The 72,089-nt window shown below is 45.2% G+C and overlaps 1 protein-coding gene across 1 annotated transcript; it reads left to right on the top strand.

The window, feature by feature from the left end:
- The first annotated feature begins 30,115 nt into the window (after positions 1–30,115).
- LOC144141429 (A disintegrin and metalloproteinase with thrombospondin motifs like) lies at positions 30,116–71,859 on the top strand. The gene is made up of 11 exons (XM_077672991.1): positions 30,116–30,311; positions 33,695–33,787; positions 38,370–38,524; positions 46,125–46,196; positions 46,262–46,389; positions 46,464–46,516; positions 54,162–54,270; positions 62,627–62,794; positions 64,521–64,656; positions 67,058–67,204; positions 71,601–71,859. Exons 3-11 carry the CDS (start codon positions 38,507–38,509, stop codon positions 71,838–71,840), a joined length of 1,071 nt encoding a protein of 356 aa, XP_077529117.1. The 5' UTR covers positions 30,116–30,311; positions 33,695–33,787; positions 38,370–38,506; the 3' UTR covers positions 71,841–71,859.
- The last annotated feature ends 230 nt before the right edge of the window (positions 71,860–72,089 follow it).

Raw genomic sequence — 72,089 nt, 5'->3', positions numbered from 1 at the left:
TCTATTTACCATCAAAGTCCTCGCCTAATATATTGCGCTGTCCAAATTTCGGTGTCTATCCACCGATTTGCGCAACATGGCACAATATTGAACTCAAACTCACTTTCAAGCCTTGGAAACGTTCACTAGACGGCGATGAGAGACGTTTTAGTAGTACCTGGTCATTTTGTTGATGCGGTTGCAAATAGGCAGTGGGAAAGCTTCAAATATTCACTGGCTCTGCACATTTATTACGAATCTTCAGTGACAGAATCAACGTTTTATCCGCAAATACACACCTTCTGTATGCACTCCTACCGGGTAATCATAACGACATGGGCGGGATATCTTTGTTACACATGTCTCATAAAAGCTGCAATGTAATTTTTACTAGTGTTTTGTAGTTCTGGCTTCATCAAGAACATTAATCCCAGGATGCGTTTTTCCGTGTTGCGACACATTACGACCCTTTTTTAGGGTTTTTAGCATATGTGCGTGTCCTTAATACAAGTTACACTCACTTTTTTACGCATTCTTGTGAAAATGTTTAATCTTACAAGTAACATTTCCACATTTGTTATATACCAAGTTTAAAATTTTCCCTAAATTATTAGTCCTCAAACCAAATGTAGCTCGCAGTAAGCCAGGAACGGCCTGAGGACCGAGGGTAATGACGCTCATCTTGCTAGTAACGCCGCATGAGGTCCTCATCTTCATAGAGACTTCCGGGGTGAGTATGCCGTCCGCAACAACACATGCCCAAACTGTTTTCTGAAGTTTGGTGTATCAAGTCATTACTACGACAAAAGTTGTTTTGGTCCTCTTTAACTTTAGATTTCTTTCAGACGGCACGTAAGGTAGGCAAACCACAAAGCATTTTCCATACGTATTGGAGCTTTAAAGAAGCAATATTGAAGGTATGTGTTACTTTCTATTGTTTATTTATTATGTACTTGACAGAAGGGAAATGATCGGCCACTTTGGGGCACTGCTTGTAAAACGACGCGTACACATCCCTGAAAAGATTAAGAAGACGGAAAAGACGAAACAAGGGATAACTTTAAAACACTGTTTCATACAGCTTCCATAGGACGTCCCCACAGCCCTTGCTGAATCGCGGCTCTCAGCGTTCTCACCAGTTCTCTTAGTAAACAGCTGCAAATAAGTCCATAGCTTCTCAAAGTACAAGCAGTGCTTCAACGTGGCAGCGACAGTGACGCTAGTACGATATATTTACTTCAGAGGTTTCACATATGCACTCTAATATTACGGCAAGGGAAAGGAAGAAAAGAGTAGACAAATACAGGACAAACCAATAATCATGACAAACGAAACTTCTCAAAGGCCACCTTCCCCAAAGAAATTGAGGTGTAGCTGAATTGCGCAATGGAAGGCATTGTAACGCACTTGCCTCTTGCACAGCCTATTTCCGCTGCTTCCAGAATTTCCCTAGTTAGCCAGGAAGGGTGGTACTACAGAGTAATTGTCTGGTCAAACATCAGGTGACACAGATTTAGGTAAGCACGTTGTTTGCAATGGGGAGCTAGCTGGCCGTTGGTTGCAATATTTTTTACTTTATTGTTGTGCTCTTTCAGACAAACATTAAAATACCTCCGCGTTTGCTGTATATACTACCTTCCAAAATTAAGTCTAACCGTGCACTAAACGTCTGCAGTCAGATTACGAAGTTATCCTTGGTCTTATTTGTGCAGAGAGGTACCCGCGATCGCGTAGGGCAGCACTTTTTTCCGCAAGCTCGAAAGCTTTTTCTTGGGCGTGTAAGTGACTTTGACTACAGAAGGTCGTCCTACTTTCGTAAGGTATTGCGAAATTCTGTGTACATAGGGAGTCACAGTTCCTGTCTTATTGCTTCTTGTTGCTTTATTTGCACGTGTTTACCGCTTTCTGCTTGTCCCTTAACCGCGACTGTACTTTTCCTTTGCGATGCGGGACTATACGCAACAGAAAGAGGAGGTGTGGGCGAGATGAATCACAGAAATACCTTCCGACCCAGCCTGCTTGTAACAGTATACAGTATTCAACCTTGTTATGCAAGATACCATACCGACTAAACAGGGAGATCTTTCCACGTCTGTCTAAAAGCACCCTACAAAAAACTAAGCCACATTACAACGGACGGACAGCTGGCAGCTTACTGCAAACATTGTCTTTCTAGGGAAATGTTCCGCCCGTTGTTTGAGCAGACAATTATTCATTAGCATCACCGCTAAACCGCGGAAACGGCGGAAATATCCCCGGCATGACCTGAATGCGTTAGCGGTTGGTCGTCACCATGGGACATCTCCATCTCGATTTCTGAGCGTAGGCGGAATTTGGCAAGTTTCGTTTATCTTCATTCGTTTGGTCTTTTTTTTTCTAATCTCATTTGCTTCACGTATCGATTGTGTATAAATTCGAGCAGCTGAGAAATATATTTTGGGGCACCGGAGCTGCTTAAGCTTTTATTTAAGCCATGGAGCTCTACCAGGAAGCTATCATAATCGGTGAAGAGAGGATGGTGAAAATGCGAGGCCCTAGCTTTCTATTGTAGCCGTTTTGCTGCGCTCAGGTGAATGTCAAACTTTTCTTCATAGAAAGTTTTGTCATGTTATACACAGAAGCGTCAACGGCTCCGTGCTTCCAGGGATTTGCACACTGTATGAGCTACAAGAACACAGGTTCCCTGTTTCGTGAGAGCTCCGGCAGGTTGAGTCGGATGTCTCAGACAGGAGCAAGGGTGATCTCGGAGAGCGAAGTCTCTTCCTACAGTAAAGTCTGAACACGCTCCCGCTTGACGTAGCTTTTCTGTGGAGGGCGGGATTTCCTGCAGCACACAAAGCTTCCCCGCCCTACACCAAACTTGTAGTACGCACGCACAGAACAGCGGCACGCTGAATCGCAACAGTACGTAATAAACTAGTGTGGCAGTACAAAAAGGCGGCTCGGGCATAAAAAAGGGGCTGCAGTCTATGCGTGCGTAGAACAGAATGAAGGTGCAGATGGTCCCCAGTGGTGAAGACAATAGCATCCGCAGTTTGAGACACCGGTCGGGGCAGTGAAGTCGCAGCTATTGGACTGGTGCGCGGTGGTAGCATAACGAGAGAGCTAAAATTTTCAGTGCTGCAGTGTCACCTTGAAGGAACTTTTGCGGACATGTCGAAGGGGGGTTTACTATGAACATTTCTTTCAGCCACAGGTACCTAGAAATAGCTATGGTGGGCAGCCGGCCTTTTAACAAGGTCACGCAAAAACATTCAATTTTGAAGCCTGTGATGGCCGAGAAATGTTTATTTGTTCTGGTCTTGGCTATCACGCAGTTTCTTAGGCTGTAGGGCACGCAGTTCACACAGTTGAGGTGTACTACAGCGGAACACTTCTCCCAAGAAAAGAACCCTGCGTCAACAAGAGTGCTCTGATGGAAGCGACGAGATACCTGCATCTATTTAGCTTCGGCTCAACAGATTCACTCACTAAACATGGGGTCGCGACAAAATATATTTTGTCCTTGTTATTTCCTACGTACTTTTATTGTGGTATAGAACGCGGAGATAAGTTTCGCTACAGTAGAACACGTTTATCCCGAAAAAAATTATCCTGGGTGAATTTTTCATTTGCTACAGTATGCCCTTTGGCATAAGGTCCTATAGGTACAGGTTTGCACCCCTTTCCCGGAAGAAGTTCAGGAAACAGCGGTGGTGGGGACCCCACAGCCATTGCTGAAGATCGGGGGGTCTCCCCGGATGCAGACCTGTGCCGCGAAGGTGTCGGGATCTCGCTGCACTCAGGGAAAGGCACGTCCATAGCAGGTGGTTGGTGTCGGCGTCTCCGGCAGTAGCCGTAGAGAAGGGGCAGGTCGTGGAAAACGGGGCATGGTATCGCGGTGGCCGCGGCCGGGTTACCGCAGGAGAGAGGGCCACCCCAACTCGTAGTCTACGCTGCAGGACCTCCTCCCAGAGAGCGAGCCCACTGGGAAGGTCTGTTCCACATGGTGGTTTGAGAGCACGTGTGGCTCGACGCAGATCTTCCTTTAGTTGGACAAATTCGTCATGTGGGTCAGTTGTCAGCAAGGCCAGGGGCCGTGGAACCGACGTAACGTGACAGAAACTATCCGCCGCAATATGAGCGGTGATAGTATCACGACGTATCCACCAAAGTCGGATAGGGCAGGGGCACGTATCCAGCAGGTCATGAATATCTCTTGAGACAGATGAGTTGGAGGCTACACGTCGCAAATACCGTAAGGCCACCGTTGAGTCAGTGTAAATTCCACGAGCTTCAAGAAGTGCCGGTAGTAGAGCTTGCAGTCCGTCCCGGATGGCTGTAAGCTCCGCCGGCATAGAACGCCAGGTGCGGAGTGTTTCATAAGCACAGCTTTGGTTTGCTTCTGCATGAGAGGGGCATACGATCGCTGTTGTTCAAACGCCGTCTTGGGCCCCAGCGTCCACAACTGCCTCTACAACCTGGGGCAGGTTCGCAGTCGCTAGTAATGGCACGCCCGCGGATTGCGCGTCTGCGTTTCCCATCGACCGACTGTGGAGTCGAATAAGAGGCTGGTTGTCGGTCACTTGATGGTACAGCCAGGGCGGCTTAGCTACAGGGTGGGCTGGTAAGACGGGCAGAGAACGGCTCATGTAGATCGCCAACGCTCCTACCTCCGGAACAAAAGTAGGTTTGTTCTGGAGTGGCGTTTATGTACAAGCTCATCCAGGGTGTTAAGTTGAGCTTCGGCCAGAAGAGTTGGTATAGGGGCTATTTGAGGGAGGAAGGTGATCGTCCGCATTGCAGCTCTATTATTTACTTCAAGTCGGTTCTCCTCCACTGGGGTCATATGCTGGAATATAGCCTGATATACAAGTCGAGGCTCTAGTATTTACCGCACCAAAAGTCGGGACATTTTGAAGCAGGAGCCTCTAGATTTTGTGAAATGCTTCAGATAAGGTGTAGCATTTGACCTGCTTGTTAGCGGGTAGATCGAAGCCACAAGGCAGCTGACCCTGATGATGAAATCTCTAATCCCAGCACGCGAAGAGAGGTGGCAGTGCGCACAGATAGGCCGGAGAGTTGTAGTGAGATCGGTGAAATCTCCAGTCTACGACGGCCGCAAGCATTGGCACGGACAGAATGGCTGTCTTTTCGACTGAAAGGAAAGACCGGCGTGTTCACACCATTTCTGTGTGTCCGTTAAAGCTTGTTGCAGGCTGTCGGGTCGCCGAGACAGGTCTGGGGGGACAGTCCATACTCTAATGTCGTCCGCGTACACCAGAAGGTGTAGGTCTGATATGGAGCCAAGATGCCAGGCAAGCGGCAGCTAACTACAATAAAGAAGAAGGGTGAAATCACCGACCCCTCAGGTACTTTACGGACGGCCGTTAAATGGCCATAACTAGTTCCATCAATGCGTACGGAAAATGATCTTTAAGTCAAGAAGGTCCGGATGAAAGAGCGGACCGTTTCCGGGACAAGTAGGCTTTCGAAACTTCAAAGATAGCGCTGTGCCTGACGTTGTCATATTTCTTGTGAATGTGCATGGCAATCAACGTCCGCACTTTGTGAGATCGGCCGCCAAGTAGCACCACTGATGATAAGTGCTCAAATCCATCCTCTGTCCCCAGACGAGGTCTGAACCCAATCTGTGCCGAGTGGTACCACTGGTAAGTGTCCATTCACCACTGAAGTCACGTAGCAAGCATTCGCTTCAACAGTTTCCACAAGATGCACATTAATGCGATTGGGCGCAAATTGGGAAGATGCTGGGGTGGTTTGCCTGGCTTCGGTATAGGGACGTTATCTGCCTGGAGCCATGACTCTGGTATTCGGCCCGGGAGCCACACCTTATTGTTGGAGTCGAGGAGACGGCTCAGGGCCGGATCGTCGAGGTTTTTATAAACCTCGTACGCAACGCCATCTGGGCCGGGAGATAACCAAAGTTTCGCCTGGTCTATCGCAGCCAGGAACTCTGCCATGGTGAAAGCTGATTGTATTCCACGGACTGCATCATCAGACGGAGAGGCACCGACGTGGCGCGGTAGAAGAGACTGGCACGGGTTCCTAGCCGGGAGAATGTCAAATGCAAGGTATAAGGCGCGAACCACATAGAATGCAAATTGGTCCGGGTTCTTGCCTGATGCCAGGCACGCACTGGCTGCTGCATCCGGAGTGCGGCTGCCTGATTCCATTGCTAGAAAAGTGCGCCAAATATACGATGTGGTGGACGAAGGGCCGAGTGAATCGGACCAGCTAAGCCATCGTTGCTGTGAAAGATGCTTCTCATGTCGTCTGGCCGCAGCGGTCAAGTGTTGCAAACACCTTCGAACCGGCGCACACGAGGGATCTCGCGAGGCAGCCACTTCAGCCTGTTTGCGCTGGGCCCACATCTGCAAAAGTCGGAGGTCAGGATTTGGCCTGGACTCCTCTACCCACGTCCTCCGACTGGCACTGCTCAGAGCTTCTTTATTCACAGTGGTGGGGTCTGTGCTGGGGGCCATCATGGTTGCATTGGTATTGCACCGGAACTCATCCCAGTTTACTAGAGTGTAGTTTCGCCGCAGCCGACGCGTCGAGTTCGGGGCAATGCCAAGCAAGATAGGGTGATGATCACTACCCCAGCAGTCAGCCTCTCGCTGCCAAAATACCACTGCACTCCCAAGCCACCAGGTTAAGTCGGGTGAGTAGGGCGGCATCCGGGGATGAGCGCATCGACATAGTGGTGTGGGCGGAATGGAGTTCTATACTAGCTCAGAGATTTTTCCTGCAAGTTATTCACATTTATCGCCAGAAATCGCGCCCTGGACGCAAATTGTCTTCAACATAAAGTTGTTTTTAATATGTGCCAATGTACAAAAAATTAGTGAAATACGTGAGAGAACGCTTAAGGCCCAAAAACGTTTACCGCGGAGTGCGCGATAATTTGCAGAGACATTGCGTGGTTGCCTAACCGGTTCTTGACACACCGTGCTCTAGAGATCGCAAACAGAGTCTGCTGTAGCCTGGCGTCGGAACGAGATACGCCGCTAGTGGCGCCATTTCCGTGGCAAGAAGCGCAGTGACCTTACTTCTTGAGTGCACAGTCGTCTGCTGCCTCTCGGGGAGAGAGGGTGACTGTGCAATCGGAGCCTAGAACTGGGTTATGTATTTTATGGCTCGTGGTGCTGGAAAAAGCAGCTAATATTGTAAACTTTTCGTGAACTGTTCCGCAGAGCACTCATACGTCATAAAAGACTTGGATAAGACCTAAGGGGGAAAATGTAATGCAAAATTTTTTCCCTTTTGATCTGCTGACAGAGGTACTGAATGCGGCTTTTTGGCGTTTCAAACCACATATTCTTGCTTTACCGAAATTTAGTCACTGTTTGATACTCCCTTTCTGCACTGTTGCATTTTCGGTGTATTTTGGTTACCTAGTCTAATTAAAACATGCCATATACCAGTCATTCTAGTTGTGCTTCTCACCCTAGAAATGATGTCCTCAAGGTGGCGAGTAGGGCTAGTTGGTGCAATTGCATCTTGGGGAACAGTGCCAAATAACACAGACACTAAGAAAGAAGTGATCGGGACAAGTCTTGACTTTCAACTTGTTTTAATGAAAATAAGTCCTAACTATATGTACATACACAGACTCTCCCTCCCCCACATCCCATTCACTTCTTTCTGTGTGTCCCTGTGATTTCGCAGTGTTCCCGAAGATGAAATGGCCCTCATCTGTTAGGAACAATACACCACTTACCCGCATTTATGCCGACGTAGTCCTTTAGGTAGACGTCTTCTAATACGTCCTCCATGGAGTGATGACGCAATTTTGTGGGGAAAGTGGCTTGTTTTTTTTAAAGTTGGCTCCCTTTTTTCCGTTCCGGAGGCGATGCGGCTTCGCGTGCAGGCAGCCGGCTCTTTTTCCTGGCCATGTAAGAAGCACCACATGCCGACGCCATTGCGCGGGGTGCGAGCTACTGATGGGACAAGCGACTCTCGTTCAAATTAACTCGTTTTTAAAGCACGTATTCGTATAAATCATGGGCGGACGAAATAGTACTGTACAACCTACATGTAAATTCATATGACTGAAGTTTAAAACAACCAGCTTTCACTATACTGGTGCCGTAATTTTATGATAGTTAACGTAAGTGGCCGTGTTGATTGCTTTTGTGCCCTGCAATGTGAAAAGCTTAAAGGGGTTTGAGAGCGTGTGTTTTAGTGTTATACTATACCTAAAATTATTACTAGTATGACCAGTAGTACTACTTCAACTGCTACCATAAGTAGAACTACCACTTGTACCAGTACCAGTGCTATTACCATAAATATTACTGATTTGCATAGAGATTATTTTTGTACTACTCGTCCTACCAAAATATTATAGGTATTTCAATAATACTGTTTATTGTTCATTATATAAACCCACCACTCACCACCCACCGTGTTTGCAGCGCGCATGACACTAAATGCAGTAAGGTGGTGCTTCCCTTTGTAATTGCAATTGATGAAGTTTCAACTATGAGAACATGTCAAGAGACAGCAAGTTGTTAGGTGCCTCCTTGTGTTCTAACGAACCACTGTCAGACAAAGTTGGAGAAGCCAAATTATTGCATGCAGATTGAGGAGGCACTTTATCTGTACTGCGAATTGTTACATTATCAGCACTACAGCTACTAATGCTATTTGGCGCAGCAGTATTCCATTTTCCCAGACAATATGCGCGCGATAGGTTTGGACACTAGAAAGTGCATCAGTGTTACCTGTGTACAACGTTGTCCTGTATCCGAGCCCAGGCATGTTTGTACAGGCTGTACGACGATGCTACTGTACCACCGCCGTAAGGGTTGTGTGCTCATTAGAATTCTTACGGTCTGCATGTATGGCGCCAATACTCCTGAGCAATAACTATTTCGGACCAAGTGACTTCTAATCACAGCATAATACTTGCATGTATTCGTAATGTTGGCATCTCGGCATTTAAACATATAGAAGCAAGGTTGACTGCCTTCAAATATAACTGTCATTGTTTTCGAGTGACGAAATTTATTATTATTACTTTAAACAGTGATTGAGGAGCACTCGAACAGAACTGCTTGATGTTTAAGCTTTAGTTTGTTTGCATTTCGAAACAGTATATTACGGTTGGTTCCTCCTCTCTCCAGTCCGCCTCTGAATATAAAATCTGGAAAACCATCTTAACCTTCTGACTAGCAATTATGGCAAAAAATGAACTGTTGTTCGCTGAACAGCGCAAAAAGAGCATGCGTCTGGAACCTAACCCGCAAATATGTGTCTAAGTGTCTAAGCAGTGCACGACAAATTACCCACATGGCTTCGTGTCGTAAAATTTCGCGTCGTATACGAAAACCCCGGCTGCACCCAGCAATGCTTGCCTAAGACGCCGAGCGCACTGGTCACGCTAATTAGGCATACAGCATAGATCTCACCATTTGTTAAAAAAACCGGTAAACAAGTATTGAAACCGCATTATAGATGCTAAGGAGCCTGTGAACAATACGAATTCCGCCGCACCAAGTGGTCACGGTAAAAATCACGTTTGCAGATTATGTTTGAGGTCTAGGCAGGACTAGAGTCCCTAAAAAGAGCGGTTCTGGCCGAGAACGCCGTGCGCATGCCTCAGGCTAGTGAGGACCCGGAATTTGCCGCCACAAAAGCCGGCCGCAAGCGACAAGCCCGCCGAGAGGGCGAGAAAAATTACATACTCTACCCCATCAGCATTTTTAATGGTTTACATAAGCTTCGCTCTCCGTCGACATTCTGAGCGACGAAATAACGAGCTAATTTTTGCTGCCTCATGCGGTGAATACAAATGACTAGAGTGTTGGCTTGTTTATATTAGAAGACATTCCCTATTGCTTCAGGGAGGGAAAACTTGCAGTAAAGCCTTAACACCTGACTGATAGAAACATAAAGTTGGACGATGAACATGGCTTTTTACAACACAGAAGAATTTGTTTTAAAGCAGGAGGTCAAACACTAAAATTCAGAATGGAGACATATCCAAACAGGAAAACCAACCGGGAAGTGTTAACTACACAGAGAGCTAGTTGAGTTGTAGTCATTAGGCTAAGGTATATTCGCATACGGACATGAAGAAACATTTGCGATCACAATTAGAAACGCAACTCCAAGAAACGTATGAAGATCACGCAATGTCGGGGTAAAGCAAAAAATTGTGCATAAAATTGTCAGCGATTCACTAAAAACGCGAGTGAACAGCACAGCATGTGGAGTTACCAAGCTTAGCGAATAACTGTTTACTAGTTTTGGCGCGGATTTTTTTAAATTAGTAACTTCTGTGGAGATAAACTTTTGAGGCACATTTAAAAGAACTGCCCGACGAAGCCTTTCCCAAGAAAGCAATATAATCGGTAGTGCGGTCGGTGCACTAGGTTTAAAACTCTTCAGTGGGCTCACATCAGTTTCAGTGAGAAAGATGCTTCGCATATATTATCGGCATCACAACAGGTTCCTTGCAAAAGAAAGCGCTCAACAGAAACTTATGTGTCCAATTACTGTCGTTCACGCTCTGATTTGGTCGTCTAGACCTGTAAAACACAGTGCATGCAAGGAAACTGGTTCTAGTCACCGAAGAGCTGAGCTCCAGCAACATTTTGCAGGCAGCCTGTATCGCTATTTTTGGCCCATTGCTTTAATTAACTATAGTGTGCAATGCAGCGTCTTCATTCACCAACTGCAACACAGACCCGCGTAATTACAGAAAAGTCCATAAAACACATCTTTTGGGCAAGCCGGTGCATTATGATTGAAACATAGAGCGCGACTTGGCCAACGAAACGAAGACGAGTGGGTCGTTCTTCTTACGGTCTTTGTCTGGGAGCCAGATTTATCCGAACGCTCAAACGCGAATGTCGAGAGCATAGGCGAGGCAAACCCGGATGCCGGATTTAGGTACAATGTTCCGGCCGCGGGCGCTGCGGATTACTCCGCACCTCTTATTTCACTGGTTAGATAATCTAGTTCACCAAGCGCAATCAGTAGCAGGCAGTAAAGTTGTTTTCTGAAAGGTTTTCAAAACCTGTGGTGACTGACGAATGTTAAGAGTATCCCAAATACCTTAAGCGACAATTTCTCCCATGGGTTGCCTTGTGAAGTTAATTTATCGTATATCTGATTTTAATCTGTCTTTGGACGGTGCTATCAAGGGTACTGTGCCGGTCACTGGGGACCGTGTTTATTTTTCTTCATTTCCGCCCATTTGCACAAGCTCTATGCACTTGCGACCCTGGATAAGGGAAACAAGGAATTACAGACAAGATACAAACATGTTGCGGTCTCACAAAGTGGATGAAAGTTTGAAACATGATTAGGGCTCACTGAATACAAGCCACAAACTTCCGACACCTCTGCAAACATCCCGATCGTAACTCTAGTTGGTTTACGGTGTTTTACAACTCGCGTGTTTTATGATGACCCCTATAAATATGATGACCGCTATAATGCGAATTACGAGACAATGGGACCAAGGGCTCTTCCTGTTTGTATTTGTGTCAGCGTCTGATTTTTTTGCATCTTAGAACTGTTACATTATTCGTGGCGTGGAAGTAGAGGTAACTGTGGTAAGAAATTGGTCACTCGCCTGAATCCCAACCTTGTTGTTCTAGCCGGCACCAAATGTGAGTATCCGCCGCCGGCAGTATTTCTGGCAAATTTGAGGTTAGGCTGCATTTTACTAGCGAAAAATAGGCGCGGACCAAGAAGAAGTACACAGGACACTCGCTAGACTACAACTGAAATTTTACTTAGCGTCCGTGAAACAAAAAAAGATAACATATCACCACATGTGATAAACTGAAATCTAACGCGGCGGCATTTCACGATGCATATTCTCGAAGGCAGCATACATTTTGGCAGAATACCTTTACATACATAGGCATGACTTATTGCAGAGAAAGAAGGACGAACTTGAGTACATAAAAGCTACCGTATATGGTCCCTCAACCATTGAATGCACATCCAGCCATTACCACCATAGTCCAAGAAAGCAACTCAGTAATTTTGGTTAAAAAAACTACACACATAACTACTAATGCCCAAAAGTAATTCCTTCCTTTCTTTCTTTTGTTAATTTTATTTTAAGTAGAATCAATCAAGTTTTCTTAACAATTGATGTGTATAGATGTCTGTCACTTTTAGCAAGTATTGAAATCAGATAATTGATATTTTTGTATCAGTAGAAATGGCATTATCTGCTATTGAATGGGTCTGGGTATTTCCACATATTCCTTGCTTTGTGTCATTGAAAAAAGAACTTTAAAATACGCTATTGTTATAAACTGAGTCTGGCATACAGGTCTTGAAGTATGAATGTTCTTCAGAAGGGTTTTTAAAACTGTTAAAACAAATGTGAAACTGTGGTTGATTTTACGTGTGAAAGATGTTTCTTGTTTGCTTTATTGACTGGGACAGGTTATGACACTTCGTCAGGCATTAAATTGCCTTTTTGCCAACGTTGCCCCTTACATATGTGACAAATGCGCAGTTCACTGTACTCTGTAACTGTTTGATTGAATAAACTGAACTGGACAAACTTGGCTCGTTCATTGTAGTTTGAAATAAGCAGAATGTCGAGTTTTACAAATGCCGCGGTGTCTCAGTGGCTAAGGCGTTGCGCTGCTGAGCACAAGGTCGCGGGGTCTCTTCCCAGCCGCGGCGGCCGCTTTTCTGATGGAGGCGAATAGCAAAAACGCGCGTGCGTACGAGATTTCGGTGCACGTTAAAGACCTCCAGGTGGTAAAAATAAATCCGGAGCCCTCCACTACGGAGCGCCTCATCGCCTGCGTTGCGTCGGCGCGTTAAACCCTACAATTAAAGTGCTTTACAGATCAAGGCAGACTAGCCTCCCATGACAGGTAGCCAAAGAACACGTCATTTGGAGACCTTTGAATTTGATTGTAGTTTAAAAATATCTAGTAACAATTCTTTTATTTTTGTTATTGCGTACTTCACAAATGGTGCAAGCTTGGACACGTAAACATGGGCTTACCACAGCTCTTGCCGCACGAATAATGGGTAGATAACAGTTAGAGGGCGCGAAGGCTATCAGCAACATACACCTAAAATATAGTCCCGTAAAGAGCCGGAGGCGGCAGAAGGTAGCGTTAAGCTTTTGTCTCCGTTTCAATTCTGACAACAGGTAACGCCCATTCAGTCTGTATGGTGCGTGTGAGGTGGCGCATAAACGAGAAATTTGTTGCTTTTGCTACTTTTACTGCATTTATCGTGTGTCTCGCAAGCGCGGAGTGTATTGTAGATTTAAGGAAGTACAATAAGCTATCCCCACGCCCTACGCGTTGTGATTTTGTTGTTGGAGTTGTTGGCCATTTAATTCTGTATTATCAGTAAATCGAAAGGTGAGCCAACATTCTTAAGAATTTCGGGAAATGCTTGGTTCAAGACACCAATGAGAACTATATTAAAACAATCGTGTGTGCAATCCCACTGGCTCTTTTAAAACAATCGATTATTTTTGCTAGACTTGGTTTATTATACTGGGCACCCAATCACTCCAACGAAATTTTTCAGATAGGTACAGGAAGCCTGTACCCAATGTACCCAATTGTACCACTGTACCCATTGTACCCAATGAAGAGTTTGAAGAATCGAGATATCACATCAAGCTCACCTTCACCACACAGCTTGTTAGGCTGTTACTCTTCAGTTCAGCCAAAAAACAGCAGGATGACCAATATGCCGTACAAAGCCGTATCTATGTTTTTTGAATTGGTAGCATGTGCAACGAGCGCTGCTTCTGCCTAACCTTATCTTGAATCATCCCGCTCACAATGAAGGTGAAAAATATAAAATGTTACTTTGTACTCAAAGCTCTTTACCGTAAATTGCAGAGTTGATATATTTGTGTGTCATTCAGTCCACCGCTTGAGTGTTTTCACAGTTTAAAATCCCCGGAAGAGCTGTTAAGTTCGGATGAGTTTCTCTCGTTTACAACTGGTGAAAAAATTTAGATGGTTCGTATGTTGTTTTGTAGGGAAATTCAGCTCTACAGCACAGATTTTGAAGGTGGTGTGCCCTCAGGAACCAAGATTTTAGGTTCACAAATGATATTTCGGGCCGCTCGGTGAAAATATTAGGTCGATGTGGTCAACGTTAAGACCACAGGAACATGATCGGAAAATATTTTGATTTGTGGCGAATGAAATCGGACTTAATATAGGTCCGTGCCGAGATGGATGCTGAATACACGTTTTTGTATGTGAAAACGGACAAAACGATTGCTGTTTTCCGACCCTCTCCTATGCAGTCGTCTTGAAGAGGGGTGGTCAATAATTTCCCAGCTGCTCCTTCGCCCCTGTTTCAGATACCATGTGTACTTCCCAGACAGGAAGAAGGAACCACGAGTTAAAACTCATTCCCTCTTTCTGAAGTCTTTCAGATTTCTGCTACAGGAGTTCAACATTGAGTGCAGATAAAAAGGACCAGTAAAGGCGCGACAATTCATCTGAAACAGCGTTCGGTTATATACACAGATCAGAGGCTACTTTTGTACACCACAAGTGCGGAGGGCTCCGAAAAGGTTATATTTAGTTCGTGGTAATATCTACTGCTTGTAAAATAGACTCAACTAGAGCGGTGGCAGCTTGTAGCACTACGTGCTCGCCAGCACACTGTAGCCGCTTACGAGCGACAAAACAAAAGGTGCCTGACGTTCCCCCTTTATTTTTTTTACCCCAGCATAGACGCACAAGCTGATATTTATTGCTACGCTCCAAAAATAAAATGCCTCATGAAAAATTGCCGTCTGTCAGAAACAGCTGGATTAGAAATATTCCTGCGTGACAGAATTTGGTACGGCAAGCCACAAGCTGGTCATGCTGCATTGCTTAGTTGTGTTGCTTATAAAGCTGAGAATGCTTGTTATTGCAGGTGGAGCATACGCTAACAACTTATTGCCGCTTCGCGGGAAGTATCCAACCAAGGGCGCAAAACTAAACAAAGCCGGTAGTCAATCCAAAATGACGTGGTTGACAGCGTCGAAGGGATAATTTTGTCAGTATATGTTAAGGTTCAAATTACCGAGCCAGTCATAAGAACGTCTACAGGAATTTGTTTACATGTCGGGATTTTTCAGCAAATAAATACCCTGACAAATCGCGAGCATCAAGAGTGTTTGTCATCCTTAACAGCTCCGCCATTGAAATACCAAAGAGTGACGATCGACGCATGTCGGCGTAATTTAAATGGAAAATAATTTCGTACGCAGCAAACACCAAGATGTCAGTTGCCCACTTTTTCACCCGAGAGACGTGGCTTCTGGCAGAACTTCTTTTGCTCATGACTGAATCTCAAGGTAAGATTGTTATTTGAACTTCCGTCTTAGAGGAAATAGCGTTTACTAAGGAATGGAGACTAACGGCGATGGGGTTGTACGACCCGCGCCAGCACGCGCAGCAAGCTGGTTGGTGCACACCGCTTCTGTAATGCATTAGGTAGGTAGCTACAATGAAGAGCAATGTTCACCGAGCGGTGGGACCAGAAAGACTGCTAAGCGTTCTTCTCTTCATTTTTCGTGATTAGATTGTTTAATTTGTGTGGTCAGTGGATTGGTCTATTCGAAACATGTCTTGGTGAGCTCTGAACGGCTTTTCTGTTTCACTTTGTGAAGTGTTTTTGAAGCCCATTTAAGTGCAAGGGAACGGCGTTATGGGAAAAGAGACAGAATACATTGTGTGATACCAGAGTGATTGAAGCTAGCTAACAATGGCTAAGGAGAAAACATGTCCGCCCCATCCCGCCAGGACAGACACAGCTGACGCGACCGATGCGGTTACATGGTTGACACGGCACCCGGCCCTGATTTATGGGCAAGGCGGATTCGGCTCCATATGATCAGGGAAGCCTGCTTTGTTAATAGGTAACTGGGCAAAAAAGTATGAGGTATTTTACTATGCAAACATTAACGACGAGCAATATTGAGGTGAAAAAGAATTTGGAACTCTTTGCTGCGACGAGCAGTTCGTTCCTGCATGTCATTCGCTCTCGGTAGATGGTCTCAGATCCGGAATTGTTACCGGGGCAGATTCAAATCCCTGTACTTTCAATCAAACACTGTACAAGTGATGCCCACAGAGAACTTTTGTACGTCCCCTGCGTCCGCAAAAAGCCAGAAATACCTCTCAGTGCACGAGTATACGTTGGAGAGTCCTCAGCGTTGTCGTTCTTATTTAATAAACGGTCACCGTCAATATATTGGTTTGGTGATGATCGCGCGACTAAGGAGCGAAGCAGGGTTTCACAGGTCTAGAAGGTGTTCTCCACCGCAAGGCCTCCGGTGCAGCCGAGCAATGCCTGAGAATAAACCCTGCTTCGCCCCTTAGTCGACTGATCATCACCGTACGCTATGTAAGGAAGTAATTGCCAAACGTTCCAATCCATTTTGCTGGAATTTCCTGTCTAATAACACAGGAAATCTGCTGTGTAGTTACACCCCTAAATTGTTTCTGGGATGGGGTGTAAGGAATCTTTTACAATTTAGGGAAATACCATGCAGAGCATTTTTAACGAAACGCATGGGCTCACCATTCAGTTCGGCATCTGTATCTTCCCTTCAATTAAACGTCAGTACGCCGGTCGTCACTTTATTTTGTACCCAACAGGCTGAGCTGTATTTATTTGTTGTGAACAAAAGTATTCTATTACTGCATCACCCGAATTTGGTGTTAAATTATGTGATGTAATGTACAAAATATGAAGAGAAATAAACATAATGTTACAGCCTAGAGGTTTCACAGGTATTGGGACCAGGGATGCAAAAGACACTTGTTTTTACTTTGCAGACTGATGCTTTTATAGTTTTCCGCGGATCCACTAACAAGCTGGCAAGAAATGCCAATGCAAGCCATTTGTTAATATATGTCTAGAAGGTGGAAATGCTTTTAGCGTATCTATATCAGAGAATATTGCATTATGAAACGCGCCGGCTTGTTTTGATTGCACACTGTCGGCGTGTAAGGTGCTGTCACCAGCGGTGAATTTGCGTTCACTCTAGCTATCTGCTTGCTCAATCTCCAGAAGGAGATAAAGAGAGAGAAAACATTATTGCCCCAAGCGCTAATTTAGTAATCGGTGGTGACTGCGGTACGGAGGGCCCTGGTGACGTCCGCAGCACGAGCGACGATGGCTTCTTAGCCTCCTGCATCCGCAGCTGCGGAACACCTTCCCCTAGTGATCACCATTTATATACTGGAAAGATGGGTAGTAGAAAGAGTGCCAGTAGAAGTGCTCAATGGTTTGAATGGTGCCACAAGAGGGGCACTGGAGAAAAGAGCAAAAAGAAGGTACCTTGTGGTTCATAGGCAAGGAAGCCTGCGTAGGTTGGCGCCAAGTATCATTGGCGTTCTCGCCGCGAAAGAGCCCCAGGTGTGGAAGAAGGAGTTAACGCCAGGGAAAGTGTTAATGTGAAATGACATAGGCAACGAAAAAGAGCCGATCCTGAGCGGAAGGTCCTCGTAATATTGTAATTGAGGCATCGAAATCTTTCCTAGGGTACAGAACTCTGAGCTATAATTCATTCATTAGAAAGGTGTTAATTGTGGATACTTACAGTGCAAAAGCAAAACATTCGAGCGTGTGCATTTTGGTTTGCTTGCTTGCTTGCTTGCTTGCTTGCTTGCTTGCTTGTGGGCGCCTTTCATTTCCATTCTGCACTTGCTTTAACTGCTAAAGCTTCTCAAATATTTTTTACTCTTCCGCCGGTGTCGGCCATGTCGTCGCTGGCACTTCCCGCTTTTTAAAATTCTTTTCAAGCCATTTTGTGCCGACTTTCCCGTGTTGCGGGTGCATAGGCAGGTGGCAGTAAGGTGGGAAGAAGTGTTTGTTCTGGTAATTTATGGCGAACGGGATCATGATTCTCACACGGTACGTAACTGATATATTAGTTCTTTCAGAACCACCGCTTAAAGCGTAAGCCAATCATGACAATTGCTCGGGTGGCTCCGAAGAATATTTCATAATGGTAAGACAGCGCGAATCCATGAGGTCCCGTCGGTCCACTGACTCGTCAAATAACTTTGGCCCGCTTTTTCTGACAAAGAAATTTTCTGACACACCACACCACATTTTGCACACACACCCAAATGAGCGGAAAATTCCTCGGCGCTGCCGCTAACAAGCGAACCATTGGAAAAAACAAAAGGATGGATCACAAAGCAAACGTTTTTTCCACCAGAAGCATTGACGCTGTCCGAAGAAGGTGTTCCGTCTAATGCAAAAGGACACGCTAGTAATACTTTCATTCCATTTACCAGGCGCGCAATACGAATAATATAACGGGTATTCTACACGCCAGCGCAATTTTTCCGAGCCTCCTTTGCCGAAGTCAAGCAGGTTCGGCGGAACAGACGGTGCCTGCATTTGAGTTCATCTTCTCATCTGAATATCACCCATTACATATCCACTGCCACGCATGCAAACCAGACTGATCAACAACGTGAAAAGGCGCTGCCAGAAATTTTATGTGAAATATTTTTCAAGCCTGTTTAACTGTGTTGACACTTGTTTTCGCCTACCAGAAACCCAAGCGCTGAGCTCTAGCCCGAAGGTGTAGTGACGTCAATCACGAGCCATGACGCACATTGGGATGACTTCGCCCGCCACACCTGATCAGAGCAAACAGACGTGCTGACTCCGCCATCTGCACTTGAAGCGACGCTTAGAGATCAACAAAGACATGGATTTCTGGAGCTAAAACCCGAGTTGAGTGACGGTGCTGATGTCATCCTGCCATTATACAAACATGATTCGCGAAAAAGAAAGTAAAAAATGATTGCCACGTGCGCCTTGGTGGAGTAAAAATGTGTGCGATCCAAGGTCGCTATGCAGCACCCAGCTTACAAGTTGCGCGAAGTTCACCCTCCCAAGCTACAACAAACACGCAAGGCATTCACAAGAATGGAGTCGCTGAGGCGGCGAAAGATTCGAAAGAGCTCGTTTCTTTGCTTAAGAATTCTGGTACCTAGGAATTCTAGTTTTTTGTGGACGCTTCACTTTAGCGTCAGGATTCCAAACAACGAATTTACGTGCGACAAAAAGGGAGGGCAATGTATGAATAGTCAAGTTACGTTTAAGCATTCGCATGCCGCATCTCCATTTCAACAACATAAACTCGCAATGGTTGCCTTCAAGCGATCCGTCAACACAAACAGCGGCTTTGTCTCTGTTCGTTGTGTTTTAGGTCATCCCGTTTCGGCGTTAATTTACACAAAGACTTTTGACTCTGTGAGGTAAATTTGTTGTTTTTATTAGATGCGGAGCACCTTAGGACCTCACAATGTCCGTCCGCGGCCGTTCCCACAGCATTTACAATCGCAAAGGATCACACAGGCACTGGCAGGATTCGAGCCTGTGTCTGGTCGACCAGACAGAGTTAGTGTCAGTCGTATTACCCGTGAGAGTCAAACGGCTTACTCCCTCGCCTGTAACGGCGCGGAGTACCTCCCAATGTCCGTCCGCGTCGATCCGTGCGCACCACCATCAAGCGAAAATCAAGCAAAATTCACTTTGAGCCGTGAGTTGCACTTTCATTTATGGAATAATGCAATCGAATGACGGGGGGGGGGGGGGGGCGCAAGTAGGATGTCACTCGGGGCGCGACTTGGATGTCATTTCAAGTCCCCGTACTCCGCACCCTCGCCATCGTCTGCGGAGCGGAGATGCTGCCATTTTTTGCATAGATTTTCTTGTTTTAAAGTATAAGTAAAAGGGTGATTGATCAGGTGGACATTTGCGCTTTTATTTCCATCAGAAGGATAGCGCGATAGACAAGGATAGCACGTAAGCTAATTCTAGACTTGCAACATTTGAAATTTATTGCATATAAAGAGGTGGTGCAGATAACACAAATTGAACAATCGCAACCATGTACGACAGTTTTACCATTCCTTCAAACTTGTAGCACGAGGATTGCAAATGCCACATGGAATCGCATTGATTTCAATCAGCCTGCGTAGGATGCTAATCTGTATTTTCTAAATAAGACGGTAGTAAGGACGTGTGCGGTTGGGGACGGTGTAGGCTATATTGATGCGGTGTCTGAAGGTCAAAGTCTAGAAAATGGGTACTAATAAATGCAAGGATAACATTGCTTCATGGCAGAAGAGGGCGGAGCACAGCAGCCGTGCACAAAAATTGGATCAGGGTGGACCAACCAGGTGAAGGTTGCTGAAAAGGATCGGCGATGGCGCATTCGCACACTGCAGCAGGACGGCTACCTTGTTACGTCAAAAAGGGGTAGCCGCTGGCGGTAAGAGTCAATGACACTGATATGCCCTAGGAAGGACTTCGGCAACAAGACTGCTTGAGAATAGGAAAGCCACATTTGGTTGTGGGAACACAGACGCGTGGGGAAGTGTTTAAATCCCCATGACCAAAACATGCCCGGCGACGCGGCATATTCACCACACCGAAGTGATGTCAAAGAACAGACATATTACGGCTCAAATGCCTAATCGAACATGCTACGCGCCACAAAAGCGGAGTGAGGTGGGGCGCCGTTTTAACTGTACAAAGCAGACAACTCGAAAAACACATGTTGCCCAGTATACTTGCGTAGTAACCTCAGACGGAAAGAAAGCTTCTACGGGTGGAGGCTTGGGCGAGCTTGTATGTTGTGCGCTTGAGAAGAAAGTCAGAGAGTACAGGAGAAGAACACAAACACCGCGCTCACTGACAACTGATAGTTTGTTATTTCACTACCAGAATAAATACCTACGTTCTCAATACTGTTAATAATGCACGTGAGCATCAATTCCCAGGTGTAATGATAACATCGCGTAAAACAATAAACTTTTAGTTGTGACTCGGGAGAGCGTATTTCCCTTGAGTAATCCTCCGTCTGCGTTATTTTTCCATTCAAACGGAAAGTTGACGCCGCCAGTTACGTCATAGGACAAGCGTCTAGCCCCGCGAACAAACACTCTTAACCCCCAATGGTCACGTAAAAGGCAAAAACGCCGGCCCCAAGTTACATGTTGCCCGTAATAAAGACAGTTTGGGACAAAACCAGACAATACCGTGTACATACTTATGTTCACTGAAGGCAAAAGCGAAACCCGGAAAGATATATATGGTGGTCAGAAAATAATCAACTATTTCTCAAAAAAAAACGTTTGGCCTTTTCTCTCTAATTTTGGTTCATTTTCTACACCATTCTGACAATGAACCTTCAAGATTTCTCGCTACGTCATCTCCTTCGCCTTGGGGGACAATCTAATTGAGTGCATTTTTACGTTGTAAGGGCAGTGATTTTTTACAATTTGGACAGCTAATAAATAAGTTAGTAAGGAAAGCATTCCCAAATACATTAAAAACAAAACAAATTGACATTATGAACCCGTCCAAGATATATTGATGAATTCGTACAAGCACAAAATTTGCCAAAATCAAGAAAAACTAGCTCAGAGTCCGCAAAAGACGTTAAATATTAGAACAGCTCGAAGTTCGCTGTAGTCGGGGTTTGGAAAAACCAAATTCACCCCTTTTGTGATGTTCAACACTAGCTTTAATAAGGTCCTGTCTAGCGATAACAATCTATACTGAAGATTAGAGCCCCTTGGGTAAACTGTTTAATCTAATCCTTTGTAACAACTCGAACAGTCGTCAAGTTGTTTGACACAGTCATCACTTCTCTCTAGAGATGTATATCTGGGCGTGTGCGTGGGCGCGTGAGCATGTGTGAGTGCATGTGTGTGCGCGCACGTACGCGCGTATTCTTGATAGTTAGGGCCCTAATGTCGACAGCAGAAATTCACAGTGAATTCGCAATGAGTTTGGCGCGAGCAAAATGTATGCAGTCAGTGGCATAATGCACGTATAGCTGAGGTGGCATATGTTTTGGACGATTAGCTCATAAAAAGCACAACCAAGAAATAAAATATTGAACATAAAAGATAAGAAAAATTTGGAATGTAGTAGAAAAGTTATGACAGCAGCTTAGGTTCGCAAAAGGAGTACATTTCCAACATTTAATATTGGTGTCAACATCATAAGGCGATAAAGTAAGGTTGATGAAAAAGAAGGCTAAAGGCGGGAGTTGAGATAGAGAACATCACACAACCCTTTTTACCGTATCTGTTTTTTTCAATCGTGTTTAGTAACACAGTTTAGATCTCTGCTTCAATGCAAACTTTGTTGCGTTATGACCTTCCCGGCCGTCACCGGCGCCATGGTATCATTAGCTCCTATGTTACAAGTGTACGGCGTGATCACAGTAAAGAGCCCCCAGGACCATCGGCTATAGGACGTGTAAAGGACAGAACACCATTACGCTATATAACGGCAGAGCGTACCGATGCTACGGATTCAGTTCTTCTTTAAGCTCGATTTCAACCAGCGCAGTAATGAATAACACAGTCAGTGTTCTTCGTATTTTTCTCTTGAGTTCGATGAGGCGACCCACCAGATTACTAGGAGGAGGGAAAATTCCGTGCCTCGGGCTCTGTTTGTCATTGAGAGGCTCGTACTGCCCTCTTATGTTGCTGTTACACCAAAGAACCAATTTTTAATTATTGCCAAACATAAAAACAAAAGACGGCAAGCTATTTGGTCGCTGACTTGGAAACAGTGAGGACTATTGTTGCTTTTGGTAGAAAACAGCTTCAGACCGCGTGCTATGCGAAACTGTGCCTGCGGCACATTCACGGAGATTTCACGGCGCCGAAGGCAGGCGAATTTTTTTGCCCTAGTTTGCGGAGACAGGAGCCGCCATTTGCAAGCTGTTACGTAACATCACGTCACTTTTACGCAGGCCGAAGTTGCCAATGTGTGACGTAAGCGTTCGTGCCAACTATTTAGCTCACGCCAAAATCTCCTCAGCCAACAACAGAGAGGGCATGCCATACAAGTGGTATTGTTGTGGATAAGGGAAGACTGGCCTACATTTTCATATCCGCTGCATCTCGTCTAGTTTTTTATTGCCTTCGAAACTTTATGCGCTTTCAGTAAGAGAAATAAGGCAAGGTTTACAACTGGGGTTAGTAAACGTCATGAAAGGTCAAAATGACAGAAGCACGCACTAACTCGTTTTAAACCCGAAGCACGTGACAAAATTGAAAGCCAATCAGAAAAGGCAATCGGTGAATTCACAGTTAACGGTGAATTAGTAGCGTCGAGAATAGGGCCCTCATGTTATCTGCAAACGTTTTGCCGACATGTAGCGGAAATTTATCAGGCGCATGGCCCGAAAGGTGTGAGAGCCAGTAGATTTTTCGCGAAGAGAATATGGCTGCATCAGCCAGTAACTGCGTGCACTCTCTCCAACGGAACCACACATTTTTTCTGAAACAAAGCACGTTAGAACAGAATCAATTGTCGTCTGTTGGATTCATTTTATAGAGAAGGTCATCGTTTATTAATAGATGTTATCAATTTGAACATTGCAATCACCACTGACAAGTGGTTATTATTACTTGTTTCCTTGGTTTTTTAATGTTTGATATGTTACAATTTGATGGTGCAATACAAAATTTTTCAGGTACAGGGGAGCCTCGGATAGTGTACCCATATTTGCTTCAGGAGCGCTCTTCCGAGGGAAGAATGGTTTTCCACATTCACAACGATATTACATTGAATCTGAGGAAGGCTTCTGTTGCAGCAAAGCAGTTTCGGATTCTCACGGTGCATGCGGAGCACGAAGTCACGCATTTTGTAAGCCTTTTAAAAGTTTTAATAACCTAATATTCGAACCCATATACCAATAGGACCCCTAGTTTAAATACCTTTTCTGCTTCGCTGGTATGGTTGTTTGCGGAATTTTCTTTATAGTACAAGTGTTCTTCGAATAGCATGCAGCAGAACTACCGAAAACCTCGCGCTGTTTTTGTAGACCCTCATTTGCGAGCGTGAAGGACTGGAAACGTTCGCAGAACTGTGTCAGGGCAAACGTCTTTGCCGTGATTTACACATACAGAATAATATTGTTTAACAAAAGCTAAAAAAACCATTTGGTAAATAAACCAGCCAGTTAGGCGCAATGCTGTGCGCAGTTTACAAAACGAGGTTCTACCACTTTGCCTATTACCATGATCTCAATCGAAAGCGTAACATTACGGCGTCTCTGAAAAAAGTGAAGTGCCCGCGAAAAATTGCTTTGGAATATTGTTTGCCGCGTAAAGCACACAGGCATTGTCCGGAAAAAAAGGGTTTCGTTGATGCGCAGGAGTACGCTGCCAAACGTCGGCTTTACGAATCATTTTTGTTCAGAAATTTCAACCTTTTAAAAATGTTCTGTTCGTATTACGTGAAAAACAGGGTATTGTTATCGTTTTTGGGAAAATATTTCGTAGCAGTACCGAATGCAAATAATCCCTCTATCATTAAACTTTGGTTAACGGGTCCTATTAAAAAGGATTATTAAACAGGATCCTTTTCAGACGGGGACCCGTTCAGAGGGTTACTCTTTCGGAGGGGACCCGTTTCAGCCAGACCCGTTTAAGCTGAAGCTGTGTGACTGATCCGTTTAATAAACTTAAATGAGTAGTCTCATCAACGGGTAGACACTTTCTTCTTGCATTAGTCACTTCTCTTATATAACTGAGAGCAATGTGATGGATGTGCTCCTGTATACAGCCACAGAACTGTAGCAGGAGAGCACTTTTATGTCATCGACAAAGGCAACAAGCTTGCCACTTTCTTTAATTTCTTTGGTGTACAATACTGCCAGATTGAATTAGGCATTTTTACAGTCCGTTGATGACATCTCGTTCACGGATCACGGAATCTGCTATGACGAAGTCGTCAGACATCCCTGCAGAACAACACAAGGTATAATTATTGTCATTTTTAAGTTACTCATAGGGTACCATATACATTTGTTCCAAAACACTGATAATGCTGCGCTTTCAGTTCTGTGTTTACACTTACTTTAGCGGACGTCATTGTCTTCTTGCTCATACTTCTGTAGCCTGACGTTTTGAAGAAGCGGTGGCAGGGCTGCGCCATTACACCCTAGCGCGACAGGTTGGCAGCTGTTCAAAGGCACCTAGCCCTTCTTTGAAAAACGTTCGCTCGGTAATACACTCCAGGGGCCTCCACTCCTCTGCTCGAAAAGACAGTGCACGGCTGAAGTGAACAAGATGACAGAAATTTACTGAACACAAAAGGACTAAGAACACACAGGACATAACAATATACCACAGTGTCGTGCGCAAGGGTTAGCATACTCAAGCACTAAGTAATATTTACGGGCACGCTCGGGTGATCACGTCATGGTCATATTTGTCGCTCACACATACTGCTCTGCTATTTACGGTGCAAGTGACAAAAATGTTAACAGGGCAAACTTACGTCTCAGCTCTTTTCCTGACTTCGTAATTTGTGAAAAGCTGGGTATAAAGCATTTACTGCAGTTTTTTTTCGCCTCCCAATACCTACATCAAAAATGCAGTTAGCCCCACAATTTTTGCGCTCTGCAAGGGGTCACCTAACCTTATTATTATTCTTACATCCATGCAGACGCTAGATTGTTGCTTTCTATAAGAGCTTCCTGTCACAATATTTGTGAGTCATGAACTGTACAGTGACAAGTCACAAGAAAGGCATTCCAATAGACTTCTAGCAAAGCTAAACGTTGCGAACACGCGTACATTTAAGAAAATCAGATGAACACCTACCCGACTTTTTCTCAAGGTTGGAAAATGTGCTCAACAAGTTGGCCCACTATTTGTATTGTATTAAAAGGGGCATGGAGACAAAATATCACTTTGCTCAAATTAAAAAGTACTAGCCTTAGAAATCTCACTTAACAAAATTCCAGCTACGAAATAAGTTTTTTAAACTAAACAAAAATGCTGCAGGGTCGTAATATGGTCCAACAATACAAATACAGTTAAACACTAGCTGCGTGTTATCAGTCCAGAAATACTGACACGCACTCTCAAAGCTAAGGTAACTGTGTAAAAGGCTTCCGTTATATATAAAAAAAATATTTCCCAAGAGTTTCAACATCTACAGTTTAGTATAATGCATTGTGAATTCATTTTAATATTTGTCCGCACGAGGAAGCTCATACCCCTCTCGAAGTCGGCATCAATATAACGCCATCTGTTTTCTTAGAGCAAACGTGGCAATGTGAGGGCCTCATTGCGTGGTAAACGCGCTGGCTGCGATTTGCGGGCGCTGCTCCTGCGTGTGTTGCACGTCATGGTTTTGGGCCGGACGTCAAGCTGCCCGGGCTCGTGAAGATGATAAAAACCACAGCCAATTTCGACATATGCGCCCGTTTAGATTGGCAGGGGTGCGATAAGAACGATTGCGTCAGGAGCGCCGTCCTGTAATGGTGCCCACTTCGGTGTCCGTTTTGTCGAAGCCGGAACTGGTACAAACGAACGAGGCGGTAAACTATAGGGAGTTAGAGCAGATCAAAAAAGCTGTTACGGTACAAAGCGTGGTACCCGTTACTGGACCGTAAAGGGATGCACGTTTTAAGAGTTATAGCAGAGCGGAGCTGTCGGACACGCTACCGCACTGTATACCTAACCGCGACTGGGAGCACGGTCTGGCGTCGAATTGGTTTACGCCCCCGCGTGAAGCAGCAAAAAGTATTTTTTGCAATAATTCCAGATTTTGGGATTCAAAGACTGGATATTTTTAAACTTAAAAACTATTAAACCACTCAAAGGTTCTACGTGCGTACTGCGTGCTTATTTTCACTGCTTCCAAAAGCGCATTAAGCCGAGCCTATCCAAGACAGGCAAATTGACTTCAGTTCTTTGCGAGTCGGTGGTGTTTCTTGTACTGAAGTATTAGTTTTTATTTCTCGAAAGCGCTAACGGCAGAAGAAGAAGAAAAAAACGCCCATGAGGAGATTCAACTAGTGACTCCGCGAACATGAAGCGGACGTTTCCCCTCTACTCCACCTCAACTTTATTTTTTCTTTAATTCCTTACTTTGACAATACAACAACAAAACATGACATTGATAAAACTGCTAGCCGACACTTGGGTAGCAAAAAGCTAGCTAAATTTGTTTCATGCTGGTTAATGTTTCCATCACAGGCAACAGTTCTGGAGGCTCAGGCTGAGCACTCCATACTTCAATAATCAACCGAATGGATTCAGAAAAATATTTCTTAGAGAGTTTGGCATCAACATCACGGTGGCGTATAGATATACGCGACTTCGAAATGCCGTTCAGGGCCAGAACCATGAAGAGGTCGTACGGTACACCGATTTCCCTTTCGACGGGCAAAAACCGTATTTCCCGTGCGTCTAGTGGGAAATATTTCGTTAATTTAATGTGGGTTGAAGCACGTGCCAGAAAAATACCCCATTCCGGCACTCACTCTAAAAACACATGTTCGATTGATTCGAGTTTTTTGCACCGGTAACACTGAACGCCTCCTGGAAGGTACAAACCCTTGTCTTTCTTCCACGTTTTTCCGGGTAGCACGGCAGCCTGTAGTTCAAAGAAAAATGTCTTCACCCATGGCGGTACCACCATTCTTTTGACACGCTTAAGAACATCCTGGCCTGGCACTGCGCGGTACATTGATCTATAGAATGGAACAGGTAACACCATATCTGCAAGGTCTTTGAAGTTTTTTTGCGCGTAACACTGGACAAGAATTCAAGAATGAAGCGGGCTTTTAAAAACTGGACTGCTAGAACTACTTCACGGAAATATCGTCTGTGCGCGCGAAATGAAAAACACGCTGTCGAAACAATAAAAACAGGCAGTGACCGAGCTAGTTTTATCTGACACGCAGTGCGCAAAAAAGGTTCCTTTACGTCACGCAGAAACAAAAAGGATTGACGACCTGCCGCAAAAACACTCTACTCCATCTCAACACATGCCGCCAGTGTGCAAAATAAAGCCTGTCAAGCTGGCCTCTCAGTACATACAGTTGGCTGCTTCTGGTTTTTCGTTGTATTTTAGAGGCCATCGCAGTGCTACCGCCGGTTCCTCACTCACCGATTAGCAGACGGGCCGCATGTTGCTGTTAATACCAGTTATGTAGCCGGATCGCCTTTATTTGGCCTAAAATAGGCTATCGTACATGCGTGTCTCGACGACAGAAGCCACGGAAGTTCGGACGGGACCGTGTTTCGCTTTCGCCCTGAGCTATCAGAATCCCTCGGACTTCACCTGTTGTAACATCATTTTAAATGCAGAGCATTTCTTCAACTCACGATGTCACGCGGCGTTGGCGTGCCTCGGCGCCCACAACAGCCGTTCCAGGTGCGCCCTCTTCCCCACTCCTCCTTTCCCGCATCACGCTACCCTCCTCGCTCTCAACAACAGGTCCGCACCCCTCCCCCTACACTATATAAAAAAATAATACTTACCGGCGCCTGGTTTCGATCCCATGACCCTGCGGGCGGAACGCAAGGTACATGGTGCTGTACCCACTGCGCCACAAAGCCGACACAGAATGGAAGGCTACGAACACGCCTTATATCCTTGACACATTCAAACTACATCAAGAAGCTGCTGATACAACGCATTCACTACCTGTGGGCGGAACGCGAGGTACATGGTGCTCTTCCCACTGCGCCACAAAACCGACACAGAATGAAAGGCTACGAACGCGCCTTATATCCTTGACTCATTCAAACTACGTCGAGAAGCTGCTGATACAACGCATTCACTACCACCAACTCCCCAAACACTAAACGTTAACTCAATACACCCACCCCCTATGCGACGCATTTACTCGAGTCCCCCTCGCGGGGAGATGGGCCCTTTCTTTTTTTTCTCAAACGATCTCACATTTACAATTCGTTTTTTAGCTCGAGTTAGCGTGAACCAAGCGTACATCTACCAAACTTTTCCAAAGCGGCCGTCCGCTTTGAAACGACGGACATGGTACGTCTTGGTACCATCGGCCAAGTCGCTGCGGTTTACAGCAGGGTTCTGCGCATGCGCGGTGACGTCCAGACGGTAGATGGTACCGTATCAGAACCGTTTTTCTGATCTGCCATAATTCTCTATTTACTTACGCTGCGATAGACCGTTCAATATGCCATTATATTGTTGCGGGAAGCGCAAGTAGACGCTGGCGTATAGCTTAAAGGGACCCATCACTGACGACAACGACCCGCCGCGGTGGCTCAGTGGCTAAGGCGTTGCGCTTCTGAGCACGAGGTCGCGGGTTCGATTCCCGGCCGCGGCGGCCGCTTTTCTGATGGAGGCGAAAAGCAAAAACGCCCGTTTGTGGAGATTTCGGCGCACGTTAAAGATCCCCAGGTGGTCAAAATTAATCCGGAGCCCTCCACTACGGCGCGCCTCATCGCTTGCGTTGCGTTGGTGCGTTAAAACCGTACAATCAATCAATCAATCAAATTTCGTGTCATTAGTCCTTTAAAGCGATACAAACAGAAGTGATCTAGTACAATAGCTCGGTTATGTTTCCTTTCCGTGCCGCTAGTCGGCAGCCGCCAGTAATGGAAACAAGATTATGTGAAGTACTGGAGATATCACAGAAAAGTGCCTGGGAGTCCCCACAACTTCATTTATTTTCTTTATTGGCCCCAATATTTGTTTGAAAATTAATATCATTGATATCGGTAGAAAGCAGTCCTTTATGAACTAAGCTTGCATTTTGCCTTCATAGACCGTTTATGTTACAGGAAACTGAACAAGTATGCTCGTGCTATCTACATACTTCTAATTTCGCAATTGTTGAATACTTACTAAAGGGCAAGCCTACTATTTTTGACGAGTTAGAAAGCCAATTTGCTTTGGCACAACAGCATTTCATCTATTCGAACATTATAAACATCTTTGATTTTTTTTCGCCAACTACGGTGACATCGGAAAGGGCATTTTCTGAGAAGACAATAAAAGGTGAACCTGGTGAGAGACATAACGGCATCAGAAAAAAGGAAGAGAATGTAACGCACGGCCCAGATATGCATGCCACATCTAGAAGTTTTGCTTCCTATAACGTGACTGCAAGCAAAATAACACGAAAAGTTTTTGTGAACGTTATTGACTGACCTAAAAAGGTCATGAACAGATTTTGGAACATTTTTGTTGTGGGGGTATTTCCAATTGAGAAACCTTGACATACGAACTATTGCTATTTCTGGCTGTTTATTGAACAGCATCTGCAAATAGTGAAAAAATACAGCTGCGGCTTCCATGGTGTTTATTTCCTCAAGCCATGAAATGATGTCGTGTTAACAAGCCCATCATAGCTGTTCCTTGCCTGCCTAACATGTCAGCTTAGAGTACGCTTGCAAATTGGTCTGATACTGCTACAACATGACGCCAGGACAAATGCGCACGCAACTGAGTGATCAATGTCTGACCCCGGATACGACTGAACAACATCTCCGATCTCCCAGTAACAACATTTGATTACTTGGGTGAGCGGCACCAGCACAAGTAACCACGTTAGGGTAAATTGGGTATAGGTAAACTTTTTTCCTATATTAGAATTTATATCCTCACTGTCCTTTCCGTACTCCACATTCTTAATAAAGCTTCACGACGTCAAACTTCCGTAGCCTCCAATGTGAGTTAGGCGAACGCGAACTTTCTGACTTGGTAATATAAAAGACCGATTGGTTAAAACGGGAATTCACGGCATGAACACCTTGCTAAACGAACATTCGAGTAAATCGAAGTTAGGACCAATCCCTCTTCTATTTTTTAAGTGTAGTATTATCAAACAAGATACAGTGATAATGTATGTCACAAAGCTTCAGCTTCCTGTAGTTTCATTGTTTTGTGGAACAAATGCTGCTGATAACGTTGTTTAGCTTAATTTGGTTGCCCATGACTTACTGCAGAAGCATTCAACACTAAGTTTGAGGTTGAAGCCCTGGATGAATTCAAATTTATAGATGCCGGACCGGAGTGCATGGCTATAACTCTAGCCGGTATTTTATGCCGAAAGTGAAAGTCTGAAAGTTTTTACGAAAGTGCAACCGTGCGCGAGTGTGACGTGCGCCGAAAAACACTGATCTGCGGTACGGCATAGGAAAAGTTCACATCAAAGATGTTAGTATTTGATGTCAACTTGTTGTACAGCTCTTTGCACTACCGGAGCTCTGTTGTTCTGCTTGGCTTCACTCTATATGAACGAGTGTATCACCTTTTGCTACCACTAAGGAAAGTCTTCTTGCTGTGATTCGTCCGCGTGGGTGGGGCATCCTCTTTTTTATGGTCCTCAAAACGCCGACACAAGATTTATCCTACGCTACGACGCGCGCGCGAGCAGCGTCGACTTCCCTAGCGCAAGGCCCGGCACGGCAGCAGCGGCAACCGTTGTGGCGCGTGCGCGCCTGTAGTCGCGCCGTGAAGGGGCAGAAAATGAAGGACATAAGGAAAGGGGAAGTATTTTGCGTGCCCAGCGCCCCTGCGAATTGGAGCGGTTAAATGGGACTCAAATTATCAGAAAGTAGCTTCAGACTGGCAAGACCATGCTGTAGCAGCCGCCGTCACAGACAACCTCGAGATGTGATGGAGCTGTCAACCGTTTGGTATTTGCATCTATATTGCCGATAGTTATAACACACGAATACCTCATCACTTGCATTGAAAAATAAACTTTTATACCCAAAACTTTCAGACTAATAAACCTAGACTTCACTATATGATCACTCCGCATATAACGAGAGCCGCCTAATTGCCCTACTTTGCCCAACGTAATGTCTGGAACTTTATCGCTTGCTCTCCGCAACGTTTTTTAGCAAGAAAAAACTCAGGACCCAGCGAATGTGGATGACCAGTTGAGCTGTAAGGTCCTTCTCAGTTAGTTGGGATGATCACAATAGCAATCCAGGTACGCTACAAGGTGGTCGAATTGGCCGGACTGTTGTGGCATCGCAACCAAAACGTCTGAAATATTACAAGCGTAAACCACTCACTTTCAGTCCCGTTGTAATCGCCGACTGCTAAAACAGAGGCAGCGCCATCGGATCTCAACCCCAACCCGAAAGCAGTCGGAGTACTCCTATGCATTTCTGCAGAGTTTTGACGCGATAATAATAATACCTAAGATGCTGCGAGTTCGCCAACTGTTCTAGAAGCACTTCATCCTGTTGCCATTGGACCTGATTGGCTTTGCGATCCACCGCCGCCTTTTCGCTTTCGAAAAGTTTCGATCGGTCTCCCACGCGGTGCGCTCCATTTCAGTTTTAAGATTTCAGAAAAGACTGCTTATCTCAAACAGAAAAAATTCTGATGTCCCCTGAAGTAATTTGTTCAAAACTGCGTAAGGTATATTGTGGCATTACTCGGCCTTTTGGATTCATCTAGTTCTCAAAATTGCGTACTTTTCTGGATATGCTCAATTCACTACAAACATTTCCAGGTTTCTTTGTGGTAAACTGCGCATCTTAGTCCTCCAAACATTGCTTTGGAGTGACATTTAGGATTGCTTTAATATAGGGTGTGTGTGCACGTTTTTGTTTAAGAGTGATGCATCTACACCTTCCAAGGTAATCTCTTATAAAAGAGTAGCTTTTGTATGACAATCTAATGTTTTTTAACATTTCCTTGCATCAAACAGATAAATTTTTCGTTTCTGTTGGTAATTCATTGGTATAAAATATTTATTTCATTAAGTGATAACTTTCTACATCGAAATCCAATGTTGCAGTTTTAATCCCTTGCTTTATTTACGGAAAATGGTAGTTTAGGCTTTTTTAATGTTTATTGAGGGAGATAAGATTTTTAACCTTGAAGTGCAAACTATTTACATTAAAAATCACATTTTTTGTTGCTGGCACTTTCATTAAAAGTTTTCATGTCTTGCACTTTTGGTAATTAGTATGTCAGCCTTGTCTTTTAATTGCAACATTTAGGCAATGCAAGCCTGTGCGGACGCACTATCTCAATGCCTGCTCTGACGCAACCCAGTCGCTCAAAATGTACGATCTCTCTAGCTGCTCCTGCGTTTCACAATGAAGCACCCCCTGCAGTTGTGTTTCTCCCCACTGCAGTCTGGCATAGCATGGAAGCATTCTATAGCGGTACTGTAGGAGCTCGAACGGTTCTGCTCTTACCACGTCGTGGCCACCAAGCCAAACTCTTTTGCAGAAACCGTTTGCCGAACCAGACCCGTTTGCGGTCGAACAGGTCTGGTTTGCACATGTATAGGGTCCAAACCGGACCCTAGCAGACCTATACGATCGTCAAACAGGAGCTGTCTGTTACTGTATAAACCTCGAACAGGTTTATTTTGAACCCGTTTAACCTGTACGGCCGCCCAACAGGTCCAGGCACAAACCCACTTCATTTTAAACACGATTTTTAAATACGGCCATGCCACAAACAGTTTAAGATGTGTGTAGGAATGAGTGATGTGTTTCATGGCTTTTCTACATATTTCTGTTATATTCATCTTCTTTAGACTGAGCCCTGGAAAAATGGTGGAACTTTTTGCCTGAGCCTACAAATTATTGTTCCTCAAATTTGCACACTTGGAGCTAATTTGTCAGCGCGATCTTCACATGATATCTAGCTACAAAACACACTCCTTAGGAGTTCAGCTGAATCCAGAAGTTTCCTTTGAGATTGTGAACATCCTTTAAAAAAAAAAACACGCCGGAACTTATGGGCCAACGACGGCATTATTTTAAAGCAGTGAAGCTGAATCATGCTATTTATATTTTTGTCAGAACTTCGTAAGTATTCTTTTTACATTGTTTCTTTTTCTAGTTCACCATATAAAAGAAGCGGCTGAGCGCGAAGAATACTACACATTTTTAGTAGAGCTTTCCCCACCAAAATGTATTTTCAGTACAATGGCGACGACCTGGAGAAATTTCTTTATGAAGACGAAAACCGACTTGCGACCGTCCATGTTGTTAAACGAAATGGGGCTCATCATATCGTGAGTATGATGCTCTGGAATCTATTGAGTGCAACAAACTATCCACTTAAAAATATTACTGACATAGCATTCTATTCTGTGCCACAAACAACTCCCTACATTCACGGTTGGCGAACAATCCGTCAGCACCAGACTTGTTGGTGTACCATTCTTACTGCTGATATCTCTAGGTCTGGAATCATCAGAATATTTCCGATGCGGTGGGTGGGCTTTCTAGCAGTACAGGGTTTTTTTTTTTTTTTTGAAAACGAAGTTTACTTGAGGAATAAATTGACCGCAAACGTTCATGGTTGACATTCATGAACGTGTTCTTTTCTTGGTATTATTGTTCACGGATATGTAGAACGTAAACTATTGCAAGAACAAGGCACGGAACGTTCATCCTGCGTGGCTCAAAATGTACAGCCGCGACAGCGTGTGCGTACGGGGTGTTGCTTATTTTGTGCGAGAAGGCCACAGTTTTGGTGTTTTGGTAGGGTTCGTTTTGTGAGCATTGAGGCTATCCGCGGGCCTTGGCTGCAAGGAGCTATTTTTTGGTGTCCAATACAGCTTGTTGTGGAGACGGGAACGTCCACTACGGCTGTTAAACAAATAATGTGCAAATGTGTATTGAAGCATGCTCACGGCGTATAATTTCTTAGTACAGATCTTCTTTGTATGTTTCTGTTGATACCTCGGCCTTCTATTTGTTTGTTTTTTCGAGTCTGGTGGAAATTTGTTCATCTAATGTACTTAAGGGACACAAATACTGCATCAGTTGCAGTGGGAGAGGCGCCTTGGTGTAGTAATATGAGCTGTCGTCACTGCTGGCGACAGTGTGGGCAGAGCACCATGCGGCCACTGATAGGTAGAGAACAAATTTACTTCCACTTGAGGGTTTTTCTGATACCCCCAGCATTTCTTTTCATCTGGCATGAAATCACTGTACTCCTTCTTTCCACACATTTATTGTCGCTGCACACCGATTTCAGTTTCAGGCCGGCTTCTGCTTCAAGCGGCAGCACTCTTTTCCTGATGGTTGCCTTTTTCGCGCTACTTCATGACCATGGCTGACAGAAGATGGATAGCGCTCACAGAGCTTCACTCAATGCACCAAGCAACCGTCTCACAATAAAACTACATCATTATCTTTCCAGAGTGCCTACAGTGCAATGGATTATTTGTGTAGCCATACGTCTACTATCTGTCATTATTTTTTTAGTTATTCCAACAAAGGGAATGTGTATACTGTGACATGCAGATCTCACCTAGCATTCCACATGCAGCTCATAAGTCTAAGATTGCCCGTGAGCACTGCTATCCAACCGGAACCGCGCTTATGTAATCGGAGACGAAGGTCAGGTTGAAATGGCTTCCACAGTAATTGCTCATTATAACACAAAAATTTTGCTTGCCAGTTTAATACTGTTAAATGCTGAAATACTCAAGGCTTAGAACAATACATTTAGGGGGAGTCGGGGTCTTCTTAAGTTCAAGAATAATTAAGTCCGATTCGTTTTCCCTGTGGTTCTCTGATTACACCTCTGAATAAAGAGCTCACATCTTTGCCTGTTTTAGAGGCTCCTGCGGACTATGTTTTGCCCCCGCACCTTTTATACAGGTATCCCTGGTGCTAATTCGTTTCCTTTGCCGTTTTCGCCACAGATACAGCTTTGGCTCGAAATTTAATACCTTTGCCTGAGGCTTCAATTCACCACCCAGAACAAACTTGCAATGCGACAAAAATATTGCGTATGATTTTGGTGGCCATTATATGCCTGTTAATTCTTTCTTTCTATGTTGCGGGTAAGCACCGGCCCCAACAACTTGGTATCGCGAACTTTTGTGTCAATATGTTTTGCTGAATACACCTCCAAAATATGTATAACAATCTCCCCAAACATTGTTTCTGTGTTTAAAACACGAAGTGTCATGTAAACTAAAAACACCGACCACAATATGTACACAACGGGCCCAGTGGGACAAAACTTCAGAAAATAATTTTAAGCTACCGATGCAGAAAATCACTTTAAGCGTTAGAGGGAAACAGAAAATGGGGAATTCAAGCGCGCCGTGCTTGGGCATGGTGGTTAATTGGAAATGTGCGTAATGGTCACCCTCAAAAAATACAAAAAGGTTCCCTTTTGCGTCAAAAACTGACCGTAAAACCAGTGTCAGCGTTACACCATAACTTTTCAAAAAATCACAATAACGCAACCTAGGGTGACATTACTGACGCATTGGTGGAAGTCAACTGCCTCTTACGATTCAATTAATGATTCGTATTCCCCCCAAGGGTCATTTAATGGTATTTAACACTGCATTGGTCCGTGCCCACCACTGCATTATACCGCGATGGAGAATATACACCCGTTTACATACTACTCATCAGATATGGAAGGCAGGAGAAGAACAGTACTGCTGTAGGCATGCGAAGTAGATAGAAAGCAACGCCCGCTTTTGTGATTTCCAATAAGTAAGTTCTGATGATGACGCAAAGCGTGACTGAGTCTTTGTGACGAACGCACGTACTTAATGTAGCTATTTGGGCTAGTATTCTCACTTTTTCATTTATCACACCGCTTGTGTAATTTCCGTGTCAGTTATTTTGTTTCTTCTCCCTCTGAGTACTTGCACTATATTACATGATGCTCGTATGCGCGTATATCTAGGCCTGAAGATTAGTGTGCTTTGATTACGGCCTACACAAAATTCAATAATATAAGTGACATCAATTGCTGCACTCACTGAGAGTGGTCATAGAAGAATTTGTAATGTCTGTATGATGCCAAACACAAATCAATGATAATTTCAGCGTCCTACAAGTGATTTATGCAACATGGAATGAAAATTGCTAAAACCTGTCAACCTATGTGCGCCGGGCATCTCATCGGTATTCTGGAAACTTCGAGCTCTTTTTTTCTTTCAGTTGATAATTCTTCTAAACATCAGTCTATATTAAATAATCAGAACAAATGTTCCTGTGATAGTGTCATCATGTTGAAAATGTGACTGTAGGGAGGAAACACACAAGCGGACGTGTTTGTTTTTGAAACGGTATGTTTTGTTTCCTCTCATCGCAAGCTTTATAAATAACGAGGGCTCTTGAAGCACGTAATGGAATTTTATTACCACCTTTTGCACAGGGTGACAAAAAATGGCGACGATCGGCATCAGGTATATCGCCAATCATATGACGTGTTGAACCCAAAACGTCGGGGTTATAGTGGTGTAATTGTAACCGAAAAAGCTACCAGGGTACCGCACTCTTTTCACCAATAGGCTGTAATTCCAACGAAGCTTTAATATGAAGTTACTGAGAGCCTTTTCCGTAAGATGACAGAGCATGTATTTTTACTCTCACTGAACGTGAGAAGTATCTTTAGTAGCGGGATCATGATCCTTTCCAAATTACATAAAGAGGAGCAACAGCTTGAAAGGAGCTCCGCAGTCAAAACTGGCACCAATATTTCATTTTTTTCTGTACCAAAAGAGGCCTCGCAATGAAGTTGGAGGAAGGGCGGCTTTCCTGAGAAAGTGCGAAGTGGTGCACTTTTCCTGCCCTTCACGAACATTGCAGTGAAAGGAGAATGCACATTTATTGCGCTTGTCACCCATTCCTTAGAGGTGCTGAATTGAAATGATTGATACGGCGTGTCCATTACACCGATCTAATAGAGCGTACAGTTTCGATAACTAGCGTGACGTAAAAGTGGCAAGAGTAAAAAAAATAAAATCAGTTACACTCAACATAAAACTTTTACGTTCAGAGCAGTGATTCAGCAAAGAGCTTTTTTAAGTATCAGCCTGAGGATGATACCAAAAGTACTCAAGAGAATGCGCCAAAGAACTTGAAAACACCCATAAAAAGGCCTCGTTGAGTTTTCACGAATTTGGGTACATTTTGTGTTAATTCATGATTCTTTCCGTTTTTTTGTTAAGTTATATTTATTTTAAGCCTATCAAGGGCAGCCTCCGTAAAAACGGCGAAGCGCATAGATCACCCTCTCCAATTTGCATATAGGTAACGTGTGCGTGTGTGGCACAAAGGTACTGACATGTGCTTCGCAACGAAAGCAACCCAGGTAATATACCGGCCATGAAAAACCACAATCTTTTAGAAGCCTCTGTTTGTGTGCGTGACGCGGCGGGACTGCGGTGGCTGGATACAATTATACCGGTCCAGCCGGAACCCAAAAGTGCGCCGCACTTAAAAGAGCGATCCTTAGATTCCGACTTAGCAAGGGAAGGACCACCAGGCACAAACGCAGGCTAGGCCTTCAGCGCGTATGCTAATACACAGTTGGATCTTTAACAGCACACATTAGGTCGAGAAAGCTGACCGGCCCTTAAACATTTTTTGACAGGAGGGCGTCCTCGGACCTGAGCACCGAATACAACCAATTCCTACAAAGGAGAGGTCTAACAACAGCCTCATCCCTCATATGGTTTTAAAAATTGAGAACAAAGGGGGAATTGACCATCCAATTGTTCCGAACGACATAGGTAGCGTTATAACAAAATATTTACTATGCGACTTCGTTAAGTCACTATTTTTAACTCATCAAAGGTGAGATCATCCTCCGCCGTGTCTTTTTTACAGGCAATTATACCCCGTATGAAAGACAACTTCATGTGCAAAGCGTCATTCCAGACACTGTGGATATAGAACTGTTCATCATTGTTGACAAGCCCCATTATAGTAAATTTTCCTCGACTGATGCTCTCACAACCTACCTAATGGTGCTAATGAATGCGGTGAGTCCAGCAAGAACTCCGCAAGTTGAACCAAATTTTTCTATCGATTTCACGTAAATCAAGACCATTTGTGTGAAAAGCTTACAAATGAACAAAAAACATGCAGTGCACGTTATGTTAAAACGCGAGTGGTGTAACATAAAATTCAAATTTCCTTGTTAGCAATTCAGGTTGTCGGAATACTGGCACATGGACGAGTTTCTTGAAATGGCTTGACAACAACACAACTAATCTTATCTGCGTTTACACTAATTATGGTAACAAAAATATTTAAGACCAAACTGAAAATCTCTTGATACCCTTTAGTAAATTTCATGACATTCCTGGCGCAAGGCAGCGACCAGAAAAAAAATATTTTCAGGAAATGAAGGCTTCTTCAACATTTCAAGACGAAAGCCTGTCGATGCCTAAAGATTTTTGATGGTTGGATTGTGTTGCAGTCTTTTCCTGCTCAGTTTTTTTTACCGAATTTCTCCGACAGGTGGGCTTCCCGCAAATAAGGCAGCAGCTTCTCCACAGCTATCTTTGGCATGCGCTGTTCTAAGCACAGACCTTCACGTTCACCCGTTGTTTGGCACAGATCAAGCTATTCTTATTCGTTCACTGGCAGGCTGTCAAGTAATAGAAACGGTAAGGCACTTGGCTGTTGTTGCAAAAATTAGGTTCATATTCTGCGAGAATGCAAATGTGTTTCGATTTAACACCGCTACCTCTCTATTGGCTCCTCCTTCTGTTTGACGTTGGCTCAAGCTCAACCTGGTGGTGCTGGTGGAGGGTAAAGGTTGATCGCCTCAAGCCCCCCTTCGTCAGGAGCCACTGCTTGGTAGGACACTTAAATTTGCAAGACATACGGAAAATTTTAGCCGTCAATATGCTGATAGTTTGCAGAATTCCCGTTACTCAAACTAACACGAGGCAATGAATACCACTTTAAAGAGGAGCAAAGACTTTCTGCTGAAAATCTGCTCCAAGGGCTCTTGTCCCCAGGAGCTAGAGGACATACGCGGCCGCGTGAGGGGTCTCGGGCGTATTAGATGATTCGCTTAGCATTGGCGTCTTGTCTAAAAGGAGTCATCAAGGATACATCCACAAGCCAATCCTTTAGTGAGACGGAATTTCTCTTTTGTCGGCATAACATGAATCACCATTTTACTCAGCGTTTTTTCAAATTTGGTTTAGGTGAGGAGCACATTAGGACCACACAATGTAGGTTCGCGTCCCTGCGCATAGCATATAAAATCGCAAAAAAATCACAGGTCACCGGCTGGATTCGAGCCTGTGTCTGGTAGACCATACAGGGTTAGTGTAAGGCGTCTTAACCATTAGGCTATGACCGCGAGTTAGTACCCGAGAGTCAAACGCGTTACTCTCACGTCTGTAACGGTGCGGAGTACCTAGAGCCTGCCAATGTCCGTCCGTGTACATCCATGCGCACACCACCACCAAGCGAAAATCAAGGAAAATTTAATTTGAGCCGTGAGTGGCAGTTTCATTTAGGGTATAATCAAGGTGCAACTCACAGCTCAAATGAAATGACGGTCGTGGCGCAAATCGAATGTCACTCGTGGCGGAACTAGGATGTCATTTCGAGTCCCGTACTCCGCACCTTCACCATGATCCATGGAGTGTAGATGCTGCGATTTTTTTAAGATACTTTAAACCAGAGGTCGGCGAACTCATTCATGAGTCCACTCACTCAGACTCATTTGGACTCAAGTGAGCGCGAGGCTAGTGTGGCATGGTGAGTTTGAGCTTGAGTGAGTTTGAGCCGAGTGATCCCGACTGAGTTTGAGTCCGATTGAGTTTGAGTATGCCTGAGACCTAGTGAATTCTGAGTCCATTTTGAGTTCTGAGTACATTTTTAGTTTGAGTCCATTTTGAGTTCTGAGTACACTTTGAGTTTGAGTCCATTTTGAGTTCTGAATACATTTTGAGTTTGAGTCCATTTTGAGTTTTGAGTTCTGAGTACATTTTGAGTTTGAGTCCATTTTGAGTTCTGAGCACATTTTGAGTTTGAGTTCATTTTGAGTTCTGAGTACACTTTGAGTTTGAATCCATTTTGAGTTCTGAGTATATTTTGAGTTTGAGTCCATTTTGAGTTTGAGTCCATTTTGAGTTCTGAGTACAATTTGAGTTTGAGTCCATTTTGAGTTCTGAGTACATTTTGAGTTTGAGTACATTTTGAGTTTGAGTACATATTGAGTTTGAGTCCATTGTGAGTTTGATACCATTTTGAGTTCTGAGTACATTTTGAGTTTGAGTACATTTTGAGTTTGAGTACATATTGAGTTTTGAGTACATTTTGAGTTCTGAGTACATATGAGCTTTGAGCCCATTTTGAGTTTGAGTACATATGAGTAGCCTGGCAGGCAGCTATGGTTGGCTGTTAAGTTTCATGCGTCACTGTGGGCTCGGAATTCAGGTTACCTGCGGGTACGGCACCAATCGCGATCTGCATGATCGGTTGGGAGGGAGGGGGTGTTTGATTTTTTTTAGTTTCTTGTTGAATTTTCATGGCCATAAGCACTCGTTGTATACCTAATTTTCGCGGCTGGGCGCGTGAGGGATAATTGTCTGGTGAGGTCACAAAAAAGGATCCACTAAGAGCGTGGGAAAGGGTGGTGGGAAAGCACACGGCGGTGCTGGCGGGCTGGTTGTTCGCCTGCTACTGTTTACGGCTAAATATACTAGGGGTCACAAAGGAAGAGGTGAGAGCCGGGAAAAATGGGGGCGGGGCTGTCTTTTCTGCTGTTTCAAATGAATTAGCTGAATTGACTGGGCAGCGCCCCTTAAAACAGAATAATGACCACATTAGATTGGGGTAAAAGGGAAACTGATGAGGCTAAGGCGTGTAAGGTATCAAATGAAAGGTCTGGATTAACGGAATCACGCAGGGTAAATGAAAAATGCTTCCTGATTGTAGTCATCAGGCAGTCATAATGAGTCATAGATTGAGATAAAATTCAAAATGATGCTGCGAGGGAATGTGGGGAATCAAATTAAAGGTCTCGATGTGGGGAATCATTCGGGACGAAAATGCGTTATGGATATAGCATGACTTAGTCATGGTAAGTCATAGATTCGGTTAAAATTCACGTTCATAACGCTAGGGCGTGTGGCATATCAAATTAAAGGTCTCGATGAGGGTAATCACGTGCTTCCTGATTATTATCATAACATAGCCAAAATGGGTCATAACTTAGGTTAAAATTCACAATGATGCCACAGGGTGTCCGGGGCATCAAATTGAAGGTTCCGATAAGGGAAATCACGTGGGATGAAAATGTGGTAGGGCTATATCATTAGATAGTCATGGTTAGTCATTGATTGGTTTAACATTCAAATTGATTCCGCTAGGATGTGATGGGTATCAAATTAATGGTCTTGATGAGCGGAATCACGTGGGAGAAATACAAAAATGCTTCCTGGTTATAACCATGAGATTGTCATGGTGAGTCTTGGGGTAAAATTGGGGTAAAATTCGAAGTGACCCCGCTAGGGCGTGTAGGGTGTCAAATTTATGGTCTTGACGAGGGGAATCACGTGGTACAAATAAAAAAAAGGCTTCGTAGTTCGAATCATGAGTTATTCACTATAAGTCATAGATTGGGTTAAATTCAAGGTGAGGCCGCTGAAGCATGTAGGACGTCAAATTGAAGGTTTCAGTTAGGGGAATCACGTCGGACACTTAAATAATGCGTCCTGGTTACAGTCATGAGAGTCATGGTTAGTTTGACTGGTATGAATTTCATATGAGCCTGCTAGGGTGTGTGGGGTATCAATTCAAAGGCCTCGTCGAGGGGGATCACGTGGGACAAATATAAAAATGCTTTCTGGTTATAATTATGAGGATATAGCAAAAGGTATATAGCAAAAGGTCCAAACTCACACTCTCACTCTCACTCACACTCTCACTCTCACTCACACTCACACTCTCACTCTCGAACTCACTCTCACACTCTCACACACTCACACACTGACACTCTCACTCTCACTCCACTCACACTCTAACTCACACTCACACTCACACTCTCCCTCTCACTCAGTCTCACTCTCACTCACACTCACACTCACAGTCTCACTCACACTCACACTCACACACACACTCATACTCACACTCACCCTCTCACTCTTACTCTCACTCACACTCTCACTCACACACACTCTCACTCAACTCACTCTCACTCAACTCACACTCAACTCACACTCACATTCTCACTCACACTCAACTCACACTCTCACTCAACTCACACTCTCACTCTCACTCACACTCTCACTCTCACTCACACACACACACACTCTCACTCTAACTCACGCTCACACTTTCACTCTCACACTCTCACTCTCACTCACACTCACACTCTCACCCTCACTCACACTCACATTCACACTCTCATTCAACTCACACTCAACTCACACTCACACTCACTCAACTCACACTCACACTCTCACTTACACTCACACTCACACTCTCACCCACACTCACACTCTCACACTCACACTCAACTCACACTCTCACTCTCACTCACACTCTCACTCTCACTGTCACTCACACTCTCACTCTCACTCACCCTCTCACTCTCACTTACACTCACACTCTCACTCTCACACTCTCACTCTCACACTCTCACTCTCACTCACACTCACACTATCACTCTCACTCTCACTCACCCTCACACTCTCACTCACACTCACACTCACAATCTCACTCTCACTCTCACTCACACTCTCACTCTCACTCTCACTCACACTCTCACTCATACTCTTACTCTCACTCTATCACTCTCACTCTCACCCTCTCACTCATACTCTCACTCTCTCTCACACTCTCATTCAAACTTACACTCACACTCACACTCTCACTCACACTCTCACTCACACTCACACTCTCACTCTCACTCACACTCTCACTCTCACTCTCACTTACTCACACTCACACTCCCAGTCACACTCACACTCTCAGTCACACTCTCACTCGCACTCTCCCTCACACTCACACTCTCACTCACACTCTCACTCTCACTCACACTCTCACTCTCACAATCTCACTCTCACACTCTCACTCTCTCTCTCTCACTCTCACACACTCTCTCACACTCTTTCACTCTCACACTCTCTTACTCTTACTCTCACTTTCTCTAACTCACTCTCTCTCACTCTCTCGCTCACTCTCTCTCTCTCACACACTCTCTGACTCACACACTCTCTCAAACACACACACACACTCACACACACGTGCATGGTGGAAGTTAACAGCTGGGTATGGTGGCGGTTATTGCTTACAACAGCGTGGTGGTTGTCCGAGCTACGAGAGCTCATCGCACCTAGCAAATGCTAATAAAAACTAATACAAGTGCCTCAGCAAACAACGAGGGACCTTTTTGTTTGTCCCACGTGATTTCCCTCCTCGAGGCCCTCAATTTGATACCCCGCATTCTTTAGTGCCACACCTCTCTGCATTTTTACCCAATCTGAGACGATCTATGACTCCTGTGTTACACGGTTCGCCATTTTCGATATTTATCTTATTTCTTTTTTAGATTTTGTAACATTTAATTTTATCAATTCTCTACATTTACGCTTTTATAATGATTACAGGTTGAACTTCCGTGATATCTGCATTTTTTTGCATATGCAGGGCGTTACAAGATCATGGCGGGAAGGGGGAGGGGTGTACTCGGCAAAGAATTCTACGCAATAAAACTGCAAAGGTATATATATCCATGAACGCCTCGCGCTTCAGAGATTCGCGGGGACAGTTCGCTTTGACATAAGGCGTTTTTTCCGGATGCAGAGCAAGAATGCACAGAACCGTAATCCTAAACAGCTTCGACATAAATGAACGGAACAGTGAGCGCACGTCCCCTCGCCCATTCTTGCTCGTTTCGACCTGGGGACCCAGCACACCATCGAGCCTGGACCGCCTCTGTCATGAACACGAACACGGAGCCTACATCAAGAGTTTGGTATCCAATATATACGTACAATTGCTTCCAACCAGTGTACTCTTCATGAGCAGCAGGTATGGCTGTATTAAATCTGCAACGAAAATGGTTTCCGACCTCACAGGAGCTACGGTGTCATGTCGTGGCGAATGCAAGAGTTTGGGCTCACGAATTTGCACCCGTAATATTTTTACCACGCGTGAATTTGAAAACACTGACTGCTGATGAAATCAGAATCCATCTGACCCCGAGTAAATTCCTAGCATGAGAGAGTTGTGAGGCCGTTTGAGTTCTGAATTCATTTTGAGTTCTCAGCCCATTTTGAGTTCTGAGTTCATTTTGAGTTTTGAGTACATTTTGAGTTTGAGTCCATTTTGAGTTCTGAGTACATTTTGAGTTTGAGTACATTTTGAGTTCTGAGAACATTTTGAGTTTGAGTCCATTTTGAGTTTTGAGTCCATATTGAGTTTGAGTACATTTTGAGTTTGAGTACATTTTGAGTTTTGATTACATTTTGAGTTTGAGTACATTTTGAGTTCTGAGTACATTTTGAGTTTTGAGTCCGAGTGAGTTCTGAGTTTTGCGCTCAATGTGAGTTTGAGTTTGAGTGAGTGCAGATGTGCTGCTCAGCATTGAGTCTGAGTTTGAGTGAGTGGTGATTCGAAAAACAAAATTGTGAGTGAGTTTGAGTGAGCCGCGCCAACTTTGCCGAGGTATGCTTTAAACACAAGCCGCCACATCTGCACAGAGGAAGCGCGCTGACAATAAACAACCCCCGTACCCAAACATATTCCATTTTTTCAGCCTGAAGACATTTTAGTTTAGTTATAACGCAACGCGGAGGCGCATATTGTAAGAGTTTGACACTTCTTTCAGTAGTGTTTAGACGACAAATGAATAACTAAAGACGATAGTCTTTCTTGAGCTACTTAAACACATAAATTTTGGTCAGTCTGTCTGTCTGTAACGCGATTCAACCACCCGGCCAAAGTGAAACAGAATGCGCAGAATCGGTATAAATATCCGCAAGCCATATATAAACGTCTAAGTTCGGTGGCAATGTTCATACTTGTCAACGTTCTGCAACAAGAACTATACATTACGCAAATGTGAGCAGAAAATTAATACCTAAGTGATATTTCCAAAATTCTTTATAAAAATTTATGTATGCTTCACAATTTCCATAGCTAATGGAATAATACATACAAAGAAAAGAACACTCACTCCATCGCCTGCTGTCGCCCGCGCCACTATGGCTTCTTGCGGCAATTGAAGAAATTAATCCGCAACAGTTGCGCAATGTTCTACTAGATAGGTTCCACGTTCCGGTTGGAGCTCATGTTGAGAAGGGCAATGTGGTTTTATAAATGTTGTAGTAGGGAGTCTCGACTCACGCGCTTGTCTGCCCTACGGCAGCCGGCGTGAAGCAGGGGAAGGCGGCAAATATAAATTGATTAGAGCAAACCTCCAGTGTGATCACCTTGGGAGGAGCGCGACGAGAGAGCAACAGCATGAGAGGTGAGCTGGAAAGCGAAGGGAGACATTTACGAGGCATATGTTAACGAAAGACTATCGTCCTTCGCCGAAATTTTCAACGGAGGGGCAGATACGCAGCCAATTTTTTTACCAGTTTTTATTTCAATATCCCTCCCTAGGTCAATCTAAGGTATGAAGACACATGGTCGCCCCGGGTAAAGCTTCTGCTCACAGGATATGAAATCAACCAGGTAAAATATTTGCATGCTATAACCGTCATTATGGCCTACTAAAACATATTTTTTTTTTCTTGCAGGACGAAACCTACAAGTCTGGGACTGGGAATCATATGCACGACCAAACAACCCTAACCAATCTGATTACGTATGCCGGCGGAAGAAAGCACGCACATGGTTACCCAGACGTTGTCTACCTTATGACCGGGTAAAATGTGCTTATTTGCGTGACGCTGTAGGGGTAAAGATATCATTTGAACTTTATGTCGAAAATTTTTGCAGGTATGACGTTTATTCCACGGATGCTTCCGGAAATGGCAACACAAACACATTAGGTAAAGTTTTCTCCTTGTTGAAGATACAACATTCAAAGGAGAGATACACTCGCAAAACCTCCAATTCGGTACAAAGGAGGTGCTTTGAGAACTATTTGCAATTTTTTAAAATTTTCTAGTGCAGTCGACGCGTACTTAAACTGGTTGGTATATCTTTGCGTGGGAATAAAATTTTCGGAGACCCTCAAAGTCATTGTAGCCGGAGAATTCGAGAACTCCTCCAGAGTTAATGGTTCGCCAAACCATTTTACTTATAAAGGGTTATAATAAGGTCCCTGCCCTCATAAAGAACGGGAACAAGCTACGCATATACGCAACAACACTACTTTATAAGCAATATCAATTATTTTATATCGCGTCTCATAAAATTTATGCTCCGTTTTTTTCTACATCTATTTATTCCGCGTTTGCGGAGCTGGGGCAAACCCTGAACATCAGACACGGCTCCATTCAATATTCAACTGATATTTTGTCGTCTTTGTTTACTCGAGGGTAGAATATTGGTTCTTGCGCTTGCTTTAACCCACCGGAATGGCATATAGGTGAGCCAAATGTTCCAAACCCCGGCGTGCGAAGGTCAAGCCTACTGTGTTGGTTATCATGTTATTGCGACATCTAGTTGAGTATATCATGTGTGAATTCCGTGATATAAATTACTGATACAATTGCAAAATTTGGTCTGCATTGCCGTCGAGCTCTACATTGCTGCAGCACTCGGCAAGCAAATCTAATTAACCAAAGGTAAGCTACATCTATCATTCAAACAAAAATAAATAAGCGTTGCATGCTGCTAGTGATGACATACGGAGCTGAAACTTGGCATATTAATAAACAACTGGAAAGAAGACCTATATCGGCGCAATGGTCCAAGGAATGAAGAATATTTAGACTAGCACTCAGGGACAGGACATGAGCTTACTAGATCAGGAAACGAACCGAGTAAATGATATAATAGTTCCAGTAAAAAAGCAAATTGACTTGGGTGGCCATGTAGTGAGACGAACGTAGAACCGGTGGACAATTAAGGTAAGAGATTAGATACGAAAATATGGGTGGAGAAGAAAAGAAAGGCCAATACCATGATTCAGGGAAGGAAAATAAAAATTCTGTAGCCAACACTGAACTCGAGTGCCGCAAGACAGGAGCTGTTGGAAGTCAATGAAAGAGGTCGTCGCCCTGCAGTGGGCCTGGGTAGGCTGTTGTTGATTTTGATGACGATGATAGTGATGGTGATCTATTTAGGGCTAAATGTTACGTGCTTCCCCTATCCAATGCCCTTGGGCGATGAGGGTACATGAAATAAATAATCGAATCACTTGTTTCTCGCAGCTTCAGATTTATTGGTCATTCAATGGTTTTCGTTTTCAAGAAAAGACCTATCAGCCTATTTGAAAAGGTGCGATGGACAACTACTGCTCTGAGGTGATTCCCTGTGAATGTTTCATTTTCACAGTAGCCCAAACGAGTATACAAGCAGTGCAGGTGTGAAGGAACCATTCGGTCATGTCTCAAAAGCAAACGTTTTTCTTGAAGTCCATTATACCAGAAAAATACTTCATTTCTTTTTGTACTGAAGACAAATAGCACACTTTGCCTGTTTTAGCGGGAACGTATTCGCTCAGTGAAGCCCTTTTTTTGAAGAATTATTAATGGCGGAGCCTGTATTTTGTGGCCGACAGAACAATGCATAGCAGAATTTTGTGATAGGGCAATGCCACGGCCTGAAATTGCCACCCGTAACAATTCAACGTATTTCTTAGGCTTTATTTAGAATATTTTGAAGATTAAATTGATCAGTATTGGAAATAAGTCCAAATATCGGACCTTAACCCTACAGTTATGCTTTGAAGTCGAACGCCGCTAACTGCTGGCATTTGAAAGAAAGTGTTTCCGCAACCTATGTGCGGGAATTCTGGGTTTCTAATGTTGGATAGCCTTCGAGTGGGCTATTATGCCCTAAGTACTTACTCAAAGTGCTGTCCTTCTGTGAATAATAATGTAAAGGCAAACCCCTTCAAATCAGATTTATTAACATTTACACCAGTGGCAGGCAATACAGACTGAGGCGCCTGGCGGCGGAAATTAATGACATAATGTACTACATCAAGGTTGGTAATTGTGGAGGTTTTTGTACGTTTAGGTCTGCTTCAGTACAGGGTGAGAATTATACGTCCGAGCCACAGTTCCGCAGCAGTAATGTGCCCTGGCGCCGACGAAACCTTGCATTGCTCGAGTCGTATAGCAGGTGCCAAGTCAAGGAAATTCTGAAGGTCGGCATCGGATGGGGACAAAGTGTCACCGGATCGCCAACAAGACAGTACTAAAAATAGGCGGAGACTAAAACCCTTTTGGCCCGCCGCGTACTGAAGTGAAGCTTCTGAAACTCGCAGCTTCGATGAGGATGGTGAAAAGTGCGGTGTGCAACAAAAGTACTGAATAAAATCAGTGATTTATCTTGGAAATGGAGGAACTACATAACTTTTGATTTGAGGTCGGCTATTGTACAAAAACCATTTATTACAGGCATTTCAAGCCATCCCTGGTGCTAAGGTGTAGTTGGAATCCAAATTGCAGGTGGCACCATTTAACGATGTCAAGCCACTACAGAAGTTTTCTGGCAGGCCTTCGTTCTAACGACTTTCACAGCGTTGATCTCAGGCATAGTGCTCGAGTTTGCAAGTTCGTGCACGGCCTTCCCGGTCAGGTGATTGCCCAGAGAGCTGCACTCAATAGACAGAACATCTAAGAGGCATGACAGATGGGTTCTCGATTTTTGTGTACACCTTGTAAGTGAACTCTTTAAGACCTGAAGCACTCCGTTGCTTATACAGCACTATTGCTGCAAAAAAATTCAGTCATTGTGACTGACGACTGCATTTTAAAAATTGCTTCAGCAGACAATGGTGTGCCAACGTCCTCGGTAGGGCAAGCGGAAATTGCTTGGCCTGAGGCACAGCATCAACGAATGAAAGAAGTCTAGGTAACATCGGGGCCGAATTGTATTGGATCTTTGGTTGATGCGATGCAAGCGCTGACTGCTCGATCAGTAGGCTAACTACCATAATTAATGGCCGGAACAGGTCACCAAACACACGCCATTGTAGCAAATGACTAAGAGAGGCGCGCGAACCATGCCAGCACTGCCTAAACAGTTTCATCTGGTGCCGTCAGGGAGCAGCGGAGAGGCGCTGAATTTGAAGCCTGAAGGTAAGGATGAAGGATGCCGTGGGGAAAATACCTCGCTTTGCTCACGTTTACCCCACCACTTTAAGAGCATCATAAAAGACTTTGGCCTTGTCTCCTTAACTCACGTACTGTGTGAGGCGTCCGGGAGAACTTACTAAAACAAGGTGATGGGGTTCACAATGGGAATATAAATGGACGCGTTGAACGTAGAATGGAAAACATTCCTGTTGAGCACTGTGCACCCTCAAGAAAGACGACCTGTAAGCTCTTGAATACTGCCCACCCTAATGGCTTGATCTTCGCTGCCCCAGCAGTAAGCTTAACGTTACCAAGAGCCCGTTTGTGTACTCAGCCACCACTACAATTCAGCTGACTATCGGACAACTAAGTTGGTTGCAACGTAGTGCCGGCCAAGCGATGTCATTCAAAAACGTGAAACAGCATGACAAGTGTTCCATTACATGGGCACACGTTAACTTCACGACGGGTAGACCAGATCAGAGCATAAAGGCTTAAAGTCTCCTGCCCTACGTGTGCGGCACCAAGGGCTAGCACAATAAAATTTGGTCAAAAACACCCCACCCGGGGTGGAGCACACGATCACTTTACTAGTACACGTACAGGAAACGACGATTACGGCTGAACAAAGTGTCCCTTTCAAGTAATCGATCATATGTAGAACTGGAGACCAGCGCTCCAGGGTGTTGTGGTTCTAAGGAGCACATGTTCTTTACAAGAACCTTTTGATGCCTCTCAAATTAGATAGTGTAGCGAACTTAGTGTGATTTTCCCCAGGGACCCTTCCAGCACCCGCCTAGCAGCGGACTTTAGGGCAGAACCCGGCACCCTTCACTGGGAGAATAATGCAGGTAGAAGCTGCTATGTGCTGCAAGGAGTACGACTTACAAACTGCGTCGAGAGACGACGAGATATATTCAGTGTAAAAGAATGACACGCATAACTGGGTAATTCTTTGGTGCTCAAACAGCTAACCGGCAGCTACTGCGGCACCTTTGCTTGTAAAATAGGGATATTTAATTGGTGCCGCACCTTGATGGCAAATTTATACCTAGATGAGCTCTGGGTTAGTAGCAGATGGCTTCGGGTTATAGGGCCACCCCAGAAGCGTTCGTGGTTGCTGTCTTCAAACGTGTATGTGCTAAGGTTGTAGGCGGCTTGGTACCGGCCGTAGCGCAAGCCCTCTTTCAAGCAGGTGGCCATGACTTGTTTTCTGGAACTTCAGTAAGTGTCTCACCTGCAGATCCTTCGTTGACGTGTGGTGGGTGGTAATGGGAGCGGTGTCGTGAACTTCAACTGTGCCCGAAGTCGTCAGTAGTGCCAGCTAAATCGTGGGCAGCAAGATGTTTGTGACTGATTCGTTGCTTGATTGTGGCGCAGCAGCTCCAGGAGGTCACATATGGCGGGCCGTGTCTAGCTCATGGCGTGGTTAAAGGCTGCTCATTTGAACCTAACGGCCAATGGTATGGCTCTTGCTGATTGACCACAAGGAGGTTGTTGAACCAGTCTCGTGGTCAGAGTTGGCGTGGGAGGCAGATCTGCAGCTGGAAACTTGTCGTGCATGACCGCAATCTATGAGCCATTGTGGTAGTCAGTGTGATGGCAGGTATATCGCCCATGCTCGGGCCCATAGGGTTTGGCGGGCCGGTTAGAATGGGTGTGATTGTGCTGTAATCTATGAATTTGGAGCCAAATAAGACGAGGTATGTAAAATCCCCTTTGAATGCATGAGGTGGTCAGGATATTTAGCGTTCATAGAGTATCCTGCTCTTACTCTCTTCTGAACGTTAAGGGGCATCGGCGTTCGCATTTCTTTTATTGATAAAGACTTCAGCAGACCGGAGAAGTTTGACAGACGCGAGGACCTCAGGTGGAGTGTCTTCCCTGGTTTCTGGCTAGAACATAGGTAGTGACATATGGTATGGGATTTCTCATTGATATGAATTCATGACATTTTATAAGGAGTGACTGCTTTGGAGAACAAAGTGCCATATAACAGCGAAAAACAGTGGTTGTGTTCTCATTGATATACAGATTGTCCAGGGGAAGATCTTATGAGCAATCCATCTTTTTGATAACAGATTTTGTGGAAGAGCGGGTGGGAGGCAACGTTATAGAAAAAGTCGGGGACTCATTGGAATCAAAGTATTTTTTGAAGTGATCCAGTTGACTGTGGGCAGCAGATGCTTGCAGGGAACATTTTTGCCTGGATAACGCTAGGATAATAGTTACTACCACGGAACCCGGAGTTTTCCGGGGAGGTTTTTTATGAGGCGAGGCGTTTTCTTAGAAACATCAAGCGTAGCACTGTTTAGAGCTGTATCAGGCTGGCTGCGGTTCTTTGAAAAGAGGTATTGTTTAAATTATAACTGAAGGTCTAGAGGGCTTAGCCGTAATTGCGCCAAAAGAGCTTCTAAGGTACCCACACTGAGGTTGAAACGCCTAAACATCACCACCAACGGCCATGAGGGTGCTTTGATGCCGGTTCACAAGTCTTTTGAATAATGCGAAGCCGGCCTAGTTGAAGCCCCAATTAATGTTTGCAATAGGCACATCCGAGGGTGAGTCGGTGAGTGGAAGGAAGGGCGTCAGCACAGCCACCAATTCGCGCTTCTCAGAGGTGAGTTCTGGAATGGTATTTGGTTTCACAGGCAAGTTGACCGATTCAGGGGAAGTGCAGCCTGGGTGAAAAGATTCCTTGTTAGAGTGCGGCCAGGAATTCTTCGAGTAATAGAGAGGTTTTTATGCGTTACGTACACTGAAGTGTTTGGGGGTAGTGTTAGCTTTTGAAGGCAGTGTTATAGAAGAGTGATTATTCGTAACTTGCAGGAACGGGCAGGTACATTGGTGCTGGAAGCTCCTGTGGGGTCATTGCAGTGCAGTAATGAAAGAGCGAGCGGCTCTTTTTGATTGAGATAAGAAGGGTTGCTGCTTAGACGCCCCATTTTGGGTATGTAAGGCTCCGAGGAACGTGTACCATAAACCTTTACAGGAGGTCACAGAGTTCCCAGAATGTTGTGTATTTTAGACATTTTGGAGCACAGCCGCCGAACCATTTCACCGGTTGTCTGTTTGGGTTAAATTTCTATAGCGCCTCCTCGTGTATTTGGTCTGTCGGGAAAGGGTTTGGTTTAAACGCATAAAGAGATGCGGAATAATTTAAACAATTTGCTTGAAGATGGTGAATAGAAGGCGTTTGGTGTTAGTCTTATCGTAACCCCATAAATAAGGACAGTCACGGCTAGCACCGTGTTTATGGGATACCACTTCAGCAAGTTAGGGGTGTGGGGATGTGTACCAATGACGTATGGGTGCGTGTGTTTTCGGATGTTGTTGATGTATTATTTGGAGAACGATCTAAGGAAGAGCAGGTCCCGTGGTATACTTCGTGTGTCAGTCAGGTTGATGCAGTTTCTTTTTGGTGCGTTTGCCCAAGCCCATCAAACGCGATGACTAGATGGTCGGAATAGAGGGGCATTTCGTGCCCATTGCAAGTGACTTCGGGAAGTTTTCGGGAGATTCCAAGAGTGGCCATGGTTCGTTAATGAATACGTCTCGCGGCGTGGAAGCATGAATTTGCGGGGCGATTCGTGAGGGGTGTTCGAGCGGCTCGATAGGGTGGAAGGGCGGACTCCTTGTGAAAATTTAGGCACCCTATAGTGGGAAGGCGGTGGTGTAGCAACCGTTAGCCCTGGCACTATAACAACTCAGTTGGACATTAAGCGGCGGCGAAGCAGACGATGCCTGGATAGCTGTTCGACATCAATGACGGTTACCAATGGGCAGGAATTAGTGCCAGGTACTGTGAAACTCAGACATATAGGTGAAAAATAAAGTGGGGCGCTTCGCAGGTGATAGAGGACAGGTAGTTCCCCATTTTTTGGTCTATGATGACGTAAATAATTTTGAGCCAACACAAGGAATCGCGGCGAGTCGCAAACTGACCTGCTTCGGTGTTCCTGTGGATGCAGCCACGTACACTAAAGAATGTATTCCTTTAATATATCAAAAAAGAAAGTAACTATTATTGATGTATCTTATGTTGTATTATTTCTGTATGACTTATACATTTGTGATTGCTTGGTCGGAATTGGTAGCATATCTTCAAGTCAGAGGAACATATAATATGTTGAATCTGTAACCATAGAGATCAGAAGGGACTTCTTCAACAGTAAGCTCTAGAAGAGTTCTTGTTTGTTTGCATTTTGATCGTTTCGGGGTATTTTTTGGTAATCTCAGGAACAATAGCCTCACATGCAAATGTACATTCTTGTTTAGTGCGCCTAGTTTTGTTTATCCTCGCCAAAAAATCTGACTTCAAGTTCTTGTGCAAGAGCTACTCAAACTGGCAGTTCCCTTGCAGAAGTATTTCTTTAGGAACGTTTCAAGAATCAAGCCTTTTTATCAAACTAAAAGGGCACTCATTATTGCCTCTTCACAGGTGTCGCGTACATTGGTGGGGTATGCACTGCATACAATGTAGGCCTTGGAGAAGACAAAGCCGGCTTCTACGAAGGAATTTACACAATCGCCCATGAAGTAGCCCACAGGTGAGGTTCACTACATTCTGGTTAACATATTTTTGCGCTGTAGGCAGTTTTTGCTGACATGTCGGCAACGATGCACAAAGATAAGGATAATGAAGCTGAACAACACAATCTTCGACATAAAAATGGTTTGTGATCTTTTGCGCAAGGTATATATACATTGGTCTAACACAAAAGAACAAAAAGGGACGCAGGGTTATAACTTTTGCATCCCCCTACCCGAAGTCTTGTTAACAACAAAATCTTAAAATAGCATAACAGAAAACGTAATCGGCGATAGTTGAAGACAAACCCACCGACGGGATGACGTGTAAAATGTATCACTGATGTTGCAATACATGTGCTGAATCGGTAGCCCTACTCCTTTTCACGCAGCCCATGCATCCACCACTCTTAAAATGCGCAACACCTAGATGAGTTCCCTCTATGTCTGCTTGGGATGGGTGTAAAGCACTGCTGGGCCTTCTAAACCGGATAACAGACGCATGCACTACAGTATCCTGCAATCCGCAACATAGACGTGCCTGTGATTGACCTTGTGCGCTCAGTAAGCAGGACACAGAATCAGCCGCCGCTTTGTCCAAAGTTACTCCTGCCTCAGGGCAGTGGGAGCTGGTACACTATTCCGGTCCTGCAATGCACAAAATCTGCCGCGTGGCTTATGCCACAAAGGGCTTGGTCACGCTCGCCCGCCCCGCAGTTCTTCCTGTGATGCAAAAGTTGGCAAGCTATTGTGGGTACAAAAATCTCTACGGTCATTTCATGGCGCTGTGCGACATGTTTCACCTAATGGTAGATTCTTTGTCTCAACGGCATAACAGCGATCTTGATTGAAGATTGAACCCACACGATCAAGATTGAACCCACACTGTTCAATCTTGATCCCGAGAAAAGGCTCGTCCGCAGTCTCTTGAAAGAAAAGAAAAAGGAAGCCCTTGGTTTGGCTGGAGCTCGTGCTTGTGCAAAGCCAGAAATACTAATGCAGCGTGTTTCAAAACGTACCACGGCGCCCGGTCTTCATGCAATAATACGTTTGCTGCCTAAACGAGGGAGGAGACCGGCATTGTGTTCTGACCGTTGGGCAAGCTCCGCCATCAGCGAGGCGCTCTTCGTGGAGCTGTTACGACGAAGTTCAAAGCAGCCAGAGAATTCTACCGAACTCCCTCACCGTCTCTGCATGATCTGAAGAGGTCATAGCACACCTGGCAAGTAAAGAAGGCTCCCTTAAAGAACTTGATGATAAGATAAGGAAATCACTCGAAGGCGGTGAATTTAACATTGGTTTCGGCGACGAACTGGAACACCAAGAAAGCGCTATAACGTGCACTCAGTTGGCTTCGCTCATCCTTGAACGATATGCGTGCGCCCAGCATGAAAGCTTACGATGGCCACGCTCCAGTGAACTCCAGCGTTACTACCCTACTACTACAGAGCATGGTCCTCGGAGGCGTTTGCCCTGCAGCCCATTGAACCCGTTCTTGCACGTCGGCTTTCCCCTATTGATATAGCGTCTTGTCCAGCCAAAACTGGAAGTTCCTACTTTTTTTCAGGTGAGCCACGCGAATGGATCGACTTGCGAGGCGATTTTGAGATGACAGTTTATCACATCGCAGACGTACAAGATATCGGCAAGTTTAAATATTGTAATGAAGGCAGTCACCGAGTGAATGCCGCACATTATCTCCCGTCTATGGTATGCACCAGTGTCAGGACACTATCATTGTCAAGATTCGGTCCCGCCCCATCGCACAGCTAGTCTCGTGCTCAGTCTGATCCCGCCTGGCTGTGCCGGCCGTTTAGCTTCGTCCCCACTCAACGTCGCAGCGCTATCTACCGTCCATAATCACTATTTCATTCGCAAGGTCTAGCCGCAACTTCAGAATAAGAAAGGGGCGCTGCCAGAGTTGTGTACCGAGAGGTCGGAGGAAGAGCCTCAGTGAATTGCTCCCGGATAACATCATGAAGCGGTGAAGACACGTCAGGTGCTTCGGCACACGAAATCTGCAGGGGACACGAAAGAATAGTTGCCTTGATATCTGTTCTCGCACGAGCGCCTTAATCCTCTCTTGTACAGAATGGTCGTCCAACTACAGCGCTGAAAGGGACGCTTCAGGACACTGGTGCATACCGACAGACGGGAGGTTGATCGTTGCATTCTGTCGGTAAATATCATCATTACAATGCCCAATAAACACAATTTGAGTATTCTGTCCTACCTAGCCAAGATGCAAGACGTGCGGACAAGGTGATTCGCCTGAAAAAAGGCAATTATCTTCACGTTGTCAAGATACTCACGAACCGGTTTGGATAAACGGAGCAGCTTGTAGACGAGCACGTCGACAGTCTACTCGCCATCACACTGATTCAATCGTCGCTGCAAGTGTCACGCCTCCGAGTCCTATTTCAGCAGGTACAATTCAGGACTGGCGGTCTCAAAAACCTAGGCGTTGTGGTGTCAGAATACGCGGTAATCCTGAATCCCACTCTCACTTGGCCGCTACCAAATATCTGGCAGTTCTATAGCCTAAGTGCATGAAGGAGACCACCAACGGGGACAACGCCGAGCCAACACTTCGACAAGAGCAGGTAAAGCCCACCATTGCGTTCTTGAAGGTTCAGGTGGAGAGAAGGCATGGGAGTCGAGTTTTGCGATGCAACTCTCACTCGATAACAATTTGACAGCCGCCGAGAAATTCCTCCTCTTTTTTCCCGTACACCGTTGCCTTGGCGCCCAGGCTAGCATCCACTTCAACAGATTTGTCGTCGGACTGGCAATTCATGTGCTACCTGTGCAATAGTGGAGACCACAAGGCAAGGGATTGTCAGACAGTCTGAGCCGTAGACGAAAAGCGACGACGCCTTTCAAGGAACCGCTGCTGCTTTAGTTACGAAAGGCAAGGGCACATGGCACACAACTGTCATACTTATACAGCAAACAAGAGTGAGACTTCTTCGGGATGTCCCATCAGCGTCCTTTTCGACACTTAGGAGCGGTTCCAGATGAACTGCCCGACAGATTCTCGCCGTGATGAAGACCCCGATTCCGAGCAACATGCAGAACGAGATCGCAACGTAACAAAAGCAGCACTTACTCCTACTTGGTGCTGCTCCAAACTGCCACAGTCTGGGAATACGCTGAGTGCGGTCGGCCTGTGTCGGTTCGGTTACTCCCTGACACTTGGAGACAACGAACCTTAGTGCTCAGTGACCTGGGTCACCAGCTGGATCTGCCTGTCTGAGGAATGAAGTGGCCTATTTAATGGCTGACAGCAAGGACTGTCCGCGATCGGACCGCTTGAAATCGAATCCCTTTACCACGGAGCGAGGGCGCTGTCTCAGGAGCTTCCATACGTAGGCCCATTTGCGGCCATCCAAAAGCCTGAAACTCAGCATGCCGAACTCCTTGACATCGATCACTATAGTCGCCCCTCCAGACTACTGACAATGACGCCACTGCTTGAGGCTTCTCCGCAATGCCACCCTAAGCAAGCCGTTTAATGCGGGCCAACTCAAAGGAACGAAAATTAACGACGGAAAACTGTACTTGCTGCGACTCGTCCAGCAAACTGCCTTTTGTTCTGAGCTCGCAACACGTCGTGGAGGCCATCCATCTACATCCTTGAGCTCCATCGTGCTTACCTTACAACCCGATATCGACGAGGCCGGTCAGATACGAGTGGGCGGCCGGCCACGCAAACTACTAAGCCCAGAGGAGCTGAAAGTTCCAGTCATGTTACCTCATAATTCCAAAGTCAACTGACTTTTCAACCATGCAACGCGTGTCGGCCTTCTACATGATGATGTTCCGTCCACACTGCTCGACCTTCGTTCACGATTATAAATTTTGAAATGACGCCGGACTGTGCAAAACATACTGATGTCTTCTCTGCCATACAGCCGTACGCTCTTATGACCAAAGTCAGAGCCAATTGCATGTTTCCCAACGGACCGCCTAACAGACACTTCCGCATTTCACATCATTGGAATGGACTTGTGTGTGCCCCGTTTCTCACGCCCTAGCTCCCATTATTAGATAAAGTTCTCCATCGCTGTATTCCAGTGACCTCGGAAATGAGCACACTAAATTTCCTTCTCGCATTCCTGTCTACAACTAAACGCGGCACCCCTTCAAACGTGTAATCGGACAATGCCAGAACCGTTCCCAGTTGCGCAAAACAACTTTGTGTTCTGGGTACAGGAGAGATACAGTATCATGCCAGCTCAAACCAAATCCAGTGCAAGTATATTGCTGAGAGTGCTCTGTGGTAAAGAAGTTTAAGAGCAGCTCATATTTGCCATCAAGGACTGGCTCAAAGGTTGCTTGAGACGCCGGCGTCTCAAGCAACACGCGTTTGTTCCGAGGCCCACTCCACTCTCTTCTTGACCCCTAAAGGGACACTGAAGTGATTTGTAAACATTGCGGGATTACTAGCGCAAATTGTAGTTCGGAGTCCGTAGGCATTGTTTCGACCACTCTGGCCGCGTTTACGCGAATTTATTTAGTAGAAAAATCAATTCGAAAATGCTGTCCTCCTCTCTTTACACTAGCCCATTTTCTGTGACGTTTTCCTGTGACGTCAGCAGGAGATGAGCTGGAAAATGGCTGCGCTACTGCACGGTTCGCCGACCAGCCGACCTACCGATCGAGTCAGTCGGCCCTGCGTTTCGTCCGCCGGCCGCCGACGGGTCGTCGCTATTCGCTCGCTCAATTGAAACTAAGCCACAACACCTTTGTGAATGAAACAATGTGCGTTTCCTTACTTTGTTAGTTTGTACACTGTGTCAAACTCAGAGTCCGGGTCGCTCCACACAAGCGCTGCACAAGTGCACATGCGACGCTTCGGTGACTTTACGCTAGTAGGAAAATCTAAGGCCAATTGAAGGCGGGAGAAGAGTCAGCGAAGTCAATATAGGTACTAAGAAAATAAAATCACCTGAAACTTTTACCGTACAGCGGAAAACTAGGGAGCAGGAAGCACTTTTTGCGCTGGGTAAACAAGCACAGCGGTCAGCAGCACGACCGCACATCTGCGAACGCTTTTCCGTCAAAGAAAAGCAATTGCTAGACGTGAGATATTGTGGAAGTTTGGGGGACACTTACTGCAGGAGTGATATACAACAAATAGTCACATAAAGTACTTAAAATGCTTAAAATAAATAAAAGTGTAAACTGGTCATACATTATAAACCTTATATATCCAAGCCGGCCAGCGCCGGCTCGTGGCCCAGCTGTCTGAGGCGCTGGAATTGGTTTTGAAAGTCGTAAGTTCGAATCCCCGAGGGTACATGTGTTTTTTTTTGTAAGTTGATTTTTTTGTATGCGGCCGATCTTTTCTGAACTGAGTTCACCATTTCTGGGCCGTAACGTTCACTGCTCCACGAGCGAGATCGCAGAACGCGCGCATACTGACAATGACGCACTCGCGTGTTCTCGTTGGCGTGCTGTTGCCACAAGCACCGACTGCTTGCGGGCAGTGGGCCCAGGCCTGAATCAGCACACCCTTGGCCTGGTACGAACTAGCTTTTTACGAACAGACATGAGTGAGGCAAGCTCCGAATATGCGGGAAAAGCGCATGGCATTTGAGAGTCTGCGGTGACGCGGAGGGCGTTCATCCACTGCGTAGGCCTCGTCTAGTGATTTCTACGATTCCAAGCCGCCCTGGGAGGTTTAGCTTAGACATCTGACAGCCGACAACATGGCAGAAGCGCGGTACGGCGATAATTGAGAAATCGAGAATGCCCATCCAACAACGCCATCAGATGTTAAGTATGTTGTTTTAAAAAACCGAAACCGAAACCGAAACTTTTGATTGCTAACCTTGGGCATCGTCCAATCACGGTGCCCCCCCCCTCCTGACGTCGCAGCCTTTAGTTGGTGCGGACGCCGCAAACCACGCATAGTAGTTTTTCTTCTTTCGCGCTTTGTAAAATAATTGCCGATTTGTCAACCGGATAAACGATGAATAGTGTGTTAATTTGAGCCAGTCTACACAGTGCAAGCAAAAACGGGAGCTTGACAAATTCACTTCAGTGTCCCTTTAATGTCACACCTGTCATATTCCGTTCCAATCTCGCTGAGTCGTTCCGAAGTTAAGTTGAACCCGTTTTGTCAGCTTCCAAATTTCTGCCCCGTAGGTGAGTACCGGTAAGATGCCGCTGTCATCGCTTGCTTTGTCCACTTTCTTCATCGTCGTTTTTTTTGTGGTTGCCAACATGTCGCCAAACTTACTCCTCGCGCTCACCACACTTTTACATGTTTAGGATGGCCCCTACAAAGACGTTTTCGACTGCAGAAAAGCCCCATGCGCAATTCCTTAGGCTGCAGGTCAATGGCCTCAGGCGGCGTCTCCAGACTACCAGCAATTAATCATCCACACATGTCACACCTTGAACCGTCCTACAGTAGTTATCCTGTTCGTTGCAGCCAGGCCCGCTATGCCATATCTGAAACTCTCCGCATTATGGTTGTGCAGCCAGCTCTGCGGAGAGAAAAGGAGAGCTTATAACGAGTTTACCGGCACACAACAACACGGTAAAACTACCTGCTGAATCTGGGTAGCTTCTTGATAAGCGCCCTATTGATCCATCTTATCGGGAAGCAGCCTCCCAAGCAAACTTTCGGACTCCCTTCTTCGTGTCCCTCGCTACTGGCCCCTTTCCCCCTGTAGCTTCAATCTATTAGAAAGTACAAGAACTAAACATAGTGTACATCACCGGCAATATGATGTTGAAGACTTCCGCGCCCCACATGCACAAAGGGTTTATTCCAAATCCAACATAATCTGCACATTGCTGATGTACCTCACCCTATATACCACTCTGCATCGGCCCCTCGTACCCACCATCCACATCTTTATAAGCCCAGTAGGAATTGCCGCACAGGAACCTGCACCAACGAAATACCATCAGCCACTCTAAAGTATCTTTACAGGCACTACGCCTAAACCATGTGAATAAATTTAACATCCGTCATGCCGACATTCCTAAAATCTCCACCAAACTACACTCCCTGCTTGAAAACTGTTTAGCACTGTCGTCGCATTATAGTAGATGCAAATAATGTATTAGAACGTGGATATAGAACATTTTCCAAAGTGCCGAGGCCCCCTACCCGCTTTGGTGGTAAAACACGCCCTTGGTGGTAATGCTCTTCTTCATCTGTGTGACATTCACTCGTGGCGTCATGGCATCGTGGCTTCGCTCGTGGCGTACGGCACGTTTGCCCTCGACAAAGCATTTAAAGGAAATCCTTGTGGCGCACGAGCACTGTCTGTCATAGCCAAATTCCCCGAACTGCGAAAAGGCAAACTCAATATGGAGGTGCATTTCCTCAGCCTCCCCCCCCCCCCCTCAAAATACGTTGCACAAATACACTGCATTCCAACCGAGACAGAGAAAATCGTCTAAACGGCCGAAGCCTGAATTTGCGCTGTGCCCTAACAGCCCCCGAACACTCCGTAGGCATGCCCCTGCCGTACATCAGCGAGGTCCGCCGAGGGCCTATGTGCCCATATACAAAAACTACAAAGGAGAAATCCCCATCCGGGCAACGAGACATCGCAAAAACACACATCGGACCACAAGACATAACAGCCTGCCAACTACATAGGCGCTTTACCCAATCGAAAAAGGAGAGAATTTTTTAACCACCTCGAAAGCACTCTCAATGGCATATGTACGTTCAGCCTCCTCCGCTCCTTGGTCTGTTTTAAAAACAGCAGAACCGGCAGCATCTCCATCATTCACAGCCCAATTGACAACCGCCCCCGCAGGGAAGCAGAGGTTCGTAACTTTATGTTGTGTACCGGGAACACAACTACAGAAATGCTCTACATACCACTAATCACGAACTGTAAACCCACATCTCGACGCCCTCTTCACTATCACCGAGTCAATTTCTGCTGCACAACCTTCCTCCGTTTTTATAAGACCTAACAATACTACCTTTTCAGTTATATTATACCCCAACAATATATTATAATATGCAAATTTCGCCCCAAGTGTGGGAATCCTGGTACGTTACCCCGGGAGTTCTTTTACAGTTGTTCCCTCACTCCATATTAGTAAAAAGTAGAAAGGTATACTAACCCGCCAGGCAGAACGGGGGAAATTAAGTCAAAAGGGCACACAAAGCAGCGACCATCAGGGTGCTTTGTCCCTACAAACAGCTCTTCGTGGAGTTGGTCCCCAAAATAACCAATATTTGGTCCACATAAAGTGTATTTCTCCTCAAAATTCGAGGCGCAATGATATTTCTGCGGCCGCTCTAATGTGCGTTGCAGTGTTATTTGCATGAGAATTTCGTGACTGGGATTGTTACACGCAACTTTCACGGTCTTTGTATGTTCATCCTCGCAGTCTCGGTGCAGTTCATGACGGAGATCCTCCGCAAGGCTCTGATCCATATCACCCAGGTGCTGTATCATGTCCTTGGTCAGCCGGTAATATTATGAGTTACCTCGACCTTGGACCGAGTCGCCACCGCTTTTCTCTCTGCAGTGTGCAACAAATGCAATACGTCTTACGGTAAGACCGTAGTTTCCACTCTATATATTGTAATACTTCTACAATGACTTGCCACTTTTTGTGGCATTGTAATCGGTGCCCCGAATTTACAGTTGTTTCAATGCTTAAAGGAGATTCACGAACTAAATGCGAGACGCTGGGTTGTGAATAAAATTCGCGTACGGCCAACGCAGCCTACTTTTATTTTTAGGATGCACGCAAACTTCGTACTGTTCGAAATGATTGTCGGGGATATAAAACCTGCACCTTGGGGTGAAAAAAGCATCTTCGAATATGTAATTTGCTTTTAATCTCTTTTTCATGAAATCATGAATTACCAACAGGCTGCTATTCATGTAGAATTCACATTTGAACGAATATACAAATATCTCAAATAATATCGACTGAAGCTACGTTGGTTCCAGCCTGCGTAACTACCGATTTTCACTAGAACCAGGTGTGCACAACGCTTCCTGAGGAGCTTCAGGATCTTGTGACAATAAAGCAGATTTTCACACGTCATTGCCTCGCTAGTATCGCTGGGGAACAGTTGGGGAACTGTTACACGACGAGGTGAGATTGGCACACTCTCTTTCTAGTGACAATTGAATAGCATCGGCTTCTAGGCGCACTCGTACTTTGGCAACGTTTTAACGAGAATTTTCTCTTCCTTGACACAAACATCTAACTTTCCTATGAACATCCCAGTGACTTTCTGGGCCATTCTCACGAAATTGGGTGCAGCATGGGTTGCAGCCGAATGTCCAATCTTTGCTGTTGGATAGCTTGCTCTATATTTCACAACACTTTGAATGCCTGATTTTTTCACGTTACGACCACGATTTCTTTTATATAAATCAATTTGGAGGAGGTTCACCAGTTACCCTTCCCCTGGGTTTCGTGTGAAACCCAGCAGTACTCGTGCCAGTGTAGGAAAAGCAGCGGGGTAGTAAAAGGAACCCCCAGAATCCGACGTAAACACCGGATGTGGGAGAACATGCCAACATCAGTAGCAGCCTGACACAGAATATGTGTCGTTGAATCAAGATACCCCGTGAGTAAGCTTTGGGAATACTCTTGGGTTCAGAGACGGGGCACGTTTTTAACTTAAGAAATATCTGCATACCAGTCCAGATTGCAGAATATTGCAATGCCAGTTTGCATTTTCACCTCAATGACCTTGTATTCGAGGAGGCGGAGATGGTGGAGGCCGCAATCAATATTAAATTTGTTGGCCAAAATGTTTCCTGGCATGCTGCCAAGTCGGTCGTTCTGAATGAGTGGTTTGTATTTTAAGCCCTCAAAAATGCATTGCCCTTTTCCGGGGTGAAACGTCCAGTAGTTCCCGAGTGCTTATTTTTGTGAGGGTGACCTAAAAAAAGAACCTATTCTTGACTCGCTATCTTGTTTCCTCATTCAACCAAACAAAATATGCAGTGTACGGAAGTTTCTTTGCTGCTGATACTGGCCGCAACAATAATTAATAGCTGGACATCATAGTTAACTGCAGCACGATAGGCAACCATACTTAAAGACAGCTAGGCATTAGGTGCTAGGCGCGAAATCGGGTTACTTGATCCAGCTTGCGTGAATACTTACCCAAAGCCAAGATGGTTTTCAGTCTCATACAAAATATCAGGAACTTAAAACATTTCTTTTTAATTGCAGCAATATAAACAAGTGATTTTATTAAAGTCTGCGAATTATACAAACGGTATAGCCCCTGTTTTTTTTTCATTTATTGCAGGCTCCGTGGACAGCCTTGCTGGAAAACTACACAACAATCTTTAGCAGATGAAGACAGGTATCCAGGCGAGCTACTAGCAGCAAATGAGTTTTGCAGGAACGTTTTTCCCAATCAGAAGGATGTAACAGCTGATTTGGTACGTTTAGTTTATATTTTTGACGCCTGAATTATTGGGCCCTCTTGTCAATGTTACCGATGACAAAAGCGAGCGAAGCCTTCCTGTATAAACAAGCGTAAAACTGATCTGGCAAGGCTCTACAGGCGCACAAATAGTTTGAGGGATATTATGTATAGCTTCGTTACTTTAAGACGTTTGTGGGAGTGAAACGAGGGTTTATTTACGAGGCCACTGCAGTACCGTCTCTGAGCGTGGAGTTCGTGCCCCGAGTCGACCAAAAGCACGTCATTCTTCTCTTCGTCCCGCCGGTATTCTCGGGGGCAGGATTCCCCTGAGATGTAGCAGGGCCATTTACAGTGCGCAATATTCGATCAGTTCGGTCGCGCCACATTTCTTCCGCTGTAGATGAAGCCCGCCAGTTGAGAAAATCGGGAGACCAAGCTTGGTTTAGCTTGACCGGCGGCCATACGCTGTGAGGAGTGGAATGACGTAGCTCATGTCGCATACACGGGCGGCGATAACAAATGGGCCAGTGTAACATGACACAAACTTATTACAGATCCAGTGCCCTCTTAATGAAGTCTCTACAAATCACCCTACCTGATGATACACAATGCTGAGGAACGTCTCATTTCTGTTTCGACTGAAACAGGGATGTCAGATGCCCAGGCGAGCTAATCAGTGGGAATCTTCGGCCAGGCATGGAGTGTTGGCAGCCGGCACTTCATGGCACAGCAAGAAGAGTACGATGATGGTGCCCAGAAGAGTCCGAGAAGTGTGCGCCTAGACGAGGTGGATGGGAATAAATCCGGTTGTTTTATGGTCGGCAGTGCTAAACGCGTAGGTCATGAAGGGTAGTTCTTCAGACCAGGCTTTATGTTCGACGAAATGTGCATCTAAATTATGTTGAGAAGTGTGCCATTTGTGTGTTGAACTATCCGTTGGTTTCGTGATGGTACGCTGTAGCATGCCAGAACTGCGAAGTACAAAGGAGAAGTAGCTTTTTCACAACACCCGCAACAAACTGGCGGCCACGATCACTGATAAGCTCATTCGAAGTGACGTGCTTCAGCGTCACAAATTTCTGCATGAGCATAAAAACAGACGCTGCTAAAGCAATTGCGACCGCCGCCCTTTCTGCATTGCGCGTCTGGTGGTTGACGCAGAGGATGAACCAGGGGTTTCAAGCTGACGTTTGTAGAAGTGGACCAACGAGATTAAAACTCACCATCTCAAAAGGAGCAGTCGGTGGTTATACAGGATAGAGCAGGCCGGGTGGTGCGGCAACAGAAACCTGTTGCGCTGACACGCTACTCAACTGGCGACGTATTTTCCTATCGTGCGCGGCATATTGAATGAGTAAAAGCGCCCTTGTGACGGCGTGATGAGTGAGCAAACTCAAGCTGCCCGGGCGTCATCATTCGCCGCCACGAGCACGCCATTAGTATTCTTCAGCCAGAATAACAATAAAAGTGATTTCGAGAAGCCTGAAGTGTTGAAAATTTAATGAAAAAGTCTGTTCTGGAAATAAACGGTTTTGAGAAGAAATGCCCTGGTAAGAAACTCTTCTGGAACTTGCTGTTGCCAACTGTTTGTAGCTTCAGAACCGTCGTCGTTGTCATGATGCGGTGCGGGCGCTGAAGCTCTCGCAAATAGCGGGGATATTTAGGCCAGCTCTTGGAAGGAGGGTTGAGCATGGCGGCGAAGACAAGTGGAGGTTTATGACAATGAATATATTGCCACAGCACAGTGTTGCACTTGGCAACGTGGTGCCCCAGCGTCCTCACTACGGCCGCAGGTAACCTTTCCGCCCTCTAGACTGGCCATAGAATATCGAAAATGTCGCCATGGAGTTTGCGTGTGCCAGGCAGTCCTTCGTCTTCTCCTTGCCTTCCTCCGCTGACCCCATCCCTATTCACGATGATGGTAGTTTTCATTAAAATTCGGCGGCACTTACGCTCGCCGTTTTCTTTATTTTCCTTTTATATTTGAGGCACCTAACCACACCTTTATATCTTAAAGTTCTAAAAGTCACAGCGGTCATGTATCTTCGGCGTTAGAGATGCCTTGCCTCGAAGGACCTCCTTTTTAGGGGATATCTCTTGTGAACCTGATAGGCTTTTCGTTCTCATAAACTGCACACTGAGGCATCAGTGTAAAACACTTTTCTTTAAAATGTTTAATTTTGTGGACTGCGTAGGCTGAGCTTCAAAATAGTTACGAGGAATTATAAAAGTAGCAATGCGCCTTGCTTTTTTAGTAGAGACACCAATCTACAGCTCTGAACTTTTTGCAGACGCTTCTTTATCTAAAGAAACCAGGATTTGATTTATGAGGAGTGATTTTGCTTTTCCGTGAGAGTACCCGAAGCGACTTTTATTGGAAGCTCCCCCAATTGTGACTTCTTTTTTTTATTTAGACATCACCCGTGTTGAAGCAATGCAAAGTGAGATGTCAATATCCTGTGTATCAACGTTACAATTGGTATGGTCATCTTCAAACCCTTGTAAGATATGTCTACCTTGATTCGAACGCACTGGATTATATGCCTTGCGGAGACGGATACGTAAGTACAAAAACTATTCAAATATAATGATAAACCTTCTCTTCCCCCTTCCTCGAGCAATGTTGTTTGTTATACCATAGGCTTAGATAACATGGCCATAGCTGTTTTGCCAAAATTTATTGCAACAATTTCAAGGGAGGCTGAACCATGACAAGCTCAATTCATTCTGTCAGTATCAAAAACGTAATACGTGAAAGAGGGAACCCTTTCTCATCCAGCCACAATTATTTGCCCGCGAGAATTTCTAGTGTTTACCCGAAAATGCGTAGTGTTTATAACATATCGGAGATGGACACTAGAATTGGCAGAATGAATGAATCTAAGCTCATTTTCACCTTTTTTTCATGAAGCTTAAACACTACCCTAAATGAATAGTTCGAGAATATTCTGCAATGGTGTCAGATGAAGCATCGATGCGGCGAGTGAAGTCAACTAAATATTGAAATGAAGCAAAAGCACGCGTTTCACTCTCTTGGGGACGTAACAACAGCCTGCGTATAACTTCGGGTTGTGAGATGTTGCGGGGGCGTTCGACATTCGCGGAAACACATCGTAAACGAAAGTAGACGTCTTTTCAGCAACTGAGCTTTCGCTCTCACGGCAGGTGGTTTGGGAATTACGTCTGGTGTCTTTTCATGCTGATATGAAATAACGTTTGTTTTGCTGCGAACACGCGGACAGGGTTGGTGTCACTATAATTTAAGTGGTTACACCTTAGGGCAATCGTTGTAAATTGATTGATTTAGGGTTTAGCGCACCGCCGAACGCAGGCGATGAGGTGCGCCGTAGTGGAGGGCTCCGGATTGATTTCGACAACCTAATGATCTTTAACGTGCGCCGAAATCTCGAACACACGGGTGTTTTTGGTTTTCGCCTCCATCAGAAAAGCTGTCGCCGCGGCCGGGAATCGAACCCGCTAACTCATGCTCAGAACCGCAACGCTTTAGCCACTGAGCCACCGCGGTGGGTCAATCGTTGTAAAAGGAACCAACATTTTGTTAGGCGAGGCACGCTCCCGGCCAATTTTTACGCCGGGAGCCGCAAGACCGGTCTATACCTACGTTTAGCCTGCACAAACATGGCTGCGCCAATAACAACTTTCGTCTTCCGCTGTGCGCTACGGGCTTGTGCTCCCAGCGGACGAATTTTTCGCGATTGGTTTTCTCGGTTAGCACTGCTTTTTTCCCCATCATGTCCTCCTTTTTGTCTGCTGTCTGTGGGCCGCCGGTGGCGAATACCCGCCCCCACATGTGTGCCCGAATACTTATCACATTTTTTAGAAATCATCTGCCTTTTATTACAACTGCAGCAACCACAAGGAAGTGACTGTATCCATGGCTCTGTTTTTTCGTATTTTCATTCTAGTACCCCTACAAATTTCTCTGTTTCATTTCTCTGTTTTTAAGCCATATCATACAAACCTAAAGCACAGAACTCGACAGCGGAAGCAGATCCAAAGTGTTTTGTAGAGTGTGTCTGTTTTCATTCTAGTTAAATTTTCGGCCGTGAAGGCCAATGGCTCGATGCATTTATGCCATCAGCAGCCCCCTTCATTGGTTCCAGAAGAGAAGCAATAAACTTTATTAAGGAAAAATCCTCATCAACTGTAAGAAGTAACCATTGTCGGAGGCAAAACGAATATTTCCGATAAATGTTTTTCAAGCATGCACTCACGCGCAATACTTGAATGGCGAATCTGCTGTAGGTGAGCATTGCCGGAGCCATAGGTCAATTTCAGTATCATTGTTTATTTGTATAGTGGCGGCCTAGCAAACGCCGCCCTACTCATCGAAAAGATCGTCGTCTTCTTCGTGGTGAGTGGTGAGTGCAAAGTCATCCTCAGCATTGTACACTTCTACCAGCTCTTCGTCATCGACTCAGCAAGGAGTGGCACAGTCGTAGCCCTATGTCTCCAATTAGCCATATTGTCTTATAGAGGATGCGGCAGCTGCGGTGATTTCTCCCAAGCAGGGTGTCTTTAAGGCGCTGCCACGCGCGTGGGTTCTGCGGCGGTACCGAGTGCATGCGAATGACGATACGAGGATGAACGACCGAGTGGGGTATGCTGTGATGCGCCTTTCTCGTTCAGAGCAAATGTTGCCCCGATCGCGGTGAACGCTAGAGTTTATTTTCTGTTGCTAAAGCCACTGTTAATATCGGCGACTCGGCGGTCGCCGTGAGGCACGCCCTGACAAGTGTTCGGCATTTTCTTGGTATTTTTGCCCGCAACACCGAACTTACGGCCAGTATGAATAGCTCTTCTGTTAAAAACCTCCCCTGTAGAAAAGTATGCAATTAAAAACACATTTGGGTTTTTGGAGTATGGGAACTGGTTCGGCGAGCCTGAGCCGGGTGCATTAGATCTGGGGCACTGCCCCCCAGGTAGAGGGCCGAGTTAGCTCTGAACCCTGCCGGAAAGGGAAACAGAGTTAGTTTGATGCGTGCTGCGTGACGCATCAACGCGATACCACGTGAGTATAAATTATGCACAGGAGATGCGCAGAGCTACCCATCGGGAGAAGTTATCTTGTGAAGCTTTGCGAGGTCGGCTGTTGAAGCAATGTTTGGGCTAGTCGGTTAAGCGTAGTATCGGCTGGAGCGTGACCTCACAAAATAAATGCCACAAGAAACCAACAAACGGAAATGAAGAAAAATACGCACACACAATGCAGCGGTAATTGGGTATTTGATAATCACTAAGCTTTCGCCTTCAAAACCCATGCATGCAGGTATAAGACTCGGAAGAAATTTTGAGCGAGCTGGGAGCGGTTGGAGCCTTTTCTGCTCCAACCGCTCCTACCTACTCCCTCGTCTCGCCCCCCCCGCCCCCCCCCCCCCCCAATGCAACATTTTACAGGAAACCGATAACTCTGAAATGTCGGCACAAATGTGCGAATATGCGGGCGATCACCATCGCCAAACAGCTGGACGGTACATGGTTCATTGGTAGAAAGGGAGGCACACCGAATGACCGTAACAATCCGTTTGATCTGAATTGCGTTTTCTTCATCCCATTGCCAAGTTTCTCACTCGATACGACGGCTGTAACCGTGTTGTAGGGACCACGCGCACTGTTTACCTTTGGAATTACCCATTTCATCACTGGTCGTTTGTGCGAGAGAGGGGATGATTTATTTTCCGCTGTTGGGTTTTTAGAGACAGAGAGACGAATGGAGGTTGTGGGCTTGCGAGTAAATATACCGAAATGCAGACAGGCACATACCCCGTAAGCGGTCATTTCTTGCCAGACATTCCCCCGAGGCTACAGGCTTGCAAAATAAAACAGGAGTTTTAGCTGACAACTGTTGCCGAGCGACTTAAGAAATTTCTAATCGAAGTAAATAACCGTTTTGTTTAGTTAATTTTATTGCTAGCACAGCCAGCATCAAGAGCTCACATTCCGTCGACTTCACAAAACTGAGGCATTCTTTCAATGGGCATCTAGACACATAAACACATCAAAAAGTTGATTTCCCCTTCATTTGCTTCCATTACGGCTGGCGCCTCTGCAATAAATACGCTATGGCTAGGCATATCAACTGGTTGCTCCATGGCAAATGACGTTAAAACATGGTGAACCGTCTAGGGTCCCAAGCTTCGTCAATTAGTTTGATGCCATTAAGGCGCAGTATTTAGATGAAAATCACTAACCCGCTGTAAAATATCGATGTTTCCCCCGTGCTTCTTGTGTGCCATTTTGTATCTGGGCAACTAGAAGCTAAAGTAGCTTAAGCGAGTACTTTCGTTCGCGCTCCCCGAGCAACATTTTCATTCGATTAGCGTGTGGCTCAAAATCACACACATTCCAAAAATTTTACGGGGCATCCACCTGGCGTTCTGTTCTTAAAAGTGGAAATAATACGCTAGCCATACATATATGCACATCAGCAACCTTATTTATTGTTGTTTAAAGTGACCCACTACCGATTGAACTACATAGTTGGCAATAGATGAACACGGCCTGTGCTTAGAAACAGTGCGCTTTCTGAAATCTTTCCTCCGTCCGCTGCTCTGTTGGAGTAGGGGGAGTGCTTTTCTGGAGTGGTGTTTGTTATGCTCTTTTTATAGGCCTCATTCCTAGTACTCACTCGTATGATTCAATACTATAGGCGCTGGTGATATTAGCATAATCATGAACCCTTCCTGTTGAGTACGCATGCGGTGTTCAATTTTTAGAAACTCAAATGGCAGATTTTCAAACTACTGTAATACGATGCAAAAACACATCAGGGCAGTGTGTACAATTGTTGCACCACGCCTTGTCAGCATTTTGCAGTAAAACAGCGGTACCATCAGCTTCGTGGGTTTGCTCTTTTTCTTTCCCTTTTGTAGCAGCAAAGCTTGAATCTTGTTCATCGAAGGAATAAATGTTCCTAATATTTTCTCACCGCTTCAGGTTTGCATTCGAGGCTTGTGTGTGCAAGAGCCGGTGAAGACATCTAAAAGGCCAACTTTGCCGAAGCCAAAACCGATTAAACCCCAACAACCGCCGTCAACGGTCAAACCAAGAGAACCAGACGTTCCGCTTAAACCTCCAATTTCAGGCCCCAGTTCTCCATCTCCGACTACATGTGAATGCCAGTGCCCTTGCGCGGAGCCCGTAACACAAAGTAGGAAAGACGTTCACTTCCTGTGAGATATTTGACAAACTTCATCAATTTACACGATACGAACAACACAATAAAGTAAACAAAGCTTCAAAGGAAATACATTTTATCAATGTTGTGGTTGTAAAAGTGTCTTTTTATTGTTCCTGTATACGTGGAAAACCCCTTTGTTTTGTGTGCTATGAAGAGGCACCATTTTTGTGCGATATTTTATGTTATGGTGCTTGAATTACTGCCCCACATTCTCACAGCGTGTCACAAACCTATTTTTTACCAGC

This window comes from Haemaphysalis longicornis, unplaced genomic scaffold (genome assembly GCF_048455015.1).
Source record: "Haemaphysalis longicornis isolate Haplotype H1 unplaced genomic scaffold, Haemaphysalis longicornis Haplotype H1 scaffold_6, whole genome shotgun sequence".
NCBI classification, from domain to species: domain Eukaryota; kingdom Metazoa; phylum Arthropoda; class Arachnida; order Ixodida; family Ixodidae; genus Haemaphysalis; species Haemaphysalis longicornis.
This window is presented reverse-complemented; position numbering and strand designations above follow the sequence as displayed.

Bases quoted from the DNA above. Each gene is read 5' to 3' on its own strand.
- LOC144141429 (XM_077672991.1), top strand. The intron at 62,795-64,520 runs GTAAGACCGTAG...CATTTATTGCAG, and splicing joins CAAATGCAATACGTCTTACG to GCTCCGTGGACAGCCTTGCT. The intron at 64,657-67,057 runs GTACGTTTAGTT...TTTTTTATTTAG, and splicing joins AGGATGTAACAGCTGATTTG to ACATCACCCGTGTTGAAGCA.